This window comes from Drosophila montana, unplaced genomic scaffold (genome assembly GCF_035044405.1).
Source record: "Drosophila montana isolate Dmon_TW-CO22-7 unplaced genomic scaffold, ASM3504440v1 contig_3829_1, whole genome shotgun sequence".
In the NCBI taxonomy this organism is placed as follows: Eukaryota; Metazoa; Arthropoda; class Insecta; order Diptera; family Drosophilidae; genus Drosophila; species Drosophila montana.
The window spans coordinates 13866-70287 of record NW_026998699.1 but is presented as its reverse complement, the minus strand read 5'-3'; the positions used below and the strand labels follow the sequence as shown (position 1 = coordinate 70287).

The 56422-nt window shown below is 39.9% G+C and overlaps 10 protein-coding genes across 13 annotated transcripts; 3 read left to right on the top strand and 7 right to left on the bottom strand.

Annotated features, from left to right (window-relative positions):
• Positions 1–10713: 10713 nt before the first annotated feature.
• On the bottom strand, positions 10714–11745 carry Atox1 (Antioxidant 1 copper chaperone). Its single transcript, XM_064695513.1, has 3 exons — positions 11524–11745; positions 11358–11433; positions 10714–11172 (listed from the first exon to the last, which is right to left on the bottom strand). Exons 1-3 carry the CDS (start codon positions 11527–11529, stop codon positions 11039–11041), a joined length of 216 nt encoding a protein of 71 aa, XP_064551583.1. The 5' UTR covers positions 11530–11745; the 3' UTR covers positions 10714–11038.
• Positions 11746–11836: 91 nt separating this feature from the next.
• On the bottom strand, positions 11837–13108 carry LOC135437543 (galactose mutarotase). Its single transcript, XM_064695511.1, has one exon. The coding sequence runs from the start codon at positions 13009–13011 to the stop codon at positions 11908–11910; it is 1104 nt and encodes a 367-aa protein (XP_064551581.1). The 5' UTR covers positions 13012–13108; the 3' UTR covers positions 11837–11907.
• A 219-nt stretch (positions 13109–13327) lies between these two features.
• On the top strand, positions 13328–15163 carry LOC135437541 (fibroleukin-like). Of its 3 annotated transcripts, XM_064695508.1 has the most exons (4): positions 13328–13438; positions 13548–13627; positions 13689–14860; positions 14922–15163. In XM_064695508.1, exons 2-4 carry the CDS (start codon positions 13559–13561, stop codon positions 15037–15039), a joined length of 1359 nt encoding a protein of 452 aa, XP_064551578.1. In that variant the 5' UTR covers positions 13328–13438; positions 13548–13558; the 3' UTR covers positions 15040–15163. The 3 variants fall into 3 exon arrangements, with proteins under 3 accessions (XP_064551578.1, XP_064551577.1, XP_064551579.1); XM_064695507.1 differs by lacking the exon at positions 13328–13438 and having other exon boundaries at positions 13488–13627; XM_064695509.1 differs by lacking the exon at positions 13328–13438 and having other exon boundaries at positions 13488–13627; positions 14909–15163.
• A 244-nt stretch (positions 15164–15407) lies between these two features.
• On the bottom strand, positions 15408–17120 carry LOC135437540 (probable fumarate hydratase, mitochondrial). Its single transcript, XM_064695505.1, has 3 exons — positions 16874–17120; positions 15807–16815; positions 15408–15744 (listed from the first exon to the last, which is right to left on the bottom strand). Exons 1-3 carry the CDS (start codon positions 17033–17035, stop codon positions 15485–15487), a joined length of 1431 nt encoding a protein of 476 aa, XP_064551575.1. The 5' UTR covers positions 17036–17120; the 3' UTR covers positions 15408–15484.
• A 361-nt stretch (positions 17121–17481) lies between these two features.
• LOC135437538 (probable fumarate hydratase, mitochondrial) lies at positions 17482–19218 on the bottom strand. The gene is made up of 2 exons (XM_064695503.1): positions 18870–19218; positions 17482–18807 (listed from the first exon to the last, which is right to left on the bottom strand). Exons 1-2 carry the CDS (start codon positions 19053–19055, stop codon positions 17539–17541), a joined length of 1455 nt encoding a protein of 484 aa, XP_064551573.1. The 5' UTR covers positions 19056–19218; the 3' UTR covers positions 17482–17538.
• A 167-nt stretch (positions 19219–19385) lies between these two features.
• LOC135437542 (galactose mutarotase) lies at positions 19386–20824 on the bottom strand. The gene is made up of 2 exons (XM_064695510.1): positions 20671–20824; positions 19386–20599 (listed from the first exon to the last, which is right to left on the bottom strand). The coding sequence occupies exon 2, from the start codon at positions 20564–20566 to the stop codon at positions 19433–19435; it is 1134 nt and encodes a 377-aa protein (XP_064551580.1). The 5' UTR covers positions 20567–20599; positions 20671–20824; the 3' UTR covers positions 19386–19432.
• A 244-nt stretch (positions 20825–21068) lies between these two features.
• Positions 21069–21922, bottom strand: ORMDL (Orosomucoid 1-like). The gene is made up of 3 exons (XM_064695512.1): positions 21667–21922; positions 21444–21595; positions 21069–21381 (listed from the first exon to the last, which is right to left on the bottom strand). The coding sequence occupies exons 1-3, from the start codon at positions 21841–21843 to the stop codon at positions 21246–21248; spliced, it is 465 nt and encodes a 154-aa protein (XP_064551582.1). The 5' UTR covers positions 21844–21922; the 3' UTR covers positions 21069–21245.
• Positions 21923–22049: 127 nt separating this feature from the next.
• Positions 22050–28090, top strand: LOC135437536 (mediator of RNA polymerase II transcription subunit 1-like). The gene is made up of 4 exons (XM_064695502.1): positions 22050–22198; positions 22261–23616; positions 23696–25494; positions 26720–28090. Exons 1-4 carry the CDS (start codon positions 22168–22170, stop codon positions 27917–27919), a joined length of 4386 nt encoding a protein of 1461 aa, XP_064551572.1. The 5' UTR covers positions 22050–22167; the 3' UTR covers positions 27920–28090.
• A 987-nt stretch (positions 28091–29077) lies between these two features.
• Positions 29078–30666, top strand: AdSL (adenylosuccinate lyase). The gene has a single exon (XM_064695504.1). It carries the CDS (start codon positions 29144–29146, stop codon positions 30587–30589), a length of 1446 nt encoding a protein of 481 aa, XP_064551574.1. The 5' UTR covers positions 29078–29143; the 3' UTR covers positions 30590–30666.
• LOC135437535 (mediator of RNA polymerase II transcription subunit 1-like) lies at positions 30652–36855 on the bottom strand. Of its 2 annotated transcripts, none has more exons than XM_064695500.1 (4): positions 36696–36855; positions 35275–36630; positions 33394–35195; positions 30652–32648 (listed from the first exon to the last, which is right to left on the bottom strand). In XM_064695500.1, exons 1-4 carry the CDS (start codon positions 36727–36729, stop codon positions 31410–31412), a joined length of 4431 nt encoding a protein of 1476 aa, XP_064551570.1. In that variant the 5' UTR covers positions 36730–36855; the 3' UTR covers positions 30652–31409. The 2 variants fall into 2 exon arrangements, with proteins under 2 accessions (XP_064551570.1, XP_064551571.1); XM_064695501.1 differs by having other exon boundaries at positions 32313–32643.
• Positions 36856–56422: the final 19567 nt, after the last annotated feature.

Sequence of the window (56422 nt, the reverse complement as noted above, 5' to 3'; positions counted from 1 at the left end):
TCTGCTATAAATGTTTTTTATACCCAGCAAATCATACCAAAGCACACGAGGAATATTTAATTTCTGCACAAATAAAAATTCAAAGCAAACTCTCAACTTTGATCAAGTTAAAAGAAGTTCAAAAATGGAAATTAAAAAGCCACAAAAAACGGAGTAGTCCCATTTGATAAGTTTCAGAACGATTCAAGTAAGATTTGGATATGTAGAAAGTTTGTTTATTTATGTATATTGATCAGGCTGCAATCAACCAGCTTTAATCGTGGTTTTGTTCACGGTGCAGACTAGCGCTGCCTTGAGTTCCCTTCGGTTCGTGAACCTAGTTTTCCACGATACAAGTCATGTTTTCAAAATTACAATTCGTAAATATTTTCATAACCAACTGGCAAATATACGCTTAGCTACATATGTATATGCAATGGTTGGGGTTATTTATGTCTGTCTCTCAGATGTTTTTAAATGGGATCGACTAAAGGTTCGCTCAATGGAAAAAAATAAAATGGAATTCAGGTCCATGATATTTACAGTCAGTTATTATTATTCTTATGCTTTGTATAACCCATATAAGCTCAAAATTGTTCACCTATAATTTGAAAACTTACTACAGGGAATCAGTGAGTCGAGCAGTCTCCATTGTAGCTGCCATACTTGTTGTGTTATGTAGCTAGTTTCTGTTATCGTTCCCGGTAAAAATGCTCAAGTTTAGGAAAATAGCAGGGCTGGGTCTGCCTTCTGTTCTGTTTTCTATTGAACCGGCTGAGACGATCTTATCGGAAGTGCCCAAAGGGGACGTATGATAGGTTGTATGGTTGTGTAAGAGTGCGAGGAGAATGCATTGTCTAGTCTTTATGGCAATCCAAACAGACTCTGAGCAGATGCCAATGTATCAGCCTTCCAGATATTGGTTAGCCATGCGTTATTACTATCCACACTGCTCCATGATTAATGACTCGTGTTAGTCGCCTCCAATTGACCTTGTTGCCATACACGAAATTTCATAATTTGTGCCGAACTTCATTTTGGATTGTGCGGGCTTCCGCCGCTCGTGTGTCTGAAGAGCACTACTGGAGTTCACATTAACCTCGCTGTTATTTTGCTTTTTGTGTCCAATATTTGCCCAGCCTTTGACGCTGTGGCCCTTTAACGATATCAAAAATGTTGATTTTTGGGGTCAACTCTTCAGTCTTGGAGAGATTTCTTTTGTAGTTTCTCATTGTTTGTTTATGTCTTCTTTTCTCACAGCGCATCAATTAACTGTGTTGCTGGACAGTTGATAATCGAAAGAACGTCGATCGATAGCCCCATATAAATGGCAGCTAAACTGCCGCTCCACGGATGCTGTTTGGCAGATTTATGGCGCCCGGCGCGAGAGCTCTGTGAACTCCACAAATGGTTCTGTTTAGTCAGTGATATCAATTTACAAAGTTTATGGTCTGCTAGCCGTTTCTATTTAAAGAATTTCCTTTAGTTTATTTCTATTTCGAACTGCGATTTCAGTTGATAAGCCAATGTGGTAAGACTACCAACTCTTTTGATTATTGTTATAGAGTATTTCATCATATCATATTCAAATTCATTCGGGCATATACTTACTAGACGTATTGAATAGAGTTAGGTTCTACATTTTTATATTTTTCAAAATAAATGGTTGCATAAAAAAATAATCCATTTTAGACAAACAAAACCCAAATAATTATTTTTTAGTTTAAATATAACATTAATTTTCAATGAATTTAAAGACCTTAATTTACATAAACTGGTCGTCAAGTGGTTTAACCTAACTTGCTCCACTTTTGTATCTACGCAAACGCATCAGTTGTTTTTCAATATTTCTTAACGAACTGTGCGAAATATTTGGCCAAATCTGATTGCAATGCTTACCGCTAAATGGAATCCGAGCTGACCGGCTTGTTTTTATGTGCTTTATGGGCTGCTTTTTGCGGCTACCGCATTCCGAAGTGAAAGGCCAGAAAGGCAGAGAGTAGGAGAGGGAGAGATACCGTGAAAGATATTTAAGCACACACTACACACACTCACGCGGTCATGTGAGCAAGAAATTTCATAATTAATATGCCGCACATGGAACTAACTGTTTGCAGCTGGCATGCCACATTAATATGCAACAATGTGGAGAATTGACCAGGCGTTGGTGTTAAGCTTCGTTCTCTCTCTCTGTTCTAGCCGCATGGACGTGACACTAATGGATGCGACCTTCTACGCCCTTAACAATAATTTGAATAATGAAACACTGTCCCTTTGATAAGCCCAGCTAAGCTCGACGGACAGACGGACGGACAGACGGACGGACAGACAGGCAGAGACAGTCTTTTAGTTGGCTTTATTCATTAATCATACTAAAGATTCATGCTGAAAATTTCAAATAATTTTCAAGCCTCTGGCGTGATTTGTGCGTTGTCTTTCTTGGTTTTCGGTTCGATTTCTAGTTATTACAAAGATTAATTGCGTTGCTTATGCAAATCGATTGTCATTAGCCATTTATGGCCAGATGCGGTGGCAGTTGCGCAGATACATGGTTTCAGATACAGATACAGATAGAGATTGGCGATTTGGTTTCCATTCGAGCGATGAGGCAATGAGCGAATCAGTTTGCTATCGAATCTATTTCATCGACATATTTATAACCATTCTAAACTAAGTGCCAAAAAGTATCTTATTTCTTGACCATTGTCTTTGCTCTACACACAATCTCCGCCCCTCTGTCCAGCTTTGACTGCCTGACTGTCTGTCTGTCTGTCTGTCTGTCTATCTGTCTGTCTGTTTGTCTGTTTGCTTGGCTCATTTGTGGCCGGGGGCGCAAGCGCGTGTTAAAATGGCTCAAAACAAACAAATGTTCAGCGATAACCGATCCGAAATTACTTTTCGAATGGACACGGCGCAGTGAGGCAGCAAAAAATTGAAACGTTTTGTAACTGATACTCTCAAGGAATTTCATCGGCTGCGCTTTGCTGTCAAGTATAGTGCAAACACTTGAAATGGGAACGAGTTTTCGACTCCAACCATCGCACATATTAGAGATTTTTCTTTTTGTTGTAGCTCAACTCTTGTAACTTTGCCTTGATTGTAGCTACTCGGGCAGCCAAGAATCGGACACTGGCCACATGCGAGCACACCAATCGATTTGATTATGAGAAAAGAATTACATATATGTAAAGGAATTTGTTTTAAATATCTTTTTATACTCTTTTCTTACGAAATGTGTGTTGCATTGAAGATAGACATCTGCGCAAATATTTTTCTATAAATTCGTATTAACCGACGTGCAAATATAACCATGTTCCGTCTGTCCTTATGTCTGTCTGTCTGTCTGTCTGTAAAGCTGTTTGGATAGGACAGCGCTTAGATCCGTCCGTATCGATCCTCTGATAGAAAAATTAATGAGAAACTGATTTGTTTTTTATTTTCAGATAGGAACAATAATATTCAGTTAAAGTGTTATTTATTTAATATCGACAAACTGTAGTCACGTCCTTTTAATGAAATTCTCACGGTGCTATAGGGTATTTAACGTTCGGTACTGCTAAGAGATAACTGTTTATTGCTGTAATTTGTTTACTATATGTAGTCTATAAAGATTATTCAAAATTTGATCATATCAAAAAACAATTCCAAAAATCCGTTGATTTATACAGCGCTGAAAATAGTAAGCGAAAAAAAAAACTGTGCGCCGCCTTATTTATCATTCGTTAAAGAAGCCCAATCTATAACGTGCCTAATTATTATACCCTCTGCTTTCAACCTGAACTTGATTATATGCCAGCGTATAAATTATTTTTGGTATACATACATATATGGGTGTCTCTTGTGAGAACAAGGCAAACGCTTGATTAATGTCAAAACGAACGCTCCAGCTGACTTTGGTTGCTGTTGCATGCTCGTATTTTTCATTTCTGTTAATAAATTCAAAATTAAATTTTCTCTTAATTGCAGACAGTCGACGTCGACCGGAGTCGGAGTCAGAGTCGGAGTCGAAGTCGAAGTCGGGCAGAACCCGATCAAGAGAAAGTGTTTCTGATTTGAGGCTTTGCTGTGCTCCGTGCTCCGTAAGCTGCGGGCTGGGGGCTGCCCGACCTGTTGCAGTGGTTCCACAAAATTGGGTCACTCTGTGCCCAGCTTCCAGCTCCAGCTCCAGCTGTTTGGTTAGCTGGCTGCTCTTTTGCTCATTGACATTTAAATTATGTTCGAGCATTTTGTGTACATTTCTTTTTTTGGGGCAACCGAAAAATGCCACCGAAACAGCATTTTTGCTCGGCTCGACTGTCGCGTGATGTCAGCCCAGGGGGCAAGCAGCTTAAAAAACAAAACAACAACAAAAATCTGACAGTGAAAAATATGCTTTACTTAAAGCATATTATGCAATCCGATCGGCTGCTGCACTTAGTGGGACAATTGGCTTAGAGACAAAATGACCGCTGCCCGCAACCTGCAACCCGCAACCCCGGGTCGCCGACAGCTCCAAGTGGGACAGTATCAAGTTGTCTCCGAGACAGCATAACGGTGTCGATTATGCGCCCATCAAACACCCAGAGCAGCAAATAGCCACAACAACAACAACAATAAATGGCTCCGCTGGTAATTAAAACCAAGCCCGATCTATGATCTCTGATTGGAACTGACAAAGGTGTCTCTTTTGTGTCCACCTCTCACACTCCGCATACCACTTTTGTGTCCCTTTCTCTTTGACTGCGGCCCTATAAAATGATCTCGTAATGTGTCATTCGATCCGTTGAGTCACTCGGTTAGCGCTCAGGTGTGTCGGCACGAGCGACTCGTGTCTCGTCTAGTGCCCAACTTCAGCCCACAGAGGGCACAACCCACAGTCACAAGCCAAAATCTCAATTGGGCAGCTGCCCAGCTGGCCAGGTCAGTTTCTGATCTTAATACAAAAGAATTCTTGTACTTTATACGGCCTTTTTCAATGGGTCTTATTCAATTGATTTGCTTTTCATCATAGACCATGCTCAACTGCGTTCAATACTATTTTATAATGTAGTTTCCCTTTCTATAATATATCGTAATAAAATAATAATCTACTGAACTATTTATACCCTGTGCCCATTGCATTTCTTTTTGTATCTGCAGTAAAATTATGTAATATAGATTCATTATATATAGAATCTTGATCACGGCGACGAACAGGGTCTATCTAGCCATCTTTCGGTCTGTCTGGAATTTGACAGATATTCTCGAATAACATATCGATTAATATCGATTTTGAACATCTTTTTTTAACTATAGTCCAAAAATTATAAGAACTAGATTCTCGTATAGTATACACAAGTTAAAAATGTTTCGGGTCCCCCAAAATTGGATAGAACTCATTGTCAATGCAAAAATCTTGCGCTTTAGCATGTACACACTTATGTATTCCATATTTAAGTCCTGAAAAATTCAGAAGGATCGGACTATACGCATCGAAGCTAATCAAAAAACGCCATATGTTTGAGGTTGTTCTTGTGTTTGCATGTACAGGAGGAAGCTGGAGTGTTTTTAAAGGAGGCTTGTCTCTAAGTTCTGGTCATATCCTTGTCGGGCATGTCCCAGTTATTCCCGGTATATCTGTCCTCCGTATCTACTCCATTTTATGTTTTTTTTTAAATATTGAAAAACCTAAATACGAATTACATTTAAGAATTCTTTAAATGGCATACTTAGGCATCGTTTGGTAAGCCCCAATGTTGTCTTTCCTGTTTCTTACATTCTTTACATGACTATACCCAAAAATTAGGTTTTCTCCCATTGGTCGAGATCTTAAACAAAAGCGTTAAGGTGTCAAACGTCCAAGCTAAAGTCAATAAAAAATAGTTTACCATCGGCTGAATGTATATGTATATGTATATACATAAACACTTTTGTTTGTGTGGTTCGAACTATTTGAGTGCTTGTTTGTTTTCCACTTAAAACCAGAACAGCAAAACGGCAAAAGTATCTATTTGATATGCGACATATTTTGTGCTTACTGCCAAGAAGGCGGCTTGACCGTATTGTCAAAGAGAGTTAACATTTTTTTTATTTTTTGTTTTATTCTTGGCATAATTTTTGGCACAAGATTTCGTTCAGTTCATTTGGAATGTGGCTGCGACACAGAAAGGCATCTAATGCGAATCTTTAAGCTGCTGTAAGCATGAACATTTGCATATATCTATTCAATTTTGACCTATACCTTGTTTCATATTCATATCTTACTAAATTAGACTATGAATTAGAAATGGGTTTTAGGTGTGGAAGCCTATTGGCTACTTGACTTAAGATCTTAAGCCTATACAAAAGTCTTGTTTATTTTCGCTTACTTCTGTTTTCTTATAATGCCACTGAATACAAATATGCTACAGATTTGCATGTAAGATATATTTTTGATAATCCTTATGTTCATAATTATTTTCTTAATATAGAAACCAAGGCTGCAGAACCAGCAAAAATATTCGTTTCTACTTTTTTCTGGGGTTTTCATGTTTGCGCCGAAATTTTGCTTCACACTTTTGACAATCTTCCATAGACAAATTAAATTTATTATAAATTAAATATGTTATATCTGTATATTTGTTTAAATATCGTATTTGATTCATTTTTAATAACCAGAGATTAAAAATCTCAAAAACTAAATAAGCATATTATTTTCAGATATTTCTTGACAAAATATGGTTCGATTTAGATTTAGGTTCGTTGTTCTTCATTGGGCTAATTTAATTAAAATAGAAACTAAGTGTTAGTCAGGTCTCCTTTGCCTCTGAGTTAGAGCTTTTAGATATATATCATAAATGTATGCTAAGAACATTTCATATTTAAATTTGCCTGCCAACGCTTTTGCTCACCTCAAACAGTTTAATCCATTCAATTTGTATACAATCCAATCGAGTCTATGTATCGCTTTCTGTTTATCCAAATATAATGTTTAAGGAAATATATCCAAGCTGTTCCGTAAGTTTATGGCACACAAATAAACGATGCTTCATAAACGATTCTTGCGTGCAATTAATTTAACAAATTGCTTTACTTTCACCCAAAACTGCGGGTACTCGACAAACAATTATTCATGTAGCATTTGCATATTTACGAGTACTTTGATCTGCTAGACATTTAGCATTTAGCACACTCGCACACATTTGTTTTAGGGGGGCACTCGACACCAAATTTACTTATGTTGCATGCATCTTTTGTTGTTGTTGTTGTTGCTGCTGCCGTCGCTGCTGCTGCTGCAGTTTTGGCAGGTTTCGTTAACAGGAAAATTGACTTTATATACAAATATGTATGCATGCATATGGGTAGATACTACACGATATATAAGTATGGGTAATAGCGAAAACAACTTTTCGCGAATATTGCACACACACACACGCACACACTTAGACGTACACGTACACGTAGATGTACACACATACACCCATAAAACGCCCGCGGCGTTTGGCGTTTTTGCGTCTGGCGTAAATCGCGGTCTAGAGAGCAGAATCGTTCTGCACGACGAAAAGTCAAAAACACAACTGAAACTTCTTTGGGAAAAAGTATTTTTACAGCGCTCGGCACGCGCAATAGACCAACAATGGGTCTTGCTTGGGTCTCAACTGGTCTTGAGCTCAACATTTTGAGTGAGTTATTTTTTTTTTGTTTTGTTTTTTTTTTTGCCTGCCGCTGAAACCAGTTGATCTTGTTTCTGAGTCGATTTTACTGCTGCTGCTGTTACATGACTCGGCGCTCACTGTTCGCTGCTCGCTGCTCGCAGCTCCTTTGGCAAGTTCGTGTCCTAAGTCTTTTGTTTTGCCTGCATTGCAATTGCTTTACTCGTAAATGCATGGCATTATTATCTATGAGTTATTTACGCTTAGCATTTTTGCTCTTGTTATGACCAGACGTGGCTCTATTGCTCTGCTGTTGTTGCTGCTGCTGCTGCTGCTGCTGCTGGCGTGTTGTCGTGGGCTTGGCACACGTTCAACCTCAACCCCCGGACAATGTTTGGGGGCCCCAGGAATGTCCATGGCGGCGGCGACAGGTTTGCTCTCTGCGCACTCGAACTCCACTGCAGTTTGGCACATTTGGCGTAAATATATTGGCTACTGTTTCCAGCTGCAATTGCCAAATATATTTTATTTTTGTGTTTCTTTTTACCATATGTTTTTGCAAGGAACTCTAATTTCGCGGCGTAGGAGTCGCTGGTTCAATGAACCGAGCCTGCCGAACTGTTACTAAAAAAGAGATAGGAACCATAGTAGCTATGAAACGACCTTGTCGTGTGTGCAAAGTTTCAAAGATTTGTGCTGCCATCGTCTTAACTTATTTTGGAATTTATTGCCCGGCCGTTGTCCAGCTTGGTTTAGTTTAGTGTGCCATTGTTCTGACCAGCGCGTCGGTTCTTTTCAAATCTTATGACAATAAAGAGCGGCATTTTTCTCCTGACTTGTTGTTGTGTTTTTATATATACTTATTTATATTTTTTTTTTGCTTGAAGCTGCCGCAACGTGAAAACCAGTCGCGGTCCGTGTGCTCTGTGCTCTGCTCCTGCCAATGCCCCAAACGCCGAACCGAACCCGAACGTCAGGGCAGTCACTTGATCAACTGGCAGCCAACTGGTTAAGAGTTGCTGAAAAGCATGCGCCAAAGAATTTAGCCAGCAATTTTTGGAATGTTTTCAATGTACCAAGTGTGCAAACACCAACAAAAAAAAAATACAAAACAAAACGAAACAAAAAACCTAAAACAAAAACTCAGTTCTTTAGCTTCTAAAAGCAATAGCCGAAGTAAACATGCTCTGTCCAAAGATTGCATATTATTGCTAATCAAATCTATGTCGTCTGCTCAATGGTTTCATAAAAGTTACTTATAAGCCCAAAAGCTTAAAGTTTGCTTTAAAATCCGTAATTAATGCATGCGAACTTGATGACAAGCGTAATATGCCTTCCAGTTGTAAGTGCATGCAAAGGACGGCTGCAAGAGTTGCATTTGGGAGTAACAAAAAGGCAGAGCAGGAAACACCTTGAACGGGGGCTTTGCAATAAGGGGTTTTGTCAGTAATTAGCAAACAGCTTACTGTTTATAGTGACAATTTCTTTTTAGGAATATATAAGACACTAGCGTCTCTTCCGCAGCCTTGACTGAATCAAGCTTTTCGCTTCAATTTCTTGGACATGCCTTTTCCACACATTTTCCGCCTGTATGAAATCTAAAAGTACGTACAAATCGTTAATATTTGTTTATATTTGAATGGTGAAGTTCTTTAAAAATGAGCTTTATCTTTCGCCCACATTTTTTTTTAGTCAGAAGGGCTGGATTCACTAAAAACGCGAAACACGTCTCGGATAAATTTTCAAAAAGATCTTAAAAATTGATTTGAATGCTAATCGAAAAATCCAGGATTAGCCGTAATGTATATAGACGATTGCCCAAAAATATCTGCATTTTATTAGACGGCAGAGCATATTATAGTGAAACTATCAGCCAGTTGGCCAGCGCATTGCTTCCAGGAATTTTAATGCTACCCATTACGTTTGTGGCAGTGTTAAGGCCAATAAACGCACAAGCTGTTATTTTACTGAGGCAATTTAAACGGCATTAGCGCTAATAATTTGCTTTTACCTACCTGCCACCTGGAGGGCGAGAGACCACAGGGCCGTAATCTGAAAATCTCTTGCATCACTTGAAAATAATAATTATTGGGCAAGGACGTGACTGTGTCGCTGACGTTTATTGTGACAGCGGAGCGCAGTGACTGCTTTGGGTAATCCTACTCGGTGTCCCTCTCCCTTTGTCTTTGCCTTCGCCTGACATCGTCTGAGTTCCTCCGGTGCTTAGTTCTCGGTTCTGTTCCTGTGTCGCTGCATGGGGCATAAATCAACACGAGCCGCAAAATGCAACCGCAACCAAGCAAAAGGTAAAACTCAGGTAGCAACACCAAAGACGACGACGACGACAACATCAAATTCCGAAGCCTCCAAACAAAACCAACGTTCCGTTTGTCGACCCAAACTCTAAACTCAATTAGTGCAGTGTGTGTGTGTGTGTGTGCGTGCGTGTGTGTTGCATTCTTTGCATGCCAATGTGGCATTTGATTGATAATTTCGTTACGCCTCGAACATGTTTCAAAATACATTTTTGATAACTTTGGGTTGCCGTTCCCAAGATTTATGACATGTTCTGTTTGAATCTCTATTGTTATTGTTATTGTTGGGCGTTAGCATGATATTTGTCGCTGGGAAATGCTTCTAGCATGACTAAGTGCCCGCATTTAATTGTACACTCTGTATTTAAGCCCTATCCCTTGATTATTTAGGAGAACATAACTGGGTTAACTTGCAGCAAGAGCCAACAGCCCCGTTATCATCTTAGATAGGTGCCTTTTATATATTATCCGTTTATGAATAAAAACTTGTTGATAAATCATTATCATTACTCTGTGTGGCATCCCTTTATTCCCACTGGAAAACATTGCTAAAGTTAAGTTTTGCACAACAAATAATTTATTTTTTTGATTTATAATCTTAAAAATTGCAATATGTTTAAATTTGTATTATAATAATGTACGTAAATATGGTATATCATAAGAAGTTAATTGGCATATTTGTCTGTTTTTATTGATTAACTGAACTACATTGGAAATATTTAAAATATTTCTAAATATTTGATTAGTGCAATAATGTCAATAATTGCATTCTCTACTTAATTTTTAGAAATTGAATTTATTAAATTCTGCATCTATGGGGCGTATAACTCTTTGTTTAATATAAATACTTTCTGCTTGAGCTGCTACAATTTATTGTTCCACTACTTAAAATTTGGAGTTTAAGCAAAATTCATATGCAAACTTTGTAGATAAGTTGCCTATATTAGCTTTTGAATAAGTTAAATGTATATATTTCTTTTGACTAAATATTCCATCTCATTGAACGTATGCATCATCACGCTGTGTTTCGAAGGATTCGTTGTGGATGTTTCACAACAAAAGCCAACGGCAATCACTATATCCATGCGGCAATTCATTTGATTAGACTTCAAGTTTCAGTTTGCCGTATTTCTGAAACTTGCTGAGAAACTCGTCTCATTTCTTCACACCAACATATGAAACTGATTTGCCAGTCTTGCGCAGCTGTTCCAACAGTTCGTCGGACGATAAGTTTGAGCTGACGCTTACTGTTTTTTCATCCAGATTGACGTTTACTTTTTCCACCTTATCTGTAAAATGCAAAAAACAAGAAAGAAAAAAACCGACTTAAGTTGGCAACCGCAAACAAACAAATTCCGTCTGCCTGATAAGGTTCTTCGGCGGTATTACAGTATTAATAGGTACTCAAATACTGTATACATATGCACTATAACAGCAGCATTAATCTCTAAATATTTAATGTTAATATACGCACCACCCAATTTGCCCAAGACTCGCTCCACTGCACTGGCACAGCCGCCACACGTCATTTCCACTTTAAATTCATGCACCTAAACGGAATGGATAGAAGATTTTCCAATTAGCCTGCGGCCACTTGCAGTAATTGGGATACACAGAAGTGTGTATGTGTTTGTACGTACTGTCATTCTGCTGCTGCTGCTGGTTGGACGACTTGAGTCAGCCGTAGTGTGCTTATAAATTTGCGGTAAATTAAACAGCTTGAAGGCGGTATGAATTTTTGTTGTTATTTTGTAAGCGTGGCACACACAACTCTTACAAGTCTTTGCAAATTAATAAACTACTTTTACTTTTGTGTTTGCGCTGGCTTTAGTCAATCGATGGGATTCGATAGTTGCCATGCCTATCGATGTATCGTTGCTTAATAAAATCTGGCGGCGCTGTATCGATACTAATTCGAAAAGCTATATTTATTATGAAACAAATGCCTTATGATTACTGATTTTTGCATGAAATAATTTTTTGCCAATATTATAATTTACTGCAAGTGGAATGGAAATGGCATCTTACACACGCTTCGGACATGCGCCAAATCTGTATACTACTTGATGATCGTACAATTGACCCGGATTGATAATGGTCGTTGGAAATTCGGAATTATTCACAGCGTCTGGATACCTTTGGGTCTGCATAGAGAATCCGCCATGTTGAACGTAATGTGAACCATCCTTGCCAATATTGGGTACATCGCCCCGCTCTTCATCCGGCAAATTATTTGCTGTACAGAACTGCAATCCCGGTTGATTGGTGTGAACCTCCATAAATCGACCTGAACATGGGTGCACTGCACGGGCCACTAACTTTACTTGATTCGGGTCTACATCGACGCAATAGTTGTTATCAAAGCCACAGATTGGGCATCGATAAACTTGGTTTAGGCGCTTGCCCAAATTGGTTAAGGTGGAAAAGTCATAAGGTGTATTACGCACTGGCATAAGCTTGCCGGTAGGTATTTGCTCTTGATCCAAATCCACAATAGAGTTGGCTTTTATCATTACCATGTGCTGGTAAAGAGTGTCCTTGCCAGTACAATGGCCGGCAAGATTAAAGTAATTTTGGTTAGATATATTGATGCAGGTGGTTGCCTTGGCACGCGCCTCGATTCTCATGCCAAAACAACCAGTTTCATTAAGCGAGAAATTAATGTTGACCGTCACCTCGCCCGGATAGCCCTCATGGCCATCTGGAGAAACATGTTGCAAAGTCACACCATCCTTATGTATGCCAACCACGTCCCATATGACGCTGTCGAAGCCCACAAAGCCACCATTCAGATGGTAGCGATCTTTAAAATTTCGGCTCACATTAACATCCTTTCCGCACAGCTTAAATTGACCGCGGGATATACGATTAGCAACACGTCCAATTGTTGCACCAAAATAGGATTTCTGATTGCGATAATATCCGGCAACATCGTCATAGCCCAGACAAACGTCTTCCAGCTTTCCATTAAAGTCTGCAACCTTTACACTCTGTATGATGGCGCCCAGAGTCAATATTGACACAGACATGCCCTTCTCTGAACATAAAGTGAAGCGTCGCACATGATCGGTTTTCTGCGTCATGGGATTAACGGCAATGCCAAAGACATCTTCTATGACGCGTACCATCTTTGTGGTAGGAAATATTTAAAGTCTTAAAAACTATTTCTGAACTAAAATTTCGAATTTCATGAATCAAACCGAATTTTAAAAATGTAATATGTGCTAACATAAGCTTTGTGTAGTAGATTTTTCTAAGCCAACTGTATATGCAACCAAAACTGACAGATTAATTAGACGTCAAAAAATTCTCTGGGTGAGCAAATAATACTGAATGAAACAAATTTTTGAACTCGCGCCCTTCAGAAAGTTGAGCACATATCGATATATTAGCAATGCATCTTTACGATAGAGCGATAACGATCTCTATTAAAAATCAGCTGATAATATTATATCGAAATCCTTAGGACCTCTTCAAATCATAAGTTGCAATTATTTATAATTTTGAACTTCTGCCGCCTTATGACCCTTAATTATTTTGTTTCGACTTAAAATTGTAAGTTTAATAACTTTCTACCCCAGTAAAATAAAATATAAGTAAATATTTGACAATTGAGCAGAGCAACCGTATGTACATCAGTCAATAATTTATATGCTTTTTATAGGTTTTACCAGAATGAATACCCAAAATATACTTACCATCCAATTGGAGCAGTCTCAAGAGGACGTATCAGAGCATACTGTGGTGAGTGCACTCCAAAATCAGCCGCTGGACAATTTAATAATGTATGATCCTTGTGGCATAGTCATCAAATGAGTGGGAACTATTGAGGGATAACGCCTTTAGCACCATATCTGATCTTAAAAAAATAAAGCTTTCGGTTTATAAGGAAAAACTAAATTTATATCACGAGAAATGCAAGATCAAAGACGACGTAATCCTGGCCCTTCAAACATGTTTAGAAACATATAAGAACACTAATCAGAACGACAATGATCTGATAGTGTTCTTAAAATCAAAACTGTCGGAAAGACATACAAATTTGGAAGCATTAAAGAAAACGCACCATAATCAGATCGCTAACTATGAAGCTGCGATTAGCGAGAAGAACGATAAGATCGATATACAAGATGCTATTATAAAGCAGAAAGATAAACAAATAGTGGAGTTGGAAGCAAAACTTAAAGAAAAAAGTGACCTATCCAATGAATATAAAAAACAAATTGCCTCATTAGAAGCAACGGTTGAAGAAAGCGACGCGAAAATGTTTGCTCAAGAAACTATAATCAGGGAAAAGGATTACCAAATCGGACTGTTCGGAACTGAGGTTGCGCCCAATCCAGAAAGAGTCAGATCAAATCAAGAACTGGCGCTGAATTGGAAAACCCACAATCTCAATCAAGCCGTTAACTGTACAGATACCGAAAACAAATTGAGCAACGATAAATGCAATATGCAAAACGAACGCATTCTCCACTATACGATTAAAGAACTGCAAGAGACACTACGTGGTGAGGGTACATCTGAGATCAAAATAATTTCCCTGCCACGTATTGGTCCATTTAAGGTGGCTATCAAAAATGGAACAAATGGCTCCGGCTGGATGCTCATACAGCGTCGTGTTTATAAATTGATGGACTTTAATCAAGGCTGGTTTTCCTATGTCGATGGTTTTGGTAACTTGGATGAAGATTTTTGGATAGGCCTGGACAAGATACACGCAATGACAAAAGGTCAAGTGCACGAGCTTTACATTCATCTAGTATTTTCGAATAATGAGACACGATACGCCTATTATGATAATTTTGCCATTTCTGGTAAAAGTGATGATTATAAGCTGAGATCGCTTGGAAATTATTTTGGGAATGCGGGTGATGGATTACGCACGCATGAGCAGCATATATTCAAAACAATCAGATATGTTACAAAAAATTCCGTGGAATATAATCGCTGGTGGCAGCACGAATGCCCGAGCTGGTAAGTTGCAATTTATTGGCACTTATTAACCTTGTCTTAAATTTGTAGTATTTAATTTTAGCAATCTCAACGGGTCATTCGATGAGAAAAGTGAATTTGGTGTTTGGTGGTGTAGAGGCAACGGCACTTATAAATTCCTTGAGTCCGTACAAATGTTAGTGAGACGAAAACAAACGTAAAAAAAAAAAAATTTTCATAGTTTTGTTATATCCAAATTTTATTATATATATATGTATCTAAATTCATGCTACATCGATTCGGTAGATTAAAATAAATTGAAAAAATAAAGTTTTGCTTAAAATACCCAATAACTTTAATTATAACTATACGAGTAGTCCCTTCTAGTCGATCGCCTTTTTCAATTGTATATGGGCAAGCATGAGTTGCACGACAATCTGTGCCCAGATGCTTTCCTTTTCCTCAAGTAATGGGTGGACACTCTGCCTCAGTGGAGAGGTGCATTACCATGATTCTAGTTTAATAGGTTAACAAGGAGTCAATATGCACCTTGGCAGAATTCGTCTGCTAGTTTAGAAGAGGTTAAGTGTAGAGATCATAAATTTAATTGATTTATTTAGTTGAATAATTGTTCGCATGGGAAAAAGAAAACATTTGAAACACTGTTTAGCTGGGTCCAATCATCTTTTCCGGACGTACCCAGTCGTCAAAATCCTTCTCTGCGATGCCAGCCTTAAGGGCCTCCTCCTTCAAGTTGGTGCCATTTTTATGGGCAGTCTTTGCTATCTCAGCAGCCTTATCATAGCCAATGTGTGGACTAAGTGCTGTCACAAGCATCAAAGATTCGTTCAGTATCTTGGCTATCTTCTCTGTGTTCGGCTTAATACCAACCACGCAGTTCTTAGTAAAAGAATTGCATCCATCAGCTATAATAACACTTGAGAATTTAGTAGTGGACATTAAAAGAGCTCTTGGTCCGAGAACTTACATAGCAGCTTTATCGAACGTAGCACATTTGAGACGATCAGCGGCTTGAAAACATTCAGCTCAAAGTGTCCATTGGAGCCGCCCACGGAGACTGCCACATGATTGCCCATTACCTGAGCACAGATCATTGTCATAGCCTCGCACTGAGTGGGATTCACTTTGCCCGGCATTATTGAGCTACCCGGCTCGTTGGCCGGCAGGGTAAGCTCGCCCAGGCCACAGCGTGGACCCGAGCCCAAGAATCGAATGTCATTGGCTATCTTCATTAGGCTGACAGCGATGGTATTTAATGCGCCATGTACCTCGACCATGGCATCCCTAGAGCCTAAGGCCTCAAAAAAGTTCGGAGCACTAACAAATGGTAGAGATGTCAGCTGTGCGATGCGCATGGCGGCCTTCTCTGCAAATCCCTTGCGGGTATTTAGGCCGGTGCCTACGGCAGTGCCACCCAGAGCCAGCTGATAGACATGGGGCAGGACCGCATCAATCCTTTCCAGACCGTTGGTTAACTGCTGTGTATACCCGCTAAACTCTTGTCCCAATGTTAGCGGCACCGCGTCCTGTGTATGTGTGCGTCCAATTTTGATAATGCCCTTCCACTCAATGGATTTGTCCCTGAGAGCGTCGCGTAGCTGGGTGATCGCCGGCTTAAGGCTTTTGGTCAGCTCAGTGGCCACAGAGATATGTATCGCCGTTGGAAACGTGTCATTGGAGCTCTGAGATTTATTAACATGGTCATTGGGATGTACGGGATTCTTGGAGCCAAGCTCGCCACCCAAAATCTCTATGGCACGATTGCTTATCACCTCGTTGACATTCATATTTGTCATTGTGCCAGAGCCAGTTTGCCATATGGGCAACGGAAAATGGCCTTCATCGAATAGTTTGCCAGAGATCACCTCATCGCAAACACCTGAAATCGCTGTGCTCACCTTGCTGTCCAGCCCAAACTCCTGGTTAACCTCGGCGGCGGCCTTCTTCAATATGCCCATGGCCTGTATAACGGGCTTCTGTGAGGGTCATGTGTTACTAAACCAAATTCAAATTAATGCCGCTCATTACAATTACCGGCATGCGTTCATCCGTACCGCCAATGGGAAAATTGTTTACACAACGCATAGTCTGGGCGCCAAAATAACGATCGGCGGGCACTTCTATATTGCCAATCGTGTCTTTCTCGGATCGTGTAGGCGGCTTGGCCGAAGGCTGGAGGCTCAATTTTTTCTCCATTTGCACACCTCTCCAATGATAATACCAATAACAAAATGTATATATATATATATATAAATACAGTATATGAAACAGACCGACTTCAAATATGCCTATAAAATTGTAGAGCAGCGCCTTCTAAAGCTAAAATAAATTTCAAAATAAATATTTAGTTGACACCCAATAAAAAAAATTATGGTGATACAATTAACGTTTCACATCAACTTTCCGACCTTAAATTTGATTCGCGAATCTGAATTTATACATCCTTGAACCCAAGTTTTGGATCAAGCATTGGTTTCTCATATATTTTCATTATTGGATGGATCATTTCAATTTTATTCATAAAGTAGCCCGTTCTAGTTAAAATATTATAAGCTGATGATATTCATAAAGAAGATGCGGGCTAGATTAATGCTCTTCCAAATCCAATGGTTGGGTCTAAATAATTTTTGAAATAATGTAAATAAATTAAGAATGTACTTTATTGGCTCGAAAGAACATTTAGCTACGTGTGGTAATTTTTAATTGGGTCCCAACATATTATTAACCTGCACCCACGATTCAAAGTCGGAGCTCGAGATGCCCTTTTTAAAGGCTTCCTGCTTCAGAGTGGTTCCATTGGCGTATGCCGCGTTAGCTATTTCCGATGCCCTGTCGGAGCCAATGTAAGGATTAAGTGCTGATGCCAGCATGAGAGATTCGTTCAACGCTTTATTTATTTTGACAGTATTTGCCTTGGTGCCTTGTAAGCAGTTGCCGGTGAATGTCCTGAGGCCATCGCTAAGCAATGCAATGGAACGCAGCACATTTGAAGCGATGAGTGGCATGAAGGCATTCAACTCAAAATGTCCATTGGAGCCACCGATGGTCACAGCCACCTGGTTTCCCATTACCTGGGCACATATCATTGTGATTGCCTCGCACTGAGTGGGATTTATTTTGCCCGGCATTATCGAGCTGCCTGGTTCGTTCTCCGGTAGAATTAGCTCCCCCAAGCCGCAGCGTGGTCCGGAGCCCAAAAATCTGATGTCATTAGCTATCTTCATGGTGCTGACAGCTATAGAGTTGAGCTCGCCATGCACCTCGACCAAGGCATCCCGCGAGCTGAGTGCCTCAAAAAAATTGGTCGCAGGCACAAATGGCAAGCCGGTGATATCCGCAATACGCTTGACACATTGAGGCCCAAAGTCCTCATTGCTCATTAGACCTGTACCCAGCGTAGCGCCACCCAGAGACAGCTGGTACAGTCGCTCCATTGATGAATACAGTCTTGTGTTGCAGTTGACCATCATTTGCTTGTAGCCGCTGAACTCTTGGCCTAGTGTCAATGGGTCTGCATCCATGAGATTTGCGCGCCCGGTCTTGACGATATCCTTCCATTCATCCTCCTTCTGTTCCAAGGCCTGAATAATCAGTCGTAGTGATGGATATAGCCTCTCCTTTAGCTGCATAGCCACAGCAATATTAATGGCCGAAGAGAAGCAGTCATTGGAGCTCTGAGACATATTGACATGCAGGATCGGATCTACTGGATCCTTGCTGCCCACCTGACCACCCATTATTTCAATGGCGCGATTACTGATCACCTCGTTGACATTCATGTTGGTTGACTTGCCCGAGCCTGCCTGCCAGATGACCAATGGGAAGTGATGCTCATCATATAACTTGCCGGATATGACTTCATCAGCAGCTTTTAAAATGGCCTCACAGATTTTGGCTTCCAATCCGAAATCCCTGTTAACCTCAGCGCCGGCTTTCTTCAATATGCCCATGGCTACAATAATGGGACGCTGTTGGGACATGCTCTGGCATCAGCTCTGATTCCATCAATCAGCAGCACCTATGTACTTACCGGCATGAGCTCTTCCATGCCACCTATTGGAAAATTCATAGCTGCGCGCATTGTCTGTGGCCCAAACATGCGATCCAGCGGCACGTTCACCGCACCCATCGCATCGTATTCGACGCGCGTATCCGGTCCTGTTAGACGGGCCAGCTTGTACATTAGACTGAACATTTCCTTCTGGTCGAACGACATCCTGAAATCTAACAAATATGAGAGTCTAGCACTGCGAGTACGTTGTGTAGCAAGAGGGAAGCAATTGTAAACGCAGGCTACTAGGATCAGTAATCCTGTATTTTAAACTAAACAAGGATTTGGGCTCGAAATACTGATCACAAAATTGATGTAATATTGCCTTAGCTAAAGGCCAGTCCTGTTTATAAAATTACCTTTCTTTAAAAGGGATTGGAATTAGGTATCGAATAAGTGAGATGTTCTTAATCAAAAATATAATATATGTACCTAATAATGAAAATAGAACTAGATATCGAAAAACGATGAACAGATAGAGAATAAAGTAAATAATTATGTAATACGTAATACCTATAAAACTGCCAGCTTTTATTGGATGATCATTTGTTATTACAACAGCATTTCCAGGATTCTTCTATATTAAACTTGTAAATGACCTCATGCAAGTATTTCTCGCCTGGCTGGAGGAAGATCGATGAAAATTCTGGATGATGCTGGTTCATGGCGTCGGGAAATTTTTCGGTTTCTACGCAAAATGATCCATGCTTGCGATAATGAGAACATTCCTTTCCAATCATTGGGGCATCACCGTTCTCCTCGTCTGGCAAATTGTTGGCCGTGTAAAATTGCAGACCTGGCTGATTGGAATAGATTTCCATGGCACGGCCGCTAGGTGGATGCACTAGCTTGCCCACCAAGTTAATGCCAGAATCGTTTCCCTCGTTGACCACAAAACAGTTGTCATAGCCCTTGATCAGTCGATTGTCGAACTGCTTGAGACGATCGCCTAGTAGCACTGGTATGCGCATATCAAAGACCGTATCGTCGATATCCAAGAATTTACCGGTCGGAATTTGATCATCATCCGTGTCGACAATCCTTGTGGACGCTATCTCTACAGTATGCTCGGCCAGTCCCTTGGGCCCAGCAGCGTGACCAGCCAAATTGAAGTATGCATGATTGGACAAGTTGACAGGAGTCATTTCGTCCGTAAACGCCTCATAGCGCACGCCCAAACGGTTCTGATTATCCAGCCAGTACGTGATCGTTGTCGTTAAATTACCTGGATAACCTTCGTGACCAGCGGGCGACACATGCCTGAATGTGATACCTAAATCGGACTTGCGCACCACCTCCCAAATGACGCTATCGAAACCAACAAATCCGCCATGCAGCTGATATGTATTCTTAAAGTTTTTGGTCAGCTCATACTTGGTCTCCCCTACGGTGTACTCGCCATTGGCCACACGATTCGCCACACGGCCCAATGTGCCGCCAATGTATGCCGCTTTGGTATTGACATAACTGGCAATGTCATCAAACCCAAGGCACACATCCTCGATCTTTTGATAGGCATCAGGCATACGAACACTCTGAATAATGGCGCCCAATTGTATAACCGAGACAGACATCTGATTTCTATTGGTCATTGTAAAACGTCGCACCATTTCGGGTATCTTGGTGAAGGGATTCTTGGCCAGACCAAAGATTTCCTCCTCAATTTTGACAGACATATTGCGACTGTTGATGTTGGTTACCTAGTTGAGCTGACAAAATTTTATAGGTTCTGACTCAAATAACAATATTATAACAATAACTGCAAGGCAGCCTGACACACCTCTTCTTATTGTACTTGAAAAACGTTAAGGTCGCGCGCTGTTATCGCAAAGTCAAAAAGGGCAATAGATGCAGCTCTCCCGGCGCTCAACAAACTGGTGCATTTCTAAAATGGCAGCGGGTTTTATTATTAAACAGCGACATTTGCTGATAGCACATTTAGATGTGTGTGTCTATACGGATTGTATTAGGTAACTCAGCTGAGAGCGAGATTCATGAGCAGAAACCTATATAATATAAGACATAACGACATACTTATATATATGTGAACATTTTACGTATCACATCCATGCAATACAATTGTAGGAGCTTAAGCTCGTATTCCGTTTATAATTTGAGGGTACTACAACTTTTGTTTGAAATTGTCAATTTATATGACAAGCATAAAATCGTACTATCTTAAATAGGCACTATAGCACCATATATAGTAGTATATTTACACAATTCCAATAACAAAAAGTTAAAAGCCACAAACTGCTCAGTCTATTATCTATAAATAGTATGTACACAGGCTCATATAGCGATAAGCCCACCTGTCCGGCCGTAAATATTTACATGCATTGATATAAGCAAATTTTAGTACTTATTTATATTAAATAAACGAACCCCATGGAACTGCGGTAGCTTTGGCAGCGTGACTACAACCAAGGATATAAAATTTGCAATGAAATGTTCCGTGCTGTTGCGCGTATACAAACAAGTTAACAGAAAGCTGCAAGTAACAATATTCTATGAGAAATTCTCACTAAATAGTATATATAAATGCGGACTTACAGTACAATTGGCACTGCGGTTAGAAATTTGCGTGTTGGAGTCAGTTGAACGCCGTCATCTATTTGCTCCCAGTGGGTCCATTGCCGACTAGCGTCATTTTCGATGCTCAGCCAAGGAGCACCTTTGATAATATGCAGAAAATATAAATGTGCCTAGCAGCGGATAATTAGTATTATTTGTAATAACAGGTTGTGTATATTTTGCGGGGCACATATATACTCACTACGTTATGCAGCAAATTGGTTGCAGTCCAGGCGACTGAAATCGTAACAAAGGGCACTGATAAGAGCAGCAAATGCACAAAGAGCAGTCCCAGAAAATATGCAAGCCAGAAGCCACGGGCGCTTAGCCAAGAGCTATTCGGATTCGTTTCGCCATGTCCGCCAGCAATGGATGTCATTTTTACATGCAGTAGTTTTGTTGGCGCTGCGAAAATCTTAATTGTTGTAGACAATAGAGATGAACTGAATATATAAAGTGCGATCAGATAATAATAAAGCTGTGACAATCGAAACGCAACATTACTTATCGATAACATACACTTATAATCTAGTTCAGTTCACAAGAACAACTTTCCAAGTTGCGTTTGTTTTTTTCACAGATACCAGAAGTATATTTGCAAAAGTTGTTTTTTAACTATAATTGTAATAATGCAATGTTAATTGTGCTTTGTTACAGTATGCTATCTTAAAATTATATAGGAACTAGCTTACCAAGCATTAAAATGAGCGGAAGCCATTTGAAAAGCGTTTTAGGTAAGTTTTTTATTTGCTTCTCGGTGTAAAAAATTTATGTTACAATTTAATTGGCATAACAGCCGGATATGGTAGCCACATACCCGTGGTAATGCCCATACCTAGCATTGAGGAGAAAAACAAGCAAATGCAGCAGGAGACGATGATGGAGAAGCTACGTGCCAAATACCGGAACAAGCCGAAAAGCTACGAGGACATCAAAAAGTCGGTGCGCATGTACTTCATAGAGAAGCATTATCCGATGGATCCTCTCTGCAAGGCAGCGCTGCAGTCGGCACTGGACAAACTGCAGCACTACATCAAAGTAACATCCCGGCACGGACTCGTAGAGCGTTTAGAGAGTTTGTCCCGCCAGCTGGGCCTCAAATTCATGGAGGATCAGCAAATGTTATTCATTTCCACGGACATGTTCTACGTAGAGATACTGTTGGATGCCAGTGGAAAACTCAGTGATGTCAAGGTCCACCACGAGTGCAAAATTGAGCAGCAATCAAATTCCAGCGCCAGTTCCCGAGAGCTGCTCAACTGCCTGAAGGCGGGCGACTTTGCCGACTTCACGGTGCAGCTAGAGGGCCTATCCTCCATTTACCAGCTAAACGCGGAGCCTAAAGTCAAAAAGAAGGCCTTCGTGGCTTTGCAGGCCATGGAAACGGACATTTTCAATCTCTATCAGCACCAGCTACAGCAGCAGATCAGTGGCAGCACCGATAGCTACTACATTATGAATAAATCCTCGGTGGGCTTAGTCCTGCAGCGACGCGGTGGACATCCAATGAAGCTGACCTACTTCTGTCCGCCCCTGCACCTCATCGAGCCGAAGACAAAGGGGGAAAAGGTGGCCACTGCAACTGGAAGTGGAACTGCGAGCAGGGACTTCAGCATTGAGCAGGTGATGAAAAGTCCTAACGGACTAAGCGCGACGCTTAATCTTGAGGCCTCCTCCGCGAACAAGCTGCAAATCCTGCCGATTCTAAGCTTCACTGACGAGTCGGGGATGCCATTAGAACAACCCGGCTATGCGCCGCTTACCCAGAACAACTCAATGCTGATGCCGGCAACCTATGTCCTGCGCCTTAGCAAAGCCATGCCCGTTTGCATTGAGTCTCTGCGTGCTTTGTCTTTGCCGGGTCTGTCGGGCCTGTCAAGCGAGGGAACGACAACTGTCATGAATCTAATCGTGCAAACGGCCTCCAGGCAGGTGATAAAGGGCACCCAAAAAGGGTTGTATGTTAATTTGCCAAAAGAGACACACTGCTACTTCTTCACGGACAACCGCAGACTGAAGGGCACTCTGATATCGTCGCTGCCATTCACGGAGCCTGCTCAGGTGCCTAAGATAATCGCGTTCCTTAAGAAGCAGGCGCTCTTCTACACGCTTCTCTCCAGTTGCGTCAGGGAGCAGCAGAAGCAATACAACGGTGCGTATAAAACATATCATTAGAACTCGAGAGTTAAAATAAATTGTGTAATAAAACAAACAATTTAAATTCGGTACAGACATGGATAGCACTGTTATTTTGGAGGTCACTGCTGTTTCGCTCAATCAGATCACTGTGGAACTGCAGCATCCGTACGAGGAGTCGCTGGCCACTGTCGACTTTTTGCTTGAGGACGGCCAGGCGACCTGTACTATTTACTGCCTCAGCAACGATTACGAAGCGCTCTCCCAGAAGCTCACTCGAACAGTGCGCCAGGTTCTCTCCATACCGATGGTTATATACAAATTGCTCAAGTGCTGGGATGAGGAGCATCAGCAAAAGTTGCATGGTGCTATTGCCCCCGGAGCAGGCAGCGGGGCAGCTGGTGGTTTCAGTAGCGCTGGAGGAGGCGGGGTTGGAGGTGGAGGAATGCACGGACCCAGCAACTTCGGACAGTTTGCCATGGACACGGGTACAGGCGAAGGCAGCAGTGGAGCTAGCGGCGGCTTCAATAGTGTTAGCAATCTCAAAATGGACTCCAAGGTACGATCCCTGGCAGATGCATTTGCTGCATCAACGTCGGCGGCTGCGGCCATTGCTGGACTAATGAATTTGAAGCGTGAAACGGATCCACATGCTGCCGAAGGCAGCACTCCCATCCTCACCCACAGCACTGTCTCAGCATCCAAGGCTAGTGACAATGAGATCGCCGACAAGTACAAGAACATATGGAAGGACAAGACGCCCAACCTGAAGCATTGCGTCAGCATCACGCCCATTGCCGGCGATGGCAAGTCCCCTCTACAGCAGCAGGTGGATGTGCAGCGCACAGGAGGCATTGAGATCATACCACTGAATGCACCAGCCAGCGTTGTAGCCACGCCCAGCACGGAGTCCCCAGCCACCACGATCACCATAACGCCTATCACTGGAGTTAGCAAAGAGGGGAGCAAGGAGCCGAAAAAGCCAGTAATCAGTGGAAGTGCCACTAAGCGGCCCCATGAGAGCAGCTCCTCTTTGTCTGCCTCCTCGAACTCGAGCAGCAGTAGCAACAGCAGTTCCTCCAGCGACACGCAGAAGGAAAAGAAGCGCAAGAAGAAACGAGATGACTCGCCCATGGGCCCTCCCGAGAAGGTATACTCACGCCAGAACTCGCCTGCGGGTGGCGGCATGACGGATGCCACGGCAGGGAGCGGAGTTGTCCGCAAGTTCTCTTCGCCTTCAGCTTCATCTTCCGGAACTGGAGCTGTTTTGGCCCTTATGTCCGGCCAGCCCTCGGCGCGCCCCAGTCCGAAGCACTCGCCTGTCTACAGCAGTCCCAAGCACAACAGCAACAGTAACACCGCTTCGAACAGCCCCAAGTCGCCTTTCGGAACCCTCTCGCCCAAGCATGGATCCTCCGGGAAGCCGAGCATGTCCACGCTCAAAAGTGCGACAGCGGCCACCAGCCTTAGCCTCAGTCCCAAGGCTGAAAAGTCAATCACAGCAGGTGCCGGGGGTGGTTCCCTTTCTCTGGCAACTGCGGGCTCCGCCTTAAGCTCGAATGCTAATCCTTCAATGATGCGGCCCGTGCCACCGCTGGCCAGCAGCAGCAGCCAGTTGCCCGCAGCCATAAAAAAGGACAAGCCAATCGCCAGCAGCTCACCATCTGGTCCCCCACCGGGGGTCGCAGCTGCGGTAGCCGCACTCAAGAGCGCCCAGCAGCAGCAGCAACTGAAGTCATCCGTGGCTAGTTTATCTCATCTGGCTGCGGGTGGGAATCTGAGCAGCTATGTGGCTCCAGCCGTGACCGCCTTGGAGCTGAATGCATTGCGCAAGGGAATGGCGGGAGCGGGAGTGGGACCGGGATTGGGCGCAGCTGCGGGAGCGGTAGGTGCGGTAAGTCCGTTTTCAATTTATGAGTAGCTTTCGTTGTTTACCCACCTCCGCCTCCCACTGCACCTCTAACAAACAGTTGATTCTTTGTTTCTATTTTTGCATACAACTAAAACATGAACTCTAAAACTTATATTTGAATGCGACATGTATAATGAATTATTGTAATAACTTATGTATATTAAGACTAGCGGGTAACTAGCTTTGCGCGGTCTAAGATGTAACTTCAAATCTCTAAAGATCGATTGGATAACAACAAAAAGATGCAATCAAAACTTTTTTTTCCTTAGGGTGGAAATTCCAAATGCGCTGAAACACGTGTGCATTTTTCTTCTATGGTGGGCTTGTATAAAAAAAGTTAGAAGCTGATTGGGCCATGCTTTCCTCCGCAGAATTAATTTTCACATGGATCCTGTAAAATTCGTTAGAAAAATGTAGATCGGACAAAAAACATTAATTGGTATTGAACAATTTTCGCTCGGAAGAATGTCAAAACTTTGCCCACACAAGCTTAGACTCTAATTTTTTTCACCAGTGGGAAAGTTGAATCTCTATCATCAATTAAACGGTTTTTTACAGTTGCAGATGGAATTTTGCATAGCTCCGTTAAGAGTAAAACAAGTCAGCTTCCTAATCAGTTAGTCAGGACAATAGTCAAATATGTAGAATTTTATAACTTTTATCGCTGCTGTAGTTTTTGATTTGCCGTATGTTCTGTTTGTAAATATATTTACTTGTATAGTCTATTTTCTAACTGCATCCGTTTTTATTTGATCTTGTTATTCCTGTTATGGGATCTATTTTGTATGTGACCCCTAGTTTGATATCAAATAAGTATAATACGTAGATCCTCTACACCTTGCCCGATTTTCTTGCTATTTCAAGCATTCAGATGATTCTTTTTCATGTGAAATGTTCTTTGAAACAACTCTTGGTTTATTTGGCACCTTCTCTTTGCATTTCTTATAAAGGGTTTATGGAACAACTGATAAACTTTATACTAACGAGTTTCTCTTCTCTCCCGCTCTCTCTTGAACACTCGCTGCTCCGTTCGCATGATCCGGGATATGATTAACCCACAATCGCCACTGTGCCACTTTTTGATACGTTCTTCTTTTGATTGATTGCTTTAATTTGCTTTCTCGGTTCGTTTTTCATTTGTTTGTCTCCGCCTACACTCACACACACGTACACTCACATGCACACCACCACGCGCTTCCTTTGTCAGGCTAGTTTGATGACGTCGACGGCAGCTTCGACGACAATCATCCAAACCACAACAACAGCAGCAGCAACAACTCTAGCGGATTCATCGGGCACAGCAGCATCAGCAACATTAGCAGTGGAAACGGAAGTGGGAACATCAATTGCAACAATAACACAGCAGCAGCAGCCGCAGGGACCAGCGCCACATAGGAGCGACAACTGCAGCTCCAGCTCTACTAGCAGCAGCTCCATTGCGGGAGCAGTCTCTGACCTCTCCACGGGGTACATGGTGAAGCCGAGTAGCCAAGAGGGCCTCAAACTGACCATCAATAAAACGGGCAGCGGAAAGAGAGAGAGCAAGGGGGTAACAACTGGCTCCTCGTCGTCGTCGTTGTCCTCGGCTAGCAGCAAGAAGCAGCACACGGGATTGAAGCCAGGCGTTAACAGCGGACCGGCCTCAAAGAAGGCGCTTTCATCAGCTTCAGGCACAGGGTCAAGCAGTTCCAGCAAACACCTCTTCCAAAAGGCCAATTCTTCCGGCAATCTAAGTAGCAAACTAGGCGGCTCCTCCACTTCAGGCGGTGGCCTTCCGTTGACCAAGAGCAATAGCACCAACTCCTTCCAGGAACACAGTGTACCCAGGCGCCGACCCAGCATGTGCAGCCCGGGTAACACTAGTGGAGGCGGAGTACATCGCAAGCCATCATTAGCGGCCTCTGGCTCAGGACCAGGATTGGGGGCAGGAAGAATGTCACCAGCAGCGTTGACCGGGTCGATGTCACAGCCGCCGCCTCGCTTCGATCACCACACGGACATGATGACCATTCTACAATACGCATCGCCCACCATGGCAGCCAGCATGGAGGGCTTCATCAAGAGACTGCATAACAGGTTTCAGATACCCAAATTGTCTCAGCGGCCAAGTGGAAACAGCGTCGCAACTGGACACACTACAGAGCAGGTGTCAGCAACGGCAGCATCTTCCTCCTCATCCGCATCCACATCCTCCTCGCAGGAGCAGCAACAGCTTAATGCAGACTTGAGTGCTCTGGCATCCAGTCTAACAGCTACGCCCAGTAGCAGCAGTGGAGCGCAGAAGCCATCGACAGCTCCTTCCCCTGCTGCAAGCGATATGCTACTCAACTTGAGCAGCAGTGAGGCAGTTGGGCCAGGTGCTGATGGCATTGACGAGGAGCTGCTCGCCAGCTTGGCAGGCGAATGACATTTCGAGCTGCATCTTCAACTCGCTGCAATCTCAACTTAGTTCAATTAATGTGTTAAAGGCCTTTGGCTGAACTCTGACTGTGAGCTGTTGTATCTTTTTTACTTGTCAAATAGGATAAGAAAAACATATTAACAATAAATATTTAATACACATTAATATGTGCATGAATATCTGGATAATTGATTTTTGGAAAATTGCACCCGCAAATGTAGAAAATTGATCAAAATGTGTTTTAGCTTCCGATCAGGCGTATGCTTGGTGAAAATCCAATTGATATATGTACATATGTACATTTCACATATTTTGCAAAATGCATCTTGATGAAAATGGGACCCAAAGTTGTATGGCTAAATATTAATTTGCTTCTAGTCGGATCCAGTCAAAACAAATAAATGTGTATGAGCATAGTGGAGACGGATAATTCAATCTCGGAATTAACGACCACGCTGAACGCCTTTCCCTTCGGATAAAGGCAGAACTTGTCCTCTTGCCAAATGAATACCTATATTACTTTTCGCTGCGCTGAAGATTTAAAATATATTTTTAATGTTTCCTTTCTCTGCGATTCTCATGAACTCATGTGGGCTTTGCAGGTCTTTGTCTTTAAGCATCGACAGTGAGTAGAATGTTGCATTAACAGGTGCGTTGTGAGACCAATTATATTTTTGCGTGTCATATATCATATACAGATGTATGCGTATGTTTGTATATATAGATACACGTAAGTCCTCGTGTGTCAAGTGCAGGCCAAGTTCCCTTACTAAAAAAATATTCAACTGGTGCCCTTCTATGTGGACAAGGGCGTGCAATTCCCGCATGCTTTCGTCTTTCATTCTATTATTTCTCTTTCCAGCTCTTAGTATAAGCCTAAGTAGAACAGTAACAGAAAATCAGATGGAAATAAAGATGTAAATAAATATCAATATCCACACAACAGGAAAATCCAAATAATTTAATATTGATTTCGAATTCAGTCAAGCCCGCAAGTTGATTCACAATATACAGTGGACGATAAATTTCAGAGGTATTGATAGAGATACTAAACTATCGAATCAGATTGATGAATAACACGATAATTCAATGTTTGATGTGTGTTCTTAGCTCTGGTAACACTCAAATGCAAGTGCGCAACATGTGGTATTTTTTTCTTGTCAGTTGAAAAACCTTATTTGTGGTTTGTGGTTCGACCGCTGAGTGGGCCGGAAAATATAAAGAAAAAAAATGTCAAGCAACTACGAAGGATACAAGTCGCCATTGAGCACACGCTATGCCAGCAAGGAGATGCAGTTTTTGTTCAGTGATCAGAACAAGTTCTCGACTTGGCGGCAGCTGTGGGTTTGGCTAGCTAAGGCAGAGCATACGCTTGGGTTAGACATAACCGAAGAACAAATAGCACAAATGGAGTTGCACATTAAGGACATCGATTTCGAGGCAGCGGCCGCCGAGGAGCGTCTCACGAGGCACGATGTTATGGCACACGTACACGTCTTTGCCAAGCAGTGCCCGGCGGCAGCACCAGTCATTCACCTGGGTGCTACTTCATGCTATGTGGGCGACAACACGGATCTCATTGTGCTGCGCGATGCATTGCAGCTTCTATTGCCACGCGTGGCAACAGTTGTAGGGCGCCTTCGGCAGTTTGCCGAGACTTATAGAGCCCTGCCGACATTGGGATTTACGCATCTGCAGCCAGCGCAGCTGACTACAGTTGGTAAACGCGCTTGTCTGTGGATACAGGACCTACTAATGGACGAGCGTGCCCTGGGTCGCTGTCTCGAGGATCTGCGCTTTCGCGGCGTAAAAGGAACCACCGGTACGCAGGCTTCGTTCATGGAGCTCTTCAATGGAGATAGCCAAAAGGTGAAACAGCTGGACACGCTAGTAACTAAGCTGGCAGGCTTTAGCAAGCCCTATGCCGTCACCGGGCAGACATATACACGCAAAGTGGACGTCGAGGTGATGGGTGCCCTGGCCAGCCTAGGGAGCAGCATACACAAAATGTGCTCTGATCTGCGCATTCTAGCTTCGCGCAAGGAGATCGAGGAGCCCTTCGAGAGCACACAGATTGGCTCGTCTGCGATGCCATATAAACGTAACCCGATGCGTTCGGAACGATGCTGTGCCTTGGCTCGCCATCTGATCACGTTGTTCAGCAATGCGGCGAATACGCACGCCACACAGTGGCTGGAGCGCACTCTGGATGACTCAGCTAACAGGCGGTTAACGTTGTCGGAAGGCTTCTTGTCTGCTGATGCGGCTCTGCTTACGCTTCTAAATATCACCCAGGGACTGGTGGTCTATCCGAAGGTCATAGAGAGGCACATTGCTCAGGAGCTACCATTCATGTCCACGGAGAATATTATCATGGCAATGGTTAAAGCCGGTGGCGATCGCCAGGTGTGCCACGAGAAGATACGCATTCTCTCCCAAGAGGCCGGTGCTCAGGTCAAGCAGTTTGGCAAAGACAACGATCTGGTGGAGCGCGTACGCAACGACTCATACTTTGCGCCCATTCTGGATAAACTGGACCACATTCTGGATGCACGCACTTTTACTGGCCGTGCCAGCGAACAGGTGGGCGAGTTCATTGCCGAGGAGGTGCAGCCCGTGCTAGCCCGCTACAGCGACGCCCTCAAGAGTGTCCAGAATGTACAGCTAAATATCTAAAAATAATTGTTCCATCATTTTTGTAATCCTTTAAGCTCAAAGCTATTAAACACATTCACATATTTTGTTATGACGTACATATTTCTTTACTGCTTTAGAGGGTTATCGTACTTTCTCATGAAATGAATAACACATAGAAGACATCTCCAAGCCTATAAAGTATATACATATATATATATATCCACGATCCGTATCAACAATCTAGTGAGTAGGACAATTAGAGAGTTTAACTCTTCTCACATATGGGCAAATCCGTACTGGGTGTGTATAGAGGGTATTTAATCTTTAACGAAGTTGATTGTTTTTCCTGTTTATTATTTCCTTGTGTTTTGGAATTCAACCGCCCCACCCCCCTAAAGCACCACTTCATTACGGTTATCACTGCAGTTCTCTGACCCGTGGACCCCCAATGCGATTCATATTTATTTCGCGTGTCTGACGTACTAATGTAATTGAGAGCTGGAAATCACAAGCCTCCAACAGTTAACATCGCCTAGATTCGTAAGTTGCATCAGATAAGACCTACATTTGTTTACACAATTTTCTAACTGCAGAATACATGAAAATGTAATTTCTTGTCTATTCAAATTTCGTATTATTATCGCTTGCTTTTACCATAGTTATATTGAATTTAATAGATTTATATACTTAAATTAATACAGAATTTCTTTCAGTTAAGGCAGCAGCTTTATAAACCCATTTAATATTTACACCTTAAACTATTAAAGAACAGCTTCTCGTCATTGTTTAGCCCAAGGCCTTTAACACATCAATTGAACTAAATTGGGATTGCTGAGAGTGGCGGGTGCAGCTCGAAATGTCATTCGCCTGCCAAGCTGGCGAGCAGCTCCTCGTCAATGCCATCAGCACCTGGCCCAACTGCCTCACTGCTGCTCAAGTTGAGTAGCATATCGCTAGTGGCTGGGGAATGAGGTGTCGATGGCTTCTGCGCTCCACTGCTGCCACTGGGCGTAGCTGTTAGACTAGATGCCAAAGCGCTCAAGACTGCATTAAGCTGTTGCTGCTCCTGCGAGGATGTTGTGGATGTGGATGCGGATGAGAACGAAGATGCAACTGCTGTTGCTGACGCCTGCTCTGATGGGCTAGCAGTGTGTCCAGCTGTGCCGCTGTTGCCACTTGGCCGCTGAGACAATTTGGGTATCTGAAACTTGTTCTGCATTCCCTTGATGAAGCCCTCCATACTGGCTGCCATGGTGGGCGATGCGTATTGTAGAATGGTCATCATGTCCGTGTGCTGATCAAAGCGCGGCGGCGGCTGTGACATCGACCCGGTTAACGCTGCTGGCGACATTCTTCCGGCTCCCAATCCTGGTCCTGAACCAGAGCCCGACGCCGATCCAGAGGATGCTAATGATGGCTTGCGATGCACTCCGCCTCCACTAGTGTTACCCGGGCTGCACATGCTGGGTCGGCGCCTGGGTACACTGTGTTCCTGGAAGGAGTTGGTGCTATTGCTCTTGGTCAACGGAAGGCCACCGCCCGAAGTGGAGAAGCCGCCTAGTTTGCTACTTAGATTGCCGGAAGAATTGGCCTTTTGGAAGAGGTGTTTGCTGGAACTGCTTGACCCTGTGCCTGAAGCTGATGAAAGCGCCTTCTTTGAGGCCGGTCCGCTGTTAACGCCTGGCTTCAATCCCGTGTGCTGCTTCTTGCTGCTAGCCGAGGACAATGACGACGACGATGAGGAGCCAGTTGTTACCCCCTTGCTCTCTCTCTTTCCGCTGCCCGTTTTATTGATGGTCAGTTTGAGGCCCTCTTGGCTACTCGGCTTCACCATGTACCCCGTGGAGAGGTCAGAGACTGCTCCCGCAATGGAGCTGCTGCTAGTAGAGCTGGAGCTGCAGTTGTCGCTCCTATGTGGCGCTGGTCCCTGCGGCTGCTGCTGCTGTGTTATTGTTGCAATTGATGTTCCCACTTCCGTTTCCACTGCTAATGTTGCTGATGCTGCTGTGCCCGATGAATCCGCTAGAGTTGTTGCTGCTGCTGTTGTTGTGGTTTGGATGATTGTCGTCGAAGCTGCCGTCGACGTCATCAAACTAGCCTGACAAAGGAAGCGCGTGGTGGTGTGCATGTGAGTGTACGTGTGTGTGAGTGTAGGCGGAGACAAACAAATGAAAAACGAACCGAGAAAGCAAATTAAAGCAATCAATCAAAAGAAGAACGTATCAAAAAGTGGCACAGTGGCGATTGTGGGTTAATCATATCCCGGATCATGCGAACGGAGCAGCGAGTGTTCAAGAGAGAGCGGGAGAGAAGAGAAACTCGTTAGTATAAAGTTTATCAGTTGTTCCATAAACCCTTTATAAGAAATGCAAAGAGAAGGTGCCAAATAAACCAAGAGTTGTTTCAAAGAACATTTCACATGAAAAAGAATCATCTGAATGCTTGAAATAGCAAGAAAATCGGGCAAGGTGCAGAGGATCTACGTATTATACTTATTTGATATCAAACTAGGGGTCACATACAAAATAGATCCCATAACAGGAATAACAAGATCAAATAAAAACGGATGCAGTTAGAAAATAGACTATACAAGTAAATATATTTACAAACAGAACATACGGTATATCCAATCAAAAACTACAGCAGCCATAATAGTTATAATAATAATTATATAAATTAATTATTACAATTCATTTAACAGTTCGCATTCAAGTCAAAGTTTTAGTAAACATTTTAGTTGTATGCAAAAATAGAAACAAGGGTTCAACTTTGGGTTAGAGGTGCAGTTGGAGGCGGAGGTGGGCACACAACGAGAGCTACTCATAAATTGAAAACGGACTTACCGCACCTACCGCTCCCGCAGCTGCGCCCAATCCCGGTCCCACTCCCGCTCCCGCCATTCCCTTGCGCAATGCATTCAGCTCCAAGGCGGTCACGGCTGGAGCCACATAGCTGCTCAGATTCCCACCCGCAGCCAGATGAGATAAACTAGCCACGGATGACTTCAGTTGCTGCTGCTGCTGGGCGCTCTTGAGTGCGGCTACCGCAGCTGCGACCCCCGGTGGGGGACCAGATGGTGAGCTGCTGGCGATTGGCTTGTCCTTTTTTATGGCTGCGGGCAACTGGCTGCTGCTGCTGGCCAGCGGTGGCACGGGCCGCATCATTGAAGGATTAGCATTCGAGCTTAAGGCGGAGCCCGCAGTTACCAGAGAAAGGGAACCACCCCCGGCACCTGCTGTGATTGACTTTTCAGCCTTGGGACTGAGGCTGAGGCTGGTGGCCGCTGTCGCACTTTTGAGCGTGGACATGCTCGGCTTCCCGGAGGATCCATGCTTGGGCGAGAGGGTTCCGAAAGGCGACTTGGGGCTGTTCGAAGCGGTGTTACTGTTGCTGTTGTGCTTGGGACTGCTGTAGACAGGCGAGTGCTTCGGACTGGGGCGCGCCGAGGGCTGGCCGGACATAAGGGCCAAAACAGCTCCAGTTCCGGAAGATGAAGCTGAAGGCGAAGAGAACTTGCGAACAACTCCGCTCCCTGCCGTGGCATCCGTCATGCCGCCACCCGCAGGCGAGTTCTGGCGTGAGTATACTTTCTCGGGAGGGCCCATGGGCGAGTCATCTCGTTTCTTCTTGCGTTTCTTTTCCTTCTGCGTGTCGCTGGAGGAACTGCTGTTGCTACTGCTGCTCGAGTTCGAGGAGGCAGACAAAGAGGAGCTGCTCTCATGGGGCCGCTTAGTGGCACTTCCACTGATTACTGGCTTTTTCGCCTCCTTGCTCCCCTCTTTGCTGACTCCAGTGATGGGCGTTATGGTGATCGTGGTGGCTGGGGACTCCGTGCTGGGCGTGGCTCCCACGCTGGCTGGTGCATTCAGTGGTATGATCTCAATGCCTCCTGTGCGTTGCACATCCACCTGCTGCTGTAGAGGGGACTTGCCATCGCCGGCAATGGGCGTGATGCTGACGCAATGCTTCAGGTTGGGCGTCTTGTCCTTCCATATGTTCTTGTACTTGTCGGCGATCTCATTGTCACTAGCCTTGGATGCTGAGACAGTGCTGTGGGTGAGGATGGGAGTGCTGCCTTCGGCAGCTTGTGGATCCGTTTCACGCTTCAAATTCATTAGTCCAGCAATGGCCGCAGCCGCCGACGTTGATGCAGCAAATGCATCTGCCAGGGATCGTACCTTGGAGTCCATTTTGAGATTGTTAACACTATTGAAGCCGCCGCTAGCTCCACTGCTGCCTTCGCCTGTACCCGTGTCCATGGCAAACTGTCCGAAGTTGCTGGGTCCGTGCATACCTCCACCTCCAACCCCGCCTCCTCCTCCAGCGCTACTGAAACCACCAGCTGCCCCGCTGCCTGCTCCGGGGGCAATAGCACCATGCAACTTTTGCTGATGCTCCTCATCCCAGCACTTGAGCAATTTGTATATAACCATCGGTATGGAGAGAACCTGGCGCACTGTTCGAGTGAGCTTCTGGGAGAGCGCTTCGTAATCGTTGCTGAGGCAGTAAATAGTACAGGTCGCCTGGCCGTCCTCAAGCAAAAAGTCGACAGTGGCCAGCGACTCCTCGTACGGATGCTGCAGTTCCACAGTGATCTGATTGAGCGAAACAGCAGTGACCTCCAAAATAACAGTGCTATCCATGTCTGTACCGAATTTAAATTGTTTGTTTTATTACACAATTTATTTTAACTCTCGAGTTCTAATGATATGTTTTATACGCACCGTTGTATTGCTTCTGCTGCTCCCTGACGCAACTGGAGAGAAGCGTGTAGAAGAGCGCCTGCTTCTTAAGGAACGCGATTATCTTAGGCACCTGAGCAGGCTCCGTGAATGGCAGCGACGATATCAGAGTGCCCTTCAGTCTGCGGTTGTCCGTGAAGAAGTAGCAGTGTGTCTCTTTTGGCAAATTAACATACAACCCTTTTTGGGTGCCCTTTATCACCTGCCTGGAGGCCGTTTGCACGATTAGATTCATGACAGTTGTCGTTCCCTCGCTTGACAGGCCCGACAGACCCGGCAAAGACAAAGCACGCAGAGACTCAATGCAAACGGGCATGGCTTTGCTAAGGCGCAGGACATAGGTTGCCGGCATCAGCATTGAGTTGTTCTGGGTAAGCGGCGCATAGCCGGGTTGTTCTAATGGCATCCCCGACTCGTCAGTGAAGCTTAGAATCGGCAGGATTTGCAGCTTGTTCGCGGAGGAGGCCTCAAGATTAAGCGTCGCGCTTAGTCCGTTAGGACTTTTCATCACCTGCTCAATGCTGAAGTCCCTGCTCGCAGTTCCACTTCCAGTTGCAGTGGCCACCTTTTCCCCCTTTGTCTTCGGCTCGATGAGGTGCAGGGGCGGACAGAAGTAGGTCAGCTTCATTGGATGTCCACCGCGTCGCTGCAGGACTAAGCCCACCGAGGATTTATTCATAATGTAGTAGCTATCGGTGCTGCCACTGATCTGCTGCTGTAGCTGGTGCTGATAGAGATTGAAAATGTCCGTTTCCATGGCCTGCAAAGCCACGAAGGCCTTCTTTTTGACTTTAGGCTCCGCGTTTAGCTGGTAAATGGAGGATAGGCCCTCTAGCTGCACCGTGAAGTCGGCAAAGTCGCCCGCCTTCAGGCAGTTGAGCAGCTCTCGGGAACTGGCGCTGGAATTTGATTGCTGCTCAATTTTGCACTCGTGGTGGACCTTGACATCACTGAGTTTTCCACTGGCATCCAACAGTATCTCCACGTAGAACATGTCCGTGGAAATGAATAACATTTGCTGATCCTCCATGAATTTGAGGCCCAGCTGGCGGGACAGACTCTCTAAACGCTCTACGAGTCCGTGACGGGATGTTACTTTGATGTAGTGCTGCAGTTTGTCCAGTGCCGACTGCAGCGCTGCCTTGCAGAGAGGATCCATCGGATAATGCTTCTCTATGAAGTACATGCGCACCGACTTTTTGATGTCCTCGTAGCTTTTCGGCTTGTTCCGGTATTTGGCACGTAGCTTCTCCATCATCGTCTCCTGCTGCATTTGCTTGTTTTTCTCTTCAATGCTAGGTATCGGCATTACCACAGGTGTGTGGCTGCCATATCCGGCTGTTGGTATGGATATTAAAATTTAACGTAAATTAATTACATCGATAAGCAATCAAATAACGTACCTCCGCCAATGGTTTTCGAATGGGTTCCGCTCATTTTTATGCTATTTCCTTATTAATTTCAAGACGACATTTATTAACAGATTACAGAAAAAAATTTTATGCATCCATTTTTGCATTCAGCGAAAGAACAAACGTCATTCAAGCCGGCTTCTTTTAGTGAACCGAACCAGTTCGTCTCTGCGTTGTTATCGATTTTAACTTGCGATGTTTTTACGTGCGTCATTTCGGAACTTGGTTCCGGAGCCGGAAACAATCACTTAAAAATTAATTAATTTAAGTATTTAAGCACAAACCCAAATAAATGATAATGCAGAATACATTTTTAAATTATTAATTGTCTACATTCATTTGATTTTCAATTTCAGCTTATAATATGGGTAAATCTAGGGGTTGAAAAATTAGGTATTCACCATTCTAGAAATTCTTCTTCTTTAAAAAACCTAATTCACGGATTTTCGGCATCGATCTCGTTGCCGCACATGGCCACAGAAAAGTCTGAAGTTGGTTGCTGGCAACGACGGTCGTGCTGTGCGCAAGCGTGCCTTTTTAATTTGCGAGAGTGCCTTATTTTGGGAACGGCCACCAAAAAAATTTAAATTAAACAGAATTGAATTAAATAATTCAATGCACCCGTACAACTACAAATATTAATTTATGTGTACAAATATTCAAAAATAAACATACATACATATAAGTACATATGTACAAATATAAATTTGTGCCGGCCCAAAAATGTACATTACAACATCAGCATATACATATACATTACAACATCAACAAAAGAAAAAGAGGAAAGAAAGTGCCTAAACGTACGCCGAAACCGCCGCTTCGACTAGGAGAAGGTTCCGGACCAGAGACGCATGTTGATCGATCGACGGCTTATTTTCCCCGACGCTAACCCAGGAGAACTGACCAGAGAGGAGCAGCGGGCGAGACAACGATTGCAATTAAACGAGTGAGTTCGTTCCGTGGGGCCCTTCCTTACGCCAGGATAAAGCTAGAGACCGGAGTGCCTGAATAAAGGTTCCAATTTGGTTAATTCGTTGTCTTTCCTGTTCAAAATAATTGCGTTCGTTTTGTGCTATACATATATATGGATAATTGTTGATATTCATAGGAAAAACAATTACCAAGGAACCTCATGAAAATTTCAGAAAAAAGCTTAGAAATTACGTCTTACTGTTTTATACATTGCTCAACGATGCACTTTGGCGAACATTGTGCTCTCTCATATCACGACGCAATCTTCTAATTCTCGTACAAAAACAAAATTTCTCCGTGATCTGATGCCAGTTTCTTTATCATACATGCATCTCTATGTACATAGGTTAGGATCTGTAGAGTATAATCATAAAATTTTATAATTCCTTAAACTAGTTGATTAAAATACAGTTAGTTAAAACGATTGCCTGGTAGAAGTTGAGTATATAAAACTGAATTTCCTATATTGTGATTAATAGGCAACCGCAAATAAATATATATATATATATATATATATTCATGTATATATATATATATATATATCGTTAGAATTAAAATCATCCAGTAATCTGCGATGAGGAAGCGAACGGCCCCAAGAGTTATTGCTACTGCCCAAAGAAACATAAAATCTTAAATATTAAATATCAGCACGAACAATGCGCACATACATACATATATATACATTAAAATATATCCCTTCCTATCGCCCCTAACCAACCCAGAGAGCTCTTTAGGCAGTGTAAGTTAGTTTAAGCGATTTAAAATATTTGCATGCTACACAATTACAAATTTTTGCATTTAGACATATATATATAATTGAATATCTCGCGAATTTTTGCCATAAAAGAATACAAAATTCTTTGTTTCGCAATCGGGATATTATTGTGCATTAATTTACTCTAGACGAGAAACTTAACGGAGAACTACCAAATTTACAATCTAGATAAAATAAATGTCGACTTTATTTTGTATATAGGAAACCTCGGTTTTATGCGCGAGTTATACAATCTGCCCGAGGTGGAAGTGAGCGTCTTCCTTTCTTAAAACCTGGGAATCCTCAACTTAGTGGTGTTTAAACATAAATATATATGCATATGTTCCTTAGTGGATTTAATAGATAATAGGTCCGCTGCTTTTGAGTTTTACCATACGAATATTTTAGAGTACCTAGGAAGGTACCTCCTATTCTATTATTAAAGTGCTGAGGCTCTCAGAATGTGCTTATATATATATATATATATATATATGGGTCGCAACATCCTTTGTTCCCTAAATGTCAATTTGATGGGGTTTGCATATGTAACATATGTCGCAACTAAGTATATACACGACTAAGTCTTTTGTATTGCAATTTGTTGCTTTTTGCTTTAGGATGTTGTTTATACATATTTCGTTTATAACAATTTACGTCATGTCTGAGGCTTCGCAAATGTTTACTTTATGTACTTTATGAAGAATATGCTTTCCGCAATGTTATTCAAATGATTGTATAGTATGTCTATGTAAAAGGTTATCCTATTCATGTATTGTAGTAGTGATATCTGCTTACTTTCTAGGCTTACGTTCTTAGATAAAACAGTTTGATAGTTTCTCATGAAATTATCTATTGTGTCCTGCTCTTCATTAATATGTTTTGAAACGTTTGTAAATCTTATCATTACTTCATTTTAAAACTCTTCTTGTACATTTATTTTATTAGTATAGTGTTTATTCTGTCCCCTCAATCTGTGAAAATGTTTGTCTATTCTATCTATCTATAGCTATCTTCAGCGTACATATTACCTGATATGGTTTTAATTATAGATCCTAGGCCATTGATTATACCTCGTTTTGTTCTTTTTATTGGTATTCTTATTTCAAGTTGATTAACTTTTTCTTTAAGAACTTTTTTATTTTGTACGTTTCTTCTTCCTCACTAATCATATCTTTGGCTGTTTTAAATTTATCTATGCTATTTTCGTAATCTGTGAAGTGCATAATATGGGATATAGCTATAAAAGTAACTACTGTTCTAGTCATTCCTAAATGAATCTCAGCGGACACAGCAAGTATGATAAGGTACCACCGCCTAATAAGAACTTAGGCGAGTTAAGTCCAGACATACTTTTTTATGACTCAGGACTAGATATCATATACCTTGGAGACTTGACTGTGTCTAGTAGTCCTAGGATGGCTAGACGTATTAAGATAATGAAGTAAAAGGAAGATAATGAAGTAATAAGGAGACTGATGCCAATTTTATCATTAGTAGTGACTTATCAAATTTCATCGATGAAGTAACCAGTATGTCAAAAGAAGGACGGATTAAGGTGATCCCTAGGCTTCTAAACAATGCCAAGGCTGGAACATTATTGTGTAATACTATAATGAAGCTTAAATTGGATAAGGTTAAAAGCCCACAGGCATTGAAACATATGATTGATCAGCGTGATAGAGTAACTGGGTTTCATGACAGAATAGTTAGTAGTAAAAGTCGGTGTTAGTACTTCACATTTTAGTGAAAAGGAAATCATAGATATGATAAAGGCTAAGACTCACTCTCATGATGATGACGCCTATTTTACCAATGTCATAAGTAAGTCCATTACATAACCTGCCTAATCGAATCGGACGAGAGCGCAATACTCCTTGGTCGCAAAGGCATTTGTGATGTTTTCTACTATTCGATGGCATTGCTCAATAGTTTTCTGTCCTCTTCTGAACCCAAATTGGTGTTCGGGTATGGTGGCAAGATCGTCCAGCATAGGCAACATTCTTTTTAATAGTATTTTTTCATATTATTGGGGAACGTAGCTAGGAGATGGAACCCAATTATAAGGTAACTTTTAACATTTGTTTTATCTATTCTTTTATCTGTGCAACTGATCAGCTTGAATTTCTAAAACTTGGAACAACTTCAAGGACTCCATAGATTTTATTTGCATTCAACTTTATATAGAAGTATATAATGGAGTTTGTTATTTTATTTGCATCCAACTTTATATAGAAGTATATAATGGAGTTTGTTATTATATCGAATTTAATATTTTTGTACACGTCTGTTCTTGATTTTGGTTGGGATTACAGCATTAATATATCAACTGTAATTCAATTTAATCTTTTTGATAATAAATGCTATACATATTTGGTTTTTATTTTATTTTCCATTGCTTTTGGGGCGTATAAGCATTGACAACAGCCTACTGAGAGGCAACTAAAAAGGACTCCATAGATTTTATTTGCATCCAACTTTATATAGAAGTATATAATGGAGTATGTTATTTTATTTGCATCCAACTTTATATAGAAGTATATAATGGAGTTTGTTATTATGTCGAATTTAATATTTTTGTACACGTCTGTTCTTGATTTTGGTTGGGATTACAGCATCTGAATTGATTAATAAACAAACTGTAATTCAATTTAATCTTTTTGATAATAAATGCTATACATATTTGGTTTTTATTTTATTTTCCATTGCTTTTGGGGCGTATAAGCATTGACAACAGCCTACTGAGAGGCAACTAAAAAGGACTCTATAGATTTTATTTGCATCCAACTTTATATAGAAGTATATAATGGAGTTTGTTATTTTATTTGCATCCAACTTTATATAGAAGTATATAATGGAGTTTGTTATTATATCGAATTGAATATTTTTGTACACGTCTGTTCTTGATTTTGGTTGGGATTACAACATCTGAATTGATTAATAAACAAACTGTAATTCAATTTAATCTTTTTGATAATAAATGCTATACATATTTGGTTTTTATTTTATTTTCCATTGCTTTTGGGGCGTATAAGCATTGACAAGAAGCTTTTGGGGAAGTTCAAGTTTGGGTGAAATGGTAGCTAACTACAATCTTAATGATTTATATTTACGTTCTTTTTCTTTTCGCGGAAATGATATGCTTCATTCATTCTAGCTGTATTCTTTTGAAACTTTTGTATAAATTAACCAATTCGGTTGTTATTTATTATAACAAAATATTTATATATATAAATAAGGCAGCACTATGTGCTTACATTGAGTTTGTATTCCAAACGCTGTTATCTTCCGCTGTTATGTCCTGGTTGAAGGAGGATATTGAATTTCGGATCCATGGGGCTGTTCAAGATAAAAGTTGAGCGGAATTCCGCCTCTTTCCACCAATTCGTTTTTTCCTGATTTGCAATCTTGTTGAAATTGTACACATCTAGTTTCACTACTTGGTATCCAGTTTCTCCGGGCGATGTCCAGGACACAAATCTGTCGTCCGTCCCTCTCGAAATAGACTGCGAGATTAATCCAGTGTTGTATCCCAAATTCGATACTGGCAATAACTCGTCTAGCATATCTTTTTTCAATTTAATAATTCCACATCTACAGGAGTAGTTATGGTAGGAACAATCGTGGACGACATGAAAGTGATCGTTGTGGTCGCAGACGACAAAGACGGCTCCTTTGTGTTTTTCATGTAAAAGTCCGTAATCAAATCCACTAAAGTTTGGTAAATATTTTTTTTGGCAAACATCGTGTAATATTCTCCTTTTTGGAGGTATTTTAGAAAATCCAGATACGAAACTTTGTTCAAGTCGCATTCTTTCGCTTTCAATTTCTTTAACACGTTCAATATTCCTAGTTGCATCGTTGTAATAATCCTCTTCGATACCAGGTCTCTCTCTTTCATACAATGTCGCTCCACTTCTTTCAGAACAGGTAATAATCTTTGAACAAAGGTTGTTTTCTCCCAAAGGAGTTCCATTATCTCTAAAATGGACATCATTACGATCAAAGCGTTGCTGTTCTGACACGATTGAGCCCTCTCCTGAGCCTGAGCTTGATGATTCGCACTGTTCTCCATAGGTATATTCAATTCTGCGAATACATCTTGGGTTTCCGTGATAACTATTGGTTTCATCACTAGACTAGATTCTCCACTATTTTCAATGAAAGTCCAACTGCGAGATACGGTAACTCGCGCATGCAATGCAGAGTCAACGTATATCAGCATCAGCATCAGCATCCGGTCTCTCGGCGTTATCGGCAGAAGCAGATTTGGTTGTGTGACCTTGTATATAATCTATAAAAAATGCTTAGCTGTAGTTATTTTCAAGTGGTCGATGCTTTAAGAGCCGCACTAAGATTGTTGTATTCATGTTATGCTATGTGTTCTATTGAATTGCTATTGCTGACCGAGCTATCATGTTTCGGGTATTGACTTTTTCGGGGCGGATGCTCGTGTTGAGTTTTGGTAATCGAATTGTTCAAGTGGTTCTAGCATATGGGTGCATTCTAAGGGGTTTCGGGGGTCATTGGTCAGTTTTTGTTTGCAGATAGCATGCTAATGGTACGATTCTAAGTATTGAATTGTGCTGAGAGTACCTAAATGCATGCCGATGCTGATACATGAAATGAACTTAAGCTAAATACATAATGTTCTTATCCTATGTGTTCCGTATATATGCAGAAGGCATAAACATAAGATAAGTATATTGTACATAGCGTAACCACTGTCGCTGGCGGCAAAGTCCATGCTCAGCGTTTATCATGCGCCTCTATCGGTCTGCACATATGTTTCTAAGTGGCTGATCGAGTTTCAAGTGAGCTGGAGTGTTTATACTTATGTTTATGTGTGGTGGTTGGCTTTATATATTTAGAAATGTATATTGCGATAAAGGGTCGCAAAGTATATTTTATATAGATACACTGCAATATGTTGGGTATACCTACTACAGTATATTAATTAACGAATACGCTGTGTTATAAAGTTTAATTGATAGTCTTCATTAGGCGTCAACTACCTCATACGAACTAACTTAACACAGCTCACATAATTTACAGCAGAACGCCGACTTTCTTAGCTGCAGGTTACGTTTGTGTAAACCAATATAAAATAATTCGAGACCCAAATGCATGCGCGTGCGAGGTGGACTTCAATGTTTACATCTTTGGATTTCGGCAAACGTGTTAGATAAAGAAGGGCTTTAATGGTTATTTTTTATTTATGTTGTTTGGCTACGAGGCCATTGACAATGGCCTCTACTTAACCGATATTTATTAATTTGCTTATGTTAAAAAGTTGAAGTGCACGCCAATGCAATTCAAATTTAACTTTATCATTCTTTTGTGATTTTCCTTATAGTTGTGGATACAATTGTGGTAGTTTATGTGTTTATTTTTTATTTCCTTTATTATGTGGGTTGGGTTTGATAACTAATGTATTTTTTATCTGGCCTTGGAATTCTGTTTCTTTTTTTAGGAATTTTTAGTCAAGAAGTAATTTCCAACATGCTGTTCTAAGATAATCCGGCTTGGTGCCGGACGTGAGCGTTAGAACGGAAATGCGCATACTATCCGCATGTGTAGCGTAGAATTTATGCGTTATTTTTAGCACATACTTATCATGAATAAACAAATCAAACGTTATATTCTTTTTGGAAACAAATAAAAAATTATTTTGAGGTTTCCGTTACTTAAATCTCTTGTATTTTACAGAACTCTCTGACTAGCTCTTATAATTTGTTTTCTTTTATATTGATATATTGTGCTTCTTTCGCATTATCTTCACGCCTACGCTCACGGCCGGTTAAACGTTGGGAATCGCTCATTCTTATATACATATGTATAGTATTTTGAATGCAACAGAATTTGAAATGAGAATCTGCTGAATATAACATGCGGTATTTATGCATCTTCCTCTCTGAAATTTGATAGCGGTTTTTAATGCTACTCTGTTTCACTCCCTTCAGAATCACATTAAAAAGTCAACTCAGTTCTTTTGTATTTTTTTTTTTCAAAAATAAATTATTTTAAACAATTAATTTACAATCTTATAGTGACCCCATGCATAAGTATGTACACAATCATCTCTTATTTTTCTCTTATCTTCTTGAGAACTTAAAGCTACTTTTGTCATTTATTGAGTGTACAATTTATGTAAATTAGATCTAAAAATTAACATATTATTCGTTGTATATGATTTATTATTAAAAATACAATCTTTAAAGCATTTCAAACTGATGTTTTCCAAAATTGATTTTTTAACACCCTTTGCCTTTTTAACACAACCTCCGTCCTCAAGTTTTAAAGAGTACATTTTGGGTCGAAGTGCTATGAACTCTTTCATTATTCTACCATTATTCTCATCTTTCATCAAGCCCAAAACTTTTTTATTAACGCTCTTTAGGGAATATTTATGAGCATGATCATCAGCATATTCAAATGTGTCAAATTTCATTTCGACATCATCTCTAATATCTGCATAAAAGTTCTCAGTTTTAATGGTATATATAAAGGAGTCTGTGTCCATATAATTCAATGCTAGATCAGATTTAAACTTTGCTACCATATAATCATAATGAAGATCATACATATTATTCGAGAACTGCAAGTGCGAGCTATGAAAGTTTGATTTTGCTATTAATGCTCCTGCTTCTAATCTATTGCGAGACGTTGTTTCCCAATTTAATTTTTTTACGTTTTTCAACGTTTTCCATGGTTTTCCCATATACTGCATCATTTAAAAGCTTAAAAAAATCTTTTTCGAAATTATTTTTCGCCTGCGCTCTATGAAATGTGTTAATATCAATATATTTTTTTAACCAAGGTGACTGTTTAAACCGTCATATACGGAATATCTTAGTCAACCGCAAGCCATTATTAATACATTGTTGAAGATTCCTATAATGTATGGGATACTTATGCTTCGGATTTAAGTCAGCGATAAGCTTTTGAACTGTACATTTTGCAGTCGGTTTTTGATTGCTCGGACAAAACGGTGAGTCATTATGAATATCATGAAGGGATGTAGGGTATTCTAAGTCTACTTCAAGAATATATCTATATTCCTACTTTTCGGAAATTGAAAATAAATTAAATGATCCCATTTCATCCTCATTTAACCACTGGATATCACCATATGGAAGATATTGTGACATCGCCCACTCATATAGATTATTTGAATTCAAATACATTAAAAATGTAGATGGTTTTGTGCTATCATAATCATTCATAGGGATTAGCAATTGAATATCTCTGACAACATTGTACTAAACCCCCACGAATACCATTTTGAATAAACCTTTGCATATCTATGTCTGTAAACAATTCTAGTTCTATTTCTGTTGTTTTCAACATGGCATCCCAAGATAACCCCGGAGCTGTGTAATATTGGGCTGGGTCCAATGAATAGATATTCTTACAAATTAAACGAAAATTTTCGAAAACATCTGTAGGCAAAAGTACATCTGTCTTTAAATACAGCTCCATATAATCTTGGAGAGTTTTACATTCAAAAACTCTCCAAATGTTCTGGGCATGCAAATAGTCTTCATGTGAACATTCTCTATTCGCAAGACTGTTGAAAAATTGTTCCCTTGGTGGTAGGGCAATTTCTTGCAAATATTCAAATTTGGTTAAATATTCATAAGCAAATACTCCATTCCTATGTACTTTCGCAAAGTGTGTTAGATCAGGGAAAAAACGTTTAACACTTGTGAAATGCTTATGTTCTAAATTAGAGCTAAGACTATCTAAACTAGCAGCCATAAATCGAAATGAGTCCAGAAAACGTATTTCCAAATTTGTATTGTGCTCTGTAATATAAGTGTACTTTGACAGGGAAATGTAAACCTCTTAATTGAGAGGTAGACCTTTTCACCTTCAACTTTTGACAACTCTCTTACAAACAAATGAGCATCATAGCGTGAAAAATTATGAAAAAATACTGGGATAAATGAGGCAATTTTGTAATTTATATTACAAGCATTATGAGGTGCCCTTCTAAATTTACCAGTTAAGTGACAATGATCCCGTACTCTATCTAAGTTTAAAAACTTTGTGCAAATGTGACAATTTATAGCATTTGTAAATTTATGCTCATCTTCTAAACTTGGTATAAATCTCTCTTGCATCAGCAATGAGCGATGTTACAAAATGTAATCTTACATTTTCCCCACTATACTATAACGAACTTATCTAGACTAGAATCATATGCAGATTTTATGAAATATGCGTATGCAACAGGAATGTGTTCTTGAATGCTTATTACATTCTCGCTAACATTTCTGTTGATCGGTTTTAAAATGCATTCGAAATCTGCATATATTACAAAAGGTACTTCTAAAGTATTAGCATAATTCTTAAATTTAAGACTCGCCTTATCCGCCGTTGGAAGCTTCGCCACCAGTTTTCCACACTGCTCGCTATGGGATCTCTCGTTGTGTGAGTAGTTCAAACATATATTGCAGAAATGCAATTTCCTTGTGTGCGAAGTTAGCTGATTATGTGTAAGTCTGGAGGAGAAAATATGTATGATATTAACAAAGAAATTTATAAATATTTTTGTTTTTGTTTTGTTTACTTACCGTGATAGATTCTTAATGCAGGCATAATGTGAGATATTCTGCTTTTCCAAAAGCAACAGGTCAATATGCTTTCCGCGGTGTTCCTTGGTTAGGTAGAGTGGCCCAATTATCTCATTGATATCTTCATCATACCCATAGACATTTATTCTTCTGTTAGTATTTTGTTCTTCAGACAATTTAATATCTTTGAGCTTAAGTGGAAATTCCATATTATGAAATTGAAGTGAGAATATCTCATCAATTTCGATAATTGAACTCCTTATGTCAGTGATTTTATACGATGCACACCTATAAGTGCGCTCCATACAGTTCTTTAGGGCTGCTATTAAAGCCCACTTAAAGCAAAACTCATCTTCGTTTTTTACGTTTATTATGCCGCTTTTTTGTAACGGAATAAAGCTAGAGCCTCTCAGTGGTTTGTATTTGTTGATATTCATTTCAACATGTAAAATTTTTATTAGAGTCCAACCACTATCTCGCTCTTGGAATTCATCCATCTTTGAACTTATAATGGCTGAGTGGCTTACGAATATTTCTTCTAAGTCAGAAGAAGAAGACTTCGTAACCACACACATTTCCGTTTGATGGGATTTGATCATAATTTCAAAATCTTCACCATCAGCGTTATTGTTTATCTTCAAATATTCGCCAAAAAGTTCAAAGTTAACTTTACATGAGGTGTGCACCTCTAAAATGTTTTTCATTATTGGAACCAATGAGCTTCCTGCTTCACATAGGAAATCTTCAGGAAGCATTATTCAAAATATTGTTGTATGAATATGTATTAATCCGGTTTTTGAACCCAGACGATGTAAGTTTGACATAGTCATCCAACGGTGTAAAGGCTTTGCTCTTATGCTCATTGGTGCGCAAATGTTGCGTCCAACGACTATGAGGTACAGTTACTCCACAAACCTCACAACAGCGTTGTGCACTTTGAATATTGTTTGCTGATGTTGACGACATTTTTGAATATTGCTTGCTGATGTCGATGACTTTTGCCGGAAGTCAGTGGTTAACTTAAACAATCATCTCTTATTTTTCTCTTATAATCTTGTGAACTTAAAGCTACTTTTGTTATTTTTTGGGTATACAGTTTTTTTCTTTCATTATCCTACCATTATTCTCGTCTTTCATCATGCCTAAGACTTTTTTATTAAGTCTCTTAAGGGAATATTTTGGACAAGATCTTCAGAATATTCAGATGTGTGGAATTTCATCTCGACATCATTTTTAATATCTGCAAAGAAATTTTCGTCTTGATTGTGTATTTTAATGCTCGGTTATATAATTATAATGAAAATCGTACATCAACAATTTTGAAAGATCTACCACTGTAAAACCTAAATATATTGGCCTGTTATAATAGTTATGCCATCTTTTCATTTGGATTGCATACATTATATCCGAGAACTGTACCGAGCTATGAAAATAAGCCGAGATGACGAGTCTATTTGCATAGGGGTGCGGGCAGTCTCTGACGGTTTGGACTTTGAGGCTGGTAACGCTGCTTGCTACTAGCTTGACCCGCACCTGTTTGATTTTGGCCACCCCCCTGGCTTTTGCTGCATCGCCTTTAATTTTATTTCTAATAATGTCTACTGCTGCCCACATGTGGCGCAAATATTTTATACGCTGCATTAGCGGCCTCCATGCTTTTGATCTGTTCGTCATTCATGTTTCTTTTAGTTGGGCTGGCACCAGTGTTGGTGTCTTTGCTAACACGGTTCGCGTCTTGATCAGCTATCTGGTATGTGTTCTTGCTAAAGCAAGGGTTGTTGTTTCTGCTATATATCGGGTTTGAAAATCCGCTATTTTCGTGGAGTCTGATATCAAAAAGTTTAGACATATGCCCGCTTGATAGCTATACACATCGTGTTGATTTGAATGAGCCCCACACTTTGTATAGCCGATGATTTGATTAGTCGTAAGAACTGGGGCATCCATATAGTCATTATAGTCCTCAACGGTTGTTTTCAGCATATGTTGCAAGATGTCGTTTTCTTTGGATCCGTATGTAATGATACGTCTACCTCTGGTCTTTTCACGAAGCCATTTTTTAGTGGAAATGTAGTCGTCCTCACCGTTCTCCCACGAGAGCACTTCATCTCTCCGGGAGTGGGTTTGTTGTAGCTTGTTTAGATTTCCAAAGGGATAGGGCGATTTTATCCGAAATACTCGATCGAATATAGTGTCCGGTGTAAAGGCGATTGCCATTTCTTTAAAGATAATCTCACAATATTCATTTTTTTTTGGGTTTATTTTGTTTGTTCTTAAGAGCGCTACTAATAAGACTGTTTGCGATCAGACTATGCGTTGAACTAGTTAGGTTAATGGGGAATACTCAACCAAGCGGTCATGGATAAGTAGGCAGTAAGCATCGCATGGTGAAGTATTTCCTGTTGATGAGTCTATAGAAATACGAACATCTATGGGCCCGTTTTTGACTGCCTCATTCTGGTATGATAAGTCCACGACGACAATGGGAGCATTTTTTTGAAGTTCTTTAGGCGTTAGCAGTGGTTGAGGTTCTTTCATATAATAGCTTTCTTGAAATTTAGCGTACATATCATACAAAACAGCAAATCGTCTGCGTTCAAAATTTAAATTTAAATCGTCATATGGATATGTTTCCGAGTTCAAATGAACTTTTAAATTTAATAAATTGTTTGTAATCATTTTCCCCCGAAATAAATGCGAATAACGAAAATCGGTGGCGTTCTCTACTATCTGATAGCTTTACATTCCAAGTGGCTTGAAAGCCAGCTTGAATGATGGATCCATATAACAGTCTCAGCTGGGGAATGCGATTGGGAGAGAACTTCCAGTTTTAACCATATTAAACATTTGAAGTTTTGCTTGATCATTTAGCTCTATATGTAGAATTTTCCAGGTTATCTTGGAAATATTGAGATCATGCAGAACGGTACCAATCTTATCTTCAAATACACCACTCATAGTTTTATTCATAAGTAGTATCAGCTCATGTTTACAATATCTCAAGCATTTAACTCTTCGATTTATTTTAGGAAACGCTGTTTTTTATGGTTGAAGTAACTCCCACCAATCGCGTGCGATCAATTTCAGTTCCATTTAGCTCATATCGAATTTCATCAAATAGATATGCCATACAGTTATTTTTAATTTAGCCTGTATGAGCTAATATATTATCACCCTTAGTAATCGAACCTTCTATGTTGATGTAACTTTCATATAAATCTTGGTTTTGAATTGTATTTCGTCACTAACATTAAAATTCATGAAGCGTATGAGATAAGACATTGTTTACATATGAACCGTTAATAATATTACACTCTAATGGAATTGTATTCACTTTAAAAATATTCACACCTAAGTCTGAGGTATTCAAATATATTGGCACACTTTTGGTTATCACTTCCACTTTAAGTGTTTTATTATTAGCTTCAATATGAAGACTATGTCTTAACAATAAGATGTACTTATAACAGTTATTATGAACTACGTCATCTAAAAACTATTTGTTTGGAATATCATGAATACGAAGCTCAAAGGATAATGGCAAATGGGAAGGTTGAAACAGATAAAATGTTTGAAGAAGCCTATAGATCTGAAATTCGATTGATTAATGTAAAAAATTATTCGCAAACGTATTCAATGAAAATAGAATAAGCAAGAAAAATGTAGTTTATATATATAGATATGTATACAATTTTATTAACCAAATACATTTTCGAATACGAATAGTTGTTCCTCACTGGCTGTTAATATTATTGGTTGAGCTTCTTGATTCAATTGTTAATTATGTCCTCCTCATCTTCAATGTCTGTTTCAGGGACTTCAACGACATCATCATCATCATAATAAAAAGCCAAGGAGTTGTAGATGATATTATATTTTCTTGACTCTCACGATGTATTAGTAAATCCGAATTTGAATTTGAATTTAAACTCCATGTATCACACTCAAAAATATCTGTTGAAGATGATATTTCGTTGGATTGAATTTGCCGAATTTGATTGTTCATGTTGAGTGTTCATATCCAATGTTTTCTCTACTTTATAGAGCTCTTTGAATAGCTCTTATCATTTGTGTTTTTTTTTCTCGTTTTTTGTTTTAGTTTGATATTGATATATTTTATATCTTGCTTCTTTCACCTTATCATCACGGTCACTCTCACGGCCGGTTAAACGCTGGGAATCGCTCATTCTTATATTTTTCGAATACAGCAGAATTTGAAATGTGGATCTACTACTTAACTCTCCCTCTCTCATTTTAAGAGCTAAATTGGAGAATATTTTTCTCTTGTTTAATCTTGAGAGAATGACTCTGTTCAATATTCAACTCCAGCTTTTTCTCTGTCTCCCTCCTCTCTGAATACCCAACATTCCATCACCAAAAATAAAAACAAAAATCAGCATTGTTTGTTTTATTTTTTTTTTATTATACTTTGTATGTACTCTTGATATTGTTGTTGTTTTAATATGTAGTAACTGCAACTTTTTTTCTTTTTTGGTTTAATATTCTCCGTCTGCATTTGCTGCAATCTTAAACTTTGAGTAAACAAATACAAAAACTCAGCTCAGTTTTTTTTATTGATTTAATAATCTTTTCTGCGTTTGCTGTAATCATTAACTTTGTATATACAATTTCAGAATAAAATTAAAAAAGTCGACTCCGTTTTTTCTTAATGTTTTTTTTTATTTAACCAATTAATTTACAATCTTATAGTGACCCCATGCATAAGTATGTATACAATCATCTCTTATTTTTCTCTTATCATCTTGAGAACTTAAAGCTACTTTTGTAATTTTTTGAGTGTACAATTTATGTAAATTAGATCTAAAAATTAACAAATTATTCGTTGTATATGATTTATTATTAAAAAGACAATCTTTAAAGCATTTCACACTGATTTTTTCCAAAATTGATTTTTTAACACCCTTTGCCTTTTTAACACAACCTCCGTCCTCAAGTTTTAAAGTGTAAATTTTGGGTCGAAGTGCTATGAACTCTTTCATTATTCTACCATTATTCTCATCTTTCATCATGCCCAAAACTTTTTTATTAACTCTCTTTAGGGAATATTTAATATTGTGCTGGGTCCAATGAATAGATATTCTTACAAATTAAACGAAAATTTTCGAAAACATCTGTAAGCAAAAGTACATCTGTCTTTAAATACAGCTCCATATAATCTTGGAGAGTTTTACAATCAAAAACTCTCCAAACGTTCTGGGCATGCAAATAGTCTTCATGTGAACATTCTCTATTCGCAAGACTGTTGAAAAATTGTTCCCTTGGTGGTAGGGCAGTTTCTTGCAAATATTCAAATTTGGTTAAATATTCATAAGGAAATACTCCCTTCCTATGTACTAGGGCAAAGTGTGTTAGATCAGGGAAAAAACGTTTAACACTTGTGAAATGCTTATGTTCTAAATTAGAGCTAAGACTATCTAAACTAGCAGCCATAAATCGAAATGAGTCTAGAAAACGTATTTCCAAATTTGTATTGTGCTCTGTAATATAAGTGTACTTTGAAAGGGAAATGTAAACCTCTTAATTGAGAGCTAGAACCTTAATTTCACCTTCAACTTTTGACAACTCTCTTACAAACAAATGAGCATCATAGCGTGAAAAATTATGAAAAAATACTGGGATAAATGAGGCAATTTTGTAATTTATATTACAAGCATTATGAGCTGCCCTTCTAAATTTACCAGTTAAGTGACAATGATCCCGTACTCTATCTAAGTTTAAAAACTTTGTGCAAATGTGACAATTTATAGCATTTGTAAATTTATGATCATCTTCTAAACTTGGTATAAATCTCTCTTGCATCAGCAATGAGCGATGTTACAAAATGTAATCTTACATTTTCCCCACTATATTTAACTAACTTATCTAGACTAGAATCACATGCAGATTTTATGAAATATGCGTATGCAACAGAAATGTGTTCTTGAATGCTTATTACATTCTCGCTAACATTTCTGTTGATCGGTTTTAAAATGCATTCGAAATCTGCATATATTACAAAAGGTACTTCTAAAGTATAAGTATAATTCTTAAATTTAAGACTCGCCATATCCGTCGTTGGAAGCTTCGCCACCAGTTTTCCACACTGCTCGCTATGGGATCTCTCGTTGTGTGAGTAGTTCAAACATATATTGCAGAAATGCAATTTCCTTGTGTGCGAAGTTAGCTGATTATGTGTAAGTCTGGAGGAGAAAATATGTATGATATTAACCGTGTATGATACTAACCGTGATAGATTCTTAAAGCAGGCATAATGTGAGATATTCTGCTTTTCCAAAAGCAACAGGTCAATATGCTTTCCGCGGTGTTCCTTGGTTAGGTAGAGTGGCCCAATTATCTCATTGATATCTTCAAACAATTTAATGTCTTTGAGCTTATGTGGAAATTCCATATTATGAAATTGAAGTGAGAATATCTCATCAATTTCGATAATTGAACCCCTTATGTCAGTGATTTTATACGATGCACACCTATAAGTGCGCTCCATACAGTTCTTTAGGGCTGCTATTAAAGCAAAACTCATCTTCGTTTTTTACGTTTATTATGGCTTTTTCTAACTTAATTTCCGTGGTAACGGAATAAAGCTAGAGCCTCTCAGTGGTTTGTATTTGTTGATATTCATTTCAACATGTAAAATTTTTATTAGAGTCCAACCCCTATCTCGCTCTTGGAATTCATCCATCTTTGAACTTATAATGGCTGAGTGGCTTACGAATATTTCTTCTAAGTCAGAAGAAGAAGACTTCGTAACCACACATATTTCCGTTTGATGGGATTTGATCATAATTTCAAAATCTTCACCATCAGCGTTATGGGTTATCTTCAAATATTCGCCAAAAAGTGTGTGCACCTCTAAAATATTTTTCATTATTGGAACCAATGAGCTTCCTGCTTCACATAGGAAATCTTCAGGAAGCATTATTCAAAATTAGTATTAACCCGGTTTTTGAACCTAGACGATGTAAGTTTGACATAGTCATCCAACGGTGTAAAGGCTTTGCTCTTATGCTCATTGGTGCGCAAATGTTGCGTCCAACGACTATGAGGTACAGTTACTCCACAAACCTCACAACAGCGTTGTGCACTTTGAATATTGTTTGCTGATGTTGACGACATTTTTGAATATTGCTTCCTGATGTCGATGACTTTTGCCAGTGGTTAACTTTTTTTATATATATTTCTTATTTTTCTCTTATAATCTTGTGAACTTAAAGCTACTTTTGTTATTTTTTGGATGTACAGTTTTTTTCTTCCATTATCCTACCATTATTCTCGTCTTTCATCATGCCTAAGACTTTTTTATTAAGTCTCTTAAGGGAATATTTTGAGTAGGGTGTTTACTTAAAATAAATTGGTTACTTAAAATAAAAACCAAAAACTTTTTTTAATGATATTTTAAATATTTATTTATTTATATAAAATTATTTGTAGATTACAACTCAGTTGTTGTTGCTGTTAAATAAAAAAATAAAAACCAAAACTTTTTTTAATGATATTTTGAATATTTATATATTTATATATAATTATTAGTAGATTACAAAGTTCTAGAATACATTTCTATATTATAATTATCAATATTAGAACTATTATCGTTATTATTATTATTATCAGTACAGTCGTATAAAAATTCACGTACTGTCCGATGTGTAATATTTATTGCAAACATTATAGCTATAAATATTATAAGAAACAACATTATTAGAAATAAAATATTTACTGTAAGAACCAGTTTTGGAATAACTGGAGTTCTTATAAGATCTATATTATCAATTGTAACATCATCTTCGGTTATTGATGTTTGAGTTGAAACATCGTTAACCATTCCAAATATCTTGATGAATAATATGCCTGTATAATTTGTTGTTCTCGTTGTTGCTGCTTCGTCTTTAGTTTTTATTGATGCTTCACCTTCAGTTGTTGTTGCTGTTGTTGTTGACGCTTCACCTTCAGTTGTTGTTGTTGTTGTTGATACAACTTTAAACTTTGTTAATGTATAATACATTAACAAAGAATAAATAAAAAATGTAACAGATTTCATTTTATTTTCGCGACAGCTTTTAACACACTGAGTTGCATTCACTGTTGAGCTGTGGTTATATGTTTTTATACATTACATATGCATATAGTTTTATCAAAACTATAAAACTGTATTTGTATATTACAAACAATCGTATGAAGCCGTATCAAACTAAGAAATGTATTAGTATATTACAAACAATCGTATGACGGCGTAGACCTTGAAATATAATATATACATATATATAAGTTTTTTTTGTTTTATTTTATTATTTCTTTAATATACACTTACAAAATGAGATAAGAATTCATTATTTGAATTGCATCATGTTCATCAATCAATTTTTGTTGTATGTATATACAACGTTTACAGTCATCTAATTCATCATTATTTTCAACAGTATTGTCTTTTTGTGATGCATTCATAGTATTTTGACTATAAGTTATATTCAAATTTTCAATATGTTCTAACCGCATATGTATATTTAAAAGTTTTTCTTTGTCATCAGGCGACATAATGTTTAGATATTTTTGAATAAAATGTATAATTTTTGTTGTAAACATATTTTTTTTTTGTATGTTATATATATTATATATATATATATATACCAATCTCCATTTTCTTTTATTGACAATCAATTGACATTGATTTATTGCTTAAGGGTTTTCTAATTCGTTTCTCGATTTTGTTATTTTGGTTGTAATCGCGAGTAGTTGGTGTATTAAAGTATGTCTCATCAAGTTTAATTTGTTTTCTTTGATTATTTTGTTGCGATTTAGTTTTTCGTTTTTTCGGAATTACTAGTGTATTACTATTATTATCTCTAGCTAACAACAGTAACTTAAGATCTTCATTATTATCTCACAAATTTTTCTTCTTGGGGTAATAGTATCGGGAACCATTGGTTTTAAAACTTTTTTGTAATATTGAATTGGAGGTGGGAACTAAATCGAATTGATTTTCAATATTTTCCTTAGAGTTTTTCTTTGTTTGTACACCGTCTTCCTCATCATCGTCAGCATTATATATATCGCTTAATCTGTCTTTTCGTTTTAAAGCTAGAGTGTTGCAACGATTATCATAACAACCGTAATCCTTACAATATTTGCAGACTTCAAATGGTTGAGACTGTGGAATTTCATTCATCCCATAATCGCAGTCATTACATTGTGTTTGTTGACTCCTTGACATTTCGGGATTCGCTTGTTGATTCCTTAACATTTCAGGATTCACATTTTCCTTGTTTCGTTCTGCTTCTCCAATATGTTGTTGAAGATTTGACTCGAGAAGATGTGAATAGTTTTGTATAAAATTACGATTCATTTTTTCAAATTGTTGTTTTATGTACGTTTGGCATGCATAAAATTTGAATTCTGACTAG

Coding starts and splice junctions, on each gene's coding strand:
- LOC135437540 (XM_064695505.1), bottom strand. CDS start 17,035: ATGGAGAAAAAATTGAGCCTCCAGCCTTCGGCCAAGCCGCCTACACGA. Junction 16,816..16,873: donor GTACGGATGAACGCATGCCG/GTAATTGTAATG, acceptor TGACCCTCACAG/AAGCCCGTTATACAGGCCAT. Junction 15,745..15,806: donor ACGTTCGATAAAGCTGCTAT/GTAAGTTCTCGG, acceptor GTGTTATTATAG/CTGATGGATGCAATTCTTTT.
- Atox1 (XM_064695513.1), bottom strand. Junction 11,173..11,357: donor AGTCTTGGGCAAATTGGGTG/GTGCGTATATTA, acceptor TGCATTTTACAG/ATAAGGTGGAAAAAGTAAAC.
- LOC135437536 (XM_064695502.1), top strand. CDS start 22,168: ATGAGCGGAAGCCATTTGAAAAGCGTTTTAG. Junction 23,617..23,695: donor GCAGCAGAAGCAATACAACG/GTGCGTATAAAA, acceptor AATTCGGTACAG/ACATGGATAGCACTGTTATT. Junction 25,495..26,719: donor CTGCGGGAGCGGTAGGTGCG/GTAAGTCCGTTT, acceptor TTCCTTTGTCAG/GCTAGTTTGATGACGTCGAC.
- LOC135437541 (XM_064695507.1), top strand. CDS start 13,535: ATGCTTTTTATAGGTTTTACCAGAATGAATACCCAAAATATACTTACC. Junction 13,628..13,688: donor ACGTATCAGAGCATACTGTG/GTGAGTGCACTC, acceptor CTTGTGGCATAG/TCATCAAATGAGTGGGAACT. Junction 14,861..14,921: donor CAGCACGAATGCCCGAGCTG/GTAAGTTGCAAT, acceptor ATTTAATTTTAG/CAATCTCAACGGGTCATTCG.
- AdSL (XM_064695504.1), top strand. CDS start 29,144: ATGTCAAGCAACTACGAAGGATACAAGTCGCCATTGAGCACACGCTAT.
- LOC135437542 (XM_064695510.1), bottom strand. CDS start 20,566: ATGTCTGTCAAAATTGAGGAGGAAATCTTTGGTCTGGCCAAGAATCCC.
- ORMDL (XM_064695512.1), bottom strand. CDS start 21,843: ATGACATCCATTGCTGGCGGACATGGCGAAACGAATCCGAATAGCTCT. Junction 21,596..21,666: donor CCAATTTGCTGCATAACGTA/GTGAGTATATAT, acceptor ATCCGCTGCTAG/GCACATTTATATTTTCTGCA. Junction 21,382..21,443: donor ACCGCAGTGCCAATTGTACT/GTAAGTCCGCAT, acceptor TGTTACTTGCAG/CTTTCTGTTAACTTGTTTGT.
- LOC135437538 (XM_064695503.1), bottom strand. CDS start 19,055: ATGTCGTTCGACCAGAAGGAAATGTTCAGTCTAATGTACAAGCTGGCC. Junction 18,808..18,869: donor GCATGGAAGAGCTCATGCCG/GTAAGTACATAG, acceptor ATGTCCCAACAG/CGTCCCATTATTGTAGCCAT.
- LOC135437535 (XM_064695500.1), bottom strand. CDS start 36,729: ATGAGCGGAACCCATTCGAAAACCATTGGCGGAG. Junction 36,631..36,695: donor TTCGAAAACCATTGGCGGAG/GTACGTTATTTG, acceptor CCATACCAACAG/CCGGATATGGCAGCCACACA. Junction 32,649..33,393: donor CTGCGGGAGCGGTAGGTGCG/GTAAGTCCGTTT, acceptor TTCCTTTGTCAG/GCTAGTTTGATGACGTCGAC.
- LOC135437543 (XM_064695511.1), bottom strand. CDS start 13,011: ATGGTACGCGTCATAGAAGATGTCTTTGGCATTGCCGTTAATCCCATG.